General features: G+C 40.8%; 2 protein-coding genes and 1 long non-coding RNA gene across 6 annotated transcripts in view; 1 reads left to right on the top strand and 2 right to left on the bottom strand.

The window, feature by feature from the left end:
- LOC109413135 (E3 ubiquitin-protein ligase SMURF2) overlaps positions 1-11,448 on the top strand; it is a gene marked incomplete at its 5' end in the record, with an annotated part of 19,720 nt that extends 8,272 nt beyond the window's left edge. The window contains 10 exon segments of one of the 2 annotated variants that reach the window (XR_009995618.1): positions 3,413-4,121; positions 4,219-4,889; positions 5,152-5,618; positions 5,685-5,890; positions 6,005-6,201; positions 6,338-6,527; positions 6,589-6,788; positions 6,860-7,023; positions 8,790-9,735; positions 10,105-11,448. Coding sequence is in view for 1 of the 2 variants with exons in the window: in XM_062842342.1 (XP_062698326.1) it covers positions 3,413-4,121; positions 4,219-4,889; positions 5,152-5,618; positions 5,685-5,890; positions 6,005-6,201; positions 6,338-6,527; positions 6,589-6,788; positions 6,860-7,023; positions 8,790-9,074 (3,089 nt within the window). 2 annotated transcript variants of the gene reach the window in all.
- A 5,328-nt stretch (positions 11,449-16,776) lies between these two features.
- On the bottom strand, positions 16,777-31,197 carry LOC109413137 (myb-like protein X). Of its 3 annotated transcripts, none has more exons than XM_062842288.1 (6): positions 30,903-31,197; positions 28,860-29,584; positions 18,718-22,556; positions 18,224-18,495; positions 17,971-18,157; positions 16,777-17,799 (listed from the first exon to the last, which is right to left on the bottom strand). In XM_062842288.1, exons 2-6 carry the CDS (start codon positions 29,287-29,289, stop codon positions 17,146-17,148), a joined length of 5,382 nt encoding a protein of 1,793 aa, XP_062698272.1. In that variant the 5' UTR covers positions 29,290-29,584; positions 30,903-31,197; the 3' UTR covers positions 16,777-17,145. The 3 variants fall into 3 exon arrangements, with proteins under 3 accessions (XP_062698272.1, XP_062698271.1, XP_019542404.3); XM_062842287.1 differs by having other exon boundaries at positions 18,224-22,556; positions 28,860-29,525; positions 29,558-29,584; XM_019686859.3 differs by having other exon boundaries at positions 18,224-22,556.
- Positions 31,198-41,396: 10,199 nt separating this feature from the next.
- On the bottom strand, positions 41,397-42,547 carry LOC134291411 (uncharacterized). The gene is made up of 2 exons (XR_009999081.1): positions 42,129-42,547; positions 41,397-42,065 (listed from the first exon to the last, which is right to left on the bottom strand). It is a non-coding gene; the product is annotated as an uncharacterized LOC134291411 (long non-coding RNA).
- Positions 42,548-72,089: the final 29,542 nt, after the last annotated feature.

Raw genomic sequence — 72,089 nt, 5'->3', positions numbered from 1 at the left:
CCGAAACCCTTACGCAGTTTTGCACACCGTCCATCGTTGCTTTAATCAGTCTAGTCAGCTTCCCAGGAAAGCCGTTTTCGTCCATGATTCTCCATAGCTCTGCGCGGTCGATACTATCGTATGCCGCTTTGAAGTCGATGAACAGGTGGTGCGTTGGGACCTGGTATTCACGGCATTTCTGGAGGATTTGCCGTACGGTAAAGATCTGGTCCGTTGTCGACCGGCCGTCGATGAAGCCGGCTTGATAACTTCCCACGAACTCATTTGTTTTAGGTGACAGACGACGGAAGATGATCTGGGATAGCACTTTGTAGGCAGCATTCAAAATAGTGATCGCCCTGAAGTTCTCACATTCCAAATGGTCACCTTTCTTGTGAATGGGGCAGATTACCCCTTCCTTCCACTCCTCCGGTAGCTGTTCGGTTTCCCAGATCCTGACTATCAGCCGATGCAGACAGGTGGCCAACTTTTCTGGGCCCATCTTGATAAGTTCAGCTGCGATACCATCCTTACCAGCTGCTTTGTTGGTTTTGAGCTGGTGAATGGCATCCTTAACTTCCCTCAGCGTGGGAGTTGGTTCATTTCCGTCCTCCGCTGCATTGGCGTCGTCATTTCCTCCGTTGCCGTGGGCTCCCGTGCCTACGCTCTCCACGCCGTTCAGGTGCTGATCGAAGTGCTGCTTCCACCTTTCGATCACCTCACGTCCGTCCGTCAAGAGGCCTCCGTCTTTATCCCTGCATATTTCGGCTCGCGGCACGAAGCCGTTGCGGGATGCGTTGAGCTTCTGATAGAACTTCCGTGATTCTTGGGAACGGCACAGCAGCTCCATTTCTTCACACTCCGCTTCTTCCAGGCGGCGCTTTTTCTCCCGAAAGAGGCGGGTCTGCTGTTTCCGCTTCTGTTTGTAACGTTCCACGTTCTGTCGAGTCCCTTGCTGCAGCATTACCGCCCTCGCTGCGTTCTTCTCCTCCAAAACCGTTCTGCACTCTTCGTCGAACCATTCGTTTCGTCGATTCCGTTCCACGTACCCGATGGTGCTCTCGGCTGCGTCGTTGATGGCTGCTTTCACTGTACTCCAGCAGTCCTCTAGAGGGGCCTCATCGAGCTCGCCCTCGTCTGGCAACGCGGCTTCGAGATTCTGCGCGTATGCTGAGGCGACATCCGGTTGCTTCAGTCGCTCTTGGTTGTACCGTGGCGGTCGCCGGTACCGTACATTGTTGATGACGGAGAGTTTTGGGCGCAGTTTGACCATCACCAGATAGTGGTCGGAGTCGATGTTGGCGCCACGATAGGTCCTGACGTCGATAATGTCGGAGAAGTGCCGTCCGTCAATCAGAACGTGGTCGATTTGAGATTCCGTCTGCTGTGGTGATCTCCAGGTGTAACGATAAGGGAGGCTGTGTTGGAAAAAGGTGCTACGTATGGCCATATTTTTGGAGGCGGCGAAATCAATGAGTCGTAGGCCGTTTTCGTTCGTTTGCTGGTGGGCGCTAAACTTACCAATCGTCGGTCTGAATTCCTCCTCCTGGCCTACCTGAGCGTTCAAATCTCCTATGATGATCTTGACGTCGTGGCTTGGGCAGCGATCGTACTCGCGTTCGAGCTGCGCGTAAAATGCGTCCTTATCATCATCAGTACTTCCGGAGTGTGGGCTGTGCACGTTTATTATGCTGAAGTTGAAGAATCGGCCCTTGATCCTCAACCTGCACATTCTTTCGTCGATCGGCCACCAACCGATCACGCGCCTCTGCATATCACCCATCACGATGAAAGCTGTTCCCAGCTCGCGTGTGTTGCCGCAGCTCTGGTAGATGGTATGATTACCTCTAAACGTTCGCACCATGGATCCTGTCCAACACACCTCCTGCAGCGCTACGATGCCGAACCCGCGGTCCTTCAGTAGATCGGCGAGTATGCGGGTGCTCCCAATGAAGTTGAGAGATCGGCAGTTCCACGTACCGAGTTTCCAATCGCAAGTCCTTTTTGTTCGCTGGGGTCGTTGCCGTTGGTCTCGGTTCGTATTATTCTGTTGCTGATTTTCCGTTACAATGGTTTTTTACGGCTGGCTCGTAGGGCCTGACACCAACCCCCTACTTTCCGGAGGACCATAGTGCACAGTTGAGCTTAGAGTCCTTCCCTGGCACTCGGACGTAGATCAGCCGCCCCTAACATGGGGATCAGACGCTGTTGTGAGCCGCTCCTCCTGGAGAACAGACGCTCAGGTTTGTCGAAGCAAACCCCCCCTTCCCTGTCAGCCTACGACCAAAGGTCCCACCGGGGTTGGTTACCCGATCTTCCCTAAGGTTGCTCATAGTTTCCGGCCGGTACCGCGTGGAGGTAGGGATAGGAGTTGCTGGGCAGAGGCTAGTGGATCACAATGGGATCTGAATTGCGCAGCATACCCAGCCTTTACCGTGCCGAAAATGTCTGACATTTGAGCTGATTTGTCAATGTCCACTTTCAATCGCGGCTGACTTTGATGAGTTCTTATGTTTTGCTTCCGCATATGTCAAATTAGATGGAACTCACGATCTCATGCATAAATATATTTAGCACCCGAGTAAAAATATTTAAAATTCTTAATAATTTTAGATTGAGCAGCCCCGTGGTTGGTTCACATTTTTTTAAAACCCACAAACCCAGAGAACTGTGATTGCCTTCCCGGGAACTTCGGGTTTTACATTGCTGCCCATAACTGCATAACAGTCACATTCGACAAAAGTAGGCATTGGAGAAAATTGAGCTCAAAGTTTGCAACTTGCACTGGTATGAAAAAGGATCTAAATTTCAAAAATTTGGCAAAAATTCAAAGTCAATTACTATGCAATGAAATCTTCTACAGCTCTTCTTGTATGCTGGGCGAATAGTTCAAAAAAATATCAGAGCGATATATGATTGGATGTACGCTATGAGGCCAGTGTGTATTCCCAGTGTGACTGTTATGCGGTTACATTCGTTATTTTTTGTTAATGAGACAAAACGACTTGGTATTGTTTTCACATTTTGTGGAACAAACTTGTAAAGTTTATTTGGATAGATGAAAGTACTGATGATTTGGAGATGAGCCCCGGTATTAACTCAATATTGACAAAAACTGCAAATGTTACAAATAGGCAGTTATGGGCAGATTGGCATTTCCTCAAAATATATTTCTAAATAGCTAGACTGAATTGCTGGCCTTCGGAAGGTGGTGTTTTTAGAAGGATGCCGATAAGATCTTGTATGCTTGAGCTCCCACCCTTTTAAACATTCTAATAGGTTCTTTCAGATTCTCTAGCCCTAGCGGATAAGTCCTAAAATTTTGATCGAAAGTATAAAGTTGGTGATGTAACAACTTGAGTAGCGTATTTGGTGAATCAATCCCTTAAAAGTGTTACTGATTTAGTATTCTCTTCGCATATCATTTTTTCAGACCAACGACTAGAGCTGTGCAAAGCCTCGCACGATGATCCGGATCCGGTAAAAGGCCAAATTATCGTATCGCTCATGTCCCGAGATGGTACCACTGGCGGTACCCCGTTAGCTATCGTTGGTCCAGCGGGTGACGTACGGGGGCCAGATGACGATGAGGAAATTCTGAAGGATGAACTACCCGCTGGTTGGGAGGAACGTCTGACGCAGACTAATCGGGTGTACTATGTGAACCACGTCACTAAAACAACACAGTGGGACCGACCAACGGAACCAGCCGGTTCGCTACCGCCGGCTTTAAGTAACGGTAGCAGTAATAATAGTAGTGCCGACTCAATTCCACCCGGTCCGTCGAAATCGGCCACTAATAATAGTATCAATAGTATTCAATCCAGTGACTCCAGCAGTCGAAGGCACTCGACGGAGATAATGCTCAACAACTCCAATAACAAGGAAAATTGCAATGTATCCAAGGATCGGCCGAAAGATGTGGAAAACGGTAGTACAGGTATAACCAATGGTGCAATGATTGGACCAGGCAATGGAGGTGGGGTTGGTAGACGTGACGCTAAAAGTCCCGCTCGGATACGGGACGACAGCATGTTGATAACTCCTAGTTCCAGTACTAGCCCGTTGAGCGAGAACAATAGCCCAGTGACACCGAAATCTGCAACTGAACTATCAACGCCACGGAGCCAAGGAGCAACCAGGTAGGGTTTTCATGCTGACAAGCTCTCCAGACTTTCATTTGTGTGGAAAAATCATTTCTTGATTTTTATGCATTTGCAATAATTTTCTCTTTCACAGGGATCCACAGTTGCTGACGGGATTGCCAAGTGCAATAGGTTCACTGTCAATTGATCCGTCCACAGTACGTTCACCCCAATCGAATGGCATTGTTCCAAATGCGCACAGCACGCCCACTTCTAACGGCAGCAGTAGCAACAACACCAGTAGTAACAACAGCAACGTTGCAAACGTTTCTGCATGTGCAGGGGGAAGCTTTTCAATATTGAACAATTCCAGTACTAGCAATGTCAGCAACGGAGTCTTGATGAACGGCTCGATTGTCAGCAACAGTAGTTCTGTTGCAAACAACACACCGACCCATGCTGATCGAGACAACACAAGCAACACCTCGATGTCGTCCCAGCAGCCGCCAGTGCCTTCGTTTTTGCCCGCATCAGCCAATCTCCACAACGGTAGCAGTCGAACGGCGGATGGACATCACATGGAAGCGCCACCGGGGCCGGGAAGATCACAGCCTCAACCCCAACAGCCAGCTCTCAACAGCACAACCGACGGAAGTCGGGAACCATCGGCGCACAGAACGCGTCGCTCGTCGCGCAACACGGACGAATCTTCTTCGCGTAGACGGCCATCTCGAACGACACGACCGTCACCGGTAATGCCGCCACCGCAAGTCCGTGGGAGTGCCCCTGTGATACGACCGGCTGTTGATCTTCCTCCTGGTTATGGTAAGTGAGATGAAACTGGAAGGGTGTTTCATAATCAACATCAGTGATTGATCAGAACCACAAATCGATTCTGTTGTTCTTCAATGGCAGAATAACCGTATTGCTCACATGGTTGCTCATAATGATTAGAAATTTTTGCTTTATTCCATCGGCTGTTTTTTTTAGTAAAACGCTGAGAGTTCGTTTAGTGTTACTACATTGATGTATTCTGGCAATATGAAGTCGTTTTCTAATTTAGTGTTCATTTCGATTTCTTCAATAGAAATGCGCACCACCCAGCAAGGACAAGTCTATTTCTACCATATTCCAACCAAAATGTCCACCTGGCATGATCCCCGGATACCGCGAGACTTTGACACGCAAAATATCGCACCGGAAACATTGGGACCCCTGCCGCACGGTTGGGAACAACGGAAGACCGCTTCGGGTCGGGTGTATTTCGTAGATCATAACAACCGAACCACCCAGTTCACCGACCCGCGACTCAATGGACACATCTTGCAAATAATCCGAAAACAAGCACAACCTCCCGCCGGTCAGAGCACTTCCGCTGGGGGATCAGCAACGGCTGGATGCTCTTCGACGAATCAGGTTGTAGCGACTGCCATTAGTTATCTTTCCGGTGCTGGTCCACAGGTATCTAATGGAGCTTTGGGAGCTGTCGCCGGAAGTTCACGGCTAATGATGCCACCGGAAGCGACCGCTTCCGGCAGTAATGGACTGTCTGTGGTAAGTGTTTCTTGTTGACACTACGAAAATCAATAGAACTGCTAAAACATCCCTTAATAACTACAGGAACCAACACCGCACCGGGTGCCACCTAACAACATTCCCGATCTACCGCAAGGGTTGCTGGATGGTGCCGAATCACTGCCCAAGTATCGACGGGACCTGGTCGGAAAGATCCGGTCTTTGCGCGTCGAACTGCAAGCCCTGCAGCCCCAGTCAGGTCACTGTCGGCTGGAGGTGTCTCGACAGGAAATCTTTGAGGAGAGCTACAGGTTCGTTCTACAGGGTTCTATATGTGTGGTTCTATAGATCCTTCGGGGTCGATATATCCAAATAGCTTCAAAGAGTACTTCCTTACGTTTTACTTCATATTTTACTCTTCCCAGACTGATTATGAAAATGCGACCACGGGACATGAGGAAAAGGCTGATGGTCAAGTTTAGAGGCGAAGAAGGCTTGGACTACGGAGGAGTGGCCCGGGAGTGGCTACACCTGCTGTCGCGAGAAATGCTGAATCCCCAGTATGGGTTGTTCCAGTACAGTGGAGACGACCGGTACTCGTTGCAGATCAACCCTGACTCTGGTGAGTAGTAATGTTGAATTTGGATTTGGGAAGATTCCAATTTGGAAGATTCCCAGAATTTGGAATTGGGAAGATTCCACTTGTGAGAATACTTGGGTGAAATTGAGCTAATTGTGTTGTTTTTTGTTCTATCTAGGCATAAACCCGGATCACCTGTCGTACTTCCACTTTGTTGGACGAATACTGGGAATCGCTGTGTTTCACAACCACGTGCTAGACGGAGGCTTCACGCTGCCTTTCTACAAGCAGCTGCTAAACAAACCAATCACACTGAACGACATCGAGGATGTTGACCCGGAGCTACATCGGAGTTTGACATGGATGCTGTAAGTTTTTCAATCGCGTCAACTGATTTCCTAAAATAACCCCTTTCAATTGACTTTCCAGAGAAAACAATATCAACGGGGTGATAGACTCGACGTTCAGTGTGGAAAACAATAGCTTTGGGGCACTCAAGGTACACGAACTGAAACCAAATGGTGCTTCGGTGCAGGTTACGGAGGACAACAAACGGGAGTACGTAAAGCTGTACGTAAATTATCGATTTATGCGAGGAATCGAGCAACAATTTTTAGCTTTATCTAAAGGTAAGTTTTTTTTTGTCTTTAGTCTGCGTCATGAATCCAATTTAAAATTCTTTTATACATTGTCCGAACAGGATTTGGTGAACTGATACCCAGCCAGCTCCTGCGGCCATTCGAAGAACGAGAACTGGAACTGGTGATCGGCGGTATCAGCAAGATCGATGTGAACGACTGGAAGACGCACACGCGACTGAAGCAGTGCACTCCGGAGACACCGCAGATCATATGGTTTTGGCAGGTTAGTTGGCTTATCAGTTTAAAAGCATAGGTGAACACGTTCTACCTGACTGAGCTCTATATCTTCTCCACCACCCGGATATGTGGCAAACATCATTTTTTCAGGGTTGTTGTCCGGCAAACATGCCCTGCCCTCCGTGTCATTCCGGCTTTGGCCGTAGAGTGCACTGGTTTTGGACCGGTAATGTCCACATCGTCCGCAAAGTACACAAATTGGTCGGATTCTGTCGTACCCCGGCTCGTTGCATTACCTACACATTTTAGGGCCTTGTTGAAAAGTAGACATGAGAGTTGGTTCCCTTGTCTCAGACCCCGGCGAGATCCGAATAAACTGGATAGCTCACCGAAATCCCTAGTCCTGGTCCATGATTCTTCATAGCTTTGTGCGGTCGACACTATCGTAGAAGGATGGGAAATGCCACGGAATTACACGAAAAAAAAGTCATGACATTTTTCAATTCCCACCACTTTCGGTGTAAATTTCCGTCCGTTTACATCACCAATCCATAATGATGATTAGTTATGGAAAATTATATATGTCGTCGATAAACAGGAGCAGAGCAATTAGCAAATAACAGAATGACATTTCCCATCCCTGCTATCGTATGCCGCTTTGAAGTCAATGAACAGATGATGAATAGGAACCTGGTATTCATAGCATTCCTGGAGGACTTGTCGGGTGAAGATCTAGTCCGTTTTCGACCGGCTGTCGATTTCCAAGTTTTAGTTGTGTAGAAGTTAATTTGTCGAAAGTTCAACACAATGCTGGAATAACATCAAATTATCTGCTATGCAAAAAAAACTTGCACTGCTGTAACTCTTATATGACATGCGTGTTACTTGGCAGTCTCTGTTGGAAAAAGGTATTAGGTACGATCATATTGTTGGAGGCAGCGAGAATCGTTCGTCGGCTAGTGGCCTCTAAACTTTTCAATTGTTGGTCTGAATTCCTCCTCCTGGCGTACATACGCAAATGCTTAGATCTCATATGATGATCTTGGCGTCGTGGCTCGGGCAACGCCCATTCTCGCAATCGAGCTGCTCGTAGAATGCGTCTGTGTGAGTTGTGCACGTTGATTATGCTGAAGTTTAAGAACCGACCTTTGATCTTATGTGTTAACGCAGCTCTGGTAGATGATATGATTACCTCTAAACGTCCGCATCATTGACTCTGTCCAACACTCTTCCTAAGCGCTACTACGTCGAACACGTGCTCCTTCAGTTTTTGGCGAGGATGCAGGTGCTCCCGATGAAGTTGAGAGATTGGTAGTTCCAAGTGCAGAGATTCCAATCGCAAGTTTTTACCGGAGGATCATGGTGCGCAGTTGAGCTTAGAGTCTTTCAATAGCACTCGGGCGATGATCCAGTCTCCCTTATATGCGGAACAGACGCTGTTGTGAGACGTTCCTCCTGTCTCTTATATCCTTCAATCTAAGTTCCCACCGGGGTTACCCAATCATCCTTAAGGTTGCTCACAGCCCGGTCGGTGCCACGTGGAGGTACGGATAAGAGTTTCTGAAAAGAGGCTAATGATCTCAATGTGGTCTGTATTACACGTTACCCAGGCTTTATCGTTCCACATATGCCTGACATTTGGGTTTCAAAATGCAAGGTATTTCAGGTTGCAGCCAGAATTCTACCAAAAGGCCACATAATATTTAGTATGCATGGTGCCCTTGTTATTCGACGATAGATTTTCAGATTTTTTTTCAGTTAGCTATATGTATCTTACTACTAAACTGATCACATTCCTATGTTTTCTTCCAGATTGTGGAATCTTACTCACCGGAGATGCGCGCCCAGTTGCTACAGTTCGTCACCGGTTCCTGCCGGGTACCGCTACAAGGTTTTCGTGCTCTGCAAGGCTCAACAGGAGCCGTGGGACCACGACTCTTCACCATCCATTTGACGGCGGACGCTCCGATTCAAAACCTACCCAAAGCGCACACCTGTTTCAATCGGATAGATCTTCCAATGTACGATTCGTACCAGTTGATGTACGACAAATTGACGCAGGCCGTTGAAGAGACATGTGGATTTGCCGTGGAATAGGACAAACAGGACAATTTTTAGAAAACTGGTCATTGACCAGTGGTCAACGTGAGTGTGTGACCTGACCATACGTTACACACACAACAACAGGTTCATCGCTTGGACAAATAGAAAACGAAATCATAAGGGCTAATTTTTCCTCTTTTGCGCTAGCGGAAGAGTGACTAATAAGACCAAATAGGGGGGAAGAAATCGTCAAATTATTCCCCAAATCGAGTTTTTGGGAAACAATCTCCCGAGAGATCGTTCTCAAACAATTCGATCCGAGAAGTCAGGGGAGTGTTATTACGTACCAATTCTTTACTATTTTTAGCTCATATGAAAATAAAATCCAAGTGTTCTAACAGTCGTACAATTTTACTCCCTTATTGGAAGATAAATAACCAATTAATCAAAATGGCCGAAATCAAAGTGTTTGTGAGAAAATAGCTAACATGAAAAATTAGAAATGTTTCGAATTTTTGCTAACCATTATTGCATGATAGTAGGGTGGGGCGGGGCAAGATGGGTCACCTAAGGACGGACCATCATAACTTTGTAAATACAAATCGTATTGGTTTGTATTCGTCCACTACTCTTTAATACACTTGTTAGCTATGCCAAAAGTCGATAAAAAGTTCATTAAATACAAAATATGATGTTAAACAAGCAGTTTTTAAAAGTGATCGATTTTGCGACGTGAAAAAAGTGCGGGGCAAGATGGGTCACCTTTTAAGTAATTCACATTTTCTCAACGAAAAACGTCAAAATATAAGATTTGTTCCGCATTCGTATATGCTCCATATCCATACTGAGTAAACAAGAGCTACTAGTAAACATTTTATAGGTACATTTATTTGGAATATAAAAAACTTTACGATTTGAGTGGTCCTAAGACGACTTGAAAATCGATGTTTTCACTAAAAAATTATCATAATTTTATGTTATAATTTTGAGCGTTAATTCCGCTTGATTAAAGTTATTTATAAGATAGTCTTGTAAAAAAAATAAATAACTTTTGAATGCTCAAAAAACACGTTCAAAATTGAAGGTGACCCATCTTGCCCCGCGGCCGTTTATATGGAGATTATATGGAATGTATCGCATAAGAAAAATGACTAAAAACCATTTTATTTTTTATTTACAATGAGAGTGAATATTTTTTTAATCAATGCCCCAAACTTTTGTATATTCATGCTGGACATCTAACAAAATTATTAACATAATCAAAACATGAGTAATGCGCCCGAACATGGAACTGACCCATCTTGCCCCGCGACCCATCTTGCCCCGCCCCACCCTAGTATCGTCGTCAGAATAGCTCAAAATATTGTATCACATTTGCTCCAGTAATCGATATTCTTGGGTGGAGAGTACTATATAAAATTATAAATCGTTAACAAATCAATCGACTTTTATAGAAAATATTTGCGTTGTCCCAATTTTGGCGAAGCGAAATTTATTTTACCATTTTAGAAATGCAGATGGAAAGTAGAAGGTTCGATTCATCTGAGTGATATTTAGTGGAACTTTTTAATTTTTATTCGAAATTTTACAACCGAAAAATACTGAGATTATTATTCACTGGTAGTCGAACGATATGCGGTCTGATTGTAGGTAAAACAAATTTTCTCCATTTTACCAATCAAATAGCAACGTAGCCTTCGTCCAGGTGTTTCCTAGGAATTAATAAAAAGTACGATATTAGAGCAAAATCAACATATTTATTGTAAAGAAAAACGTCGATTTTTGAATATATTTAGCCCTCTCTTTCAGAATTCGTTCGTGTTAAACGAGGGTCACAACGATATTACACCTAGTGAAGAGTTAATTTTATTCTTAATTCATAAAACACACACATCAGGAAAGAATATAAACTGTGTTAAACATTATAAAATGACGAAAAAGGATTTAATGAATTATCTCTCCTATCTTTATAAGCATTGATCCTTTTTCTTTGTACATAGCAATTTAGATAACAAAATAGTTAGTTGTTCATTCGAATATTCAGCATCTTTATCGTATCGTCTACCTTCGTAACTTTTTTTTCAGAAAGCTAAGTGTAGAGGCACACAACGGTCAATGCGATATGGAGGATTAACGTTCACCTAAAGATAAAAGGATCTATTGTCTAGGATAGGCGAAGTGCGATTGTTTGTATATTTTCTCCCGGAGCGAGTCACCTAACACTCGCCGGTAAATATTGGGCTATAATGTTTGCAAGCAAGAAGATCTTCTTCAACTATGGTGGCGATAATGGAGAGTTGCAAAGTCAGAAACATTGTCAATAGCGGGGTTAGAGATTGGTCAGCATATAATCAATAGCTCGTAGATAAACAAAAAACCATAACGTATATATTATTTGTAAATTATACTGGAACGTTTTATACAGTTAGCTATGGTTCGTCTATTTTATCTATATCACATGGTGTCCTTGTCCTTGTCCTTGTCCTCATAGTGATTAGTCGTGGTATACCATACTTTTTGTTCCGTCTGCACGAGCGTTTTGCTTCCTTTTCGTGTTTTCGCTCGCTTAATCGCGGCTTACAATGGTCCACTGCACGAATTTATGCTGTCTGCTTACTCGCACTGAAAATTTGACGTTTGAGCGGTGCCGAGAGGTGGAGCGTAATTTGAGGATCACACCGAGAAAGAGCGTTCCCAAACCAGGGTGAGTTACAGTAGCTCGGAATTTGTGGGCGTGACACTAATTTGAGCCTTCAGGGCGCTTTTTCTTTTAGGCCTTTTGTTTTGCGCATCACCGACCACTGGAACCAGAGTGTCTGCCAGGTCCGAGGAGCCCGCAAGCGAAGCAACAGCGTCCAGCACGCCATTCAGCCGATCATTGGCTCGGCGCAGAGAAACTGGCAATCACAGTCGTGCCAGGGGAGGAAGACCGGAAGAGCCTGTGGCCACGCCGGGACGACGAAGCATTCCAACCTCGTGCGACAACTAGGGGACCGTTGGCATCCACGCGAGTTTCCACCGCCTATCTCTTCGAGAGTACGAGAAAGGCTCGGAAGTCAGGCGCGGCAAGAAACTTTCCGTCATCACGAGGAAAAGTAGCGCCGGTCGGTCCGTGCACCGATTCAGCAACAGCATCAGACGACGGCGAGCCCCAACGAAGGCGGGATCGCGGGGCAAGACGCTCCTCGTGGCAAAATCCAGCGACTGGTGGACGCCAGTCGGCGACAACGGTTCCGGCAGCGAAGACCCCTGTGAGTACGTTCTGAGCATGCGCGCGCATGCAACAAAGATAAGATCGTGATCGTGATGTTATAGAGGCTTGCATCAAAAACATAACCTCATCGAATTCTCATACGATTTGTAAACATTGCCCTCAAAATTGTTTTGAGGGCAAGGACGGCTTTATGGACCGACGCCGAAGGAAAGAAAGAGAAGGAGACAGTGGTGACGTCAGCGTGCAAGCGCTCATAGTCAGGAGAGGTTAGAAGGGTTTGGCCAACCAATTAGGTTGATAGGAAGAAAAGTAGAGGAGCCCCAGGGGCGTGTGATGTGGAAGGGGGAAGAAATACAAAATGCTTTCTAGTTGAATTTTGGCTCTTTTCTTTATTTGTTTTGAGGAAACCCAATATTGGCGCCCAACGTGGGGTTCGAAAACCGATGGCGAGTAGGGAGGCTCCAAATACCAGCATGCAAAGCGACAAGGACATGGAGCAGAAGCCTGCAGAGGGCACGGGAGATTGGGACCCCGAAAACCGATGGCGAGTAGGGAGGCTCCAAAGACCAGCATGCAAAAAGGCGAAAGCAGTTAATCAGCTATGAACTACACCAGTTACAAGGAGTTTAAGTCACAAAAACACTCGAGGAGGAAGCAACGAAGTCACAAGCCCTGGATGGTGTACTGGCGGTAGCTGCAACAGCAAAAATCGATCAGGTCCAGCAGGATTCCTGATTTCCAACTTTCATCTTCTTCCACATTCGAAGACAGTCAGCAGCGAACGGTTGTCGCTTTAGTTCGTGTGTATGCTTGTCAGCGACGACAGCAAACTCCGGCGAACAGTGGGAAGCCACACTTGGAAATTACTCATTCGTCCACATTCGCATCGCAAGCGAATGCGATTCGTGAGTGATGCGATTGATATTGTGCATACGAATTTTTGATGTTATTGAATTATTTTCTTTGCTAATCTAGCATTTCAGCAACAATACAGTAAAAATGTATGCAATACATGCAGAAATTCTCTTCTACTTATGATAATAGCCGCTTCGATCGCTCACCAGCATTCTTCACCATTCGCCATTCATTCATTCGCTTGCGATCCAAATTGCGACGAATGGCAACGAATATTCATGTCAAGCAGCTGGCTCATCGCTTCCCACTGGTGATGGGGTTGCGTGTTTGATCACGACGATCCGTTTGCTGCATCTTTCTCGATTCGCTTCAGCAAAGAGGAGTGAATATGAATGGAGTGAGGCGAATTACCGATCCTTGAGGTCCAGAGTGTTACGTAATCCTGTAAATCTGTCAAATAAAGGTCTTCTTGGCACCTCGTAGTGTTCGGGCGTTTGCATGGCATATCATCCCGGGTTTTACCCAAAAGCAACGCGACTATGGGCGCGGATATTCCAAGGCAACATGGAATTGTGAACCCTATTCCTGGACCCATGCAAATCGAGGGCGAGCAAATGCGCTCTTTCCCGAACTAACTACTCAAGATATGCACTCGACCTTGGTCAGTGACTACGCCACAGCGCACGAAAACAGGCAGTAAACCACCGATGATATCCTAGCCTTAAGTAATTTAGCCAAATCCAACCTGGCTACGTCGTAGCATCCTACAATACACGTCCTACACCGAACGGAAGTTGGAAACATTCGAAGTGCTGCCGTGTTTCGAGTTTGAACTGGACTTGAGACGAAAAGTAGTTCCGGTCGACAAAACGGTACACTTCAAATTATCGGCGAATCCATCCTTAAGAGCCAATGAAGTCGTCCAAAATATTCTGTAACCGTTCGGCGAATCTGCTCGAGGTTTTTGAACTAAACCGATGGCTTATGCGCCACTCTCGGGGTACGAGAGACCACCGGTCAATTTTAATTTTGCCCGACTAATATAGTCTATTTTACGAAACGACAACAGTGTTGATATTGATATTAACACTCACGGGCTTGGGCGCAACCTCCTGTCAAATTTTCATTCATGAAATGAGCGATCAGCTGATTCGAAACGTCTCGTAAAATGGCTCATTGAGTCTTCCCACCTCAGGGGTTCTCGAACGGTCGCTGGCTCAAAATCAATTAAAAACGCAATCTTTAATCTGAACAATCCCAAAAGAACGTGAATCCCTACTTAGACTGGCTCAACCCACTAAACACAGATTTATTTCGGTACACTCGGTAATCGTATTTACCGTTCACCAGTAACGATATTTACCGTGCATCAGCAACTTTTGACAGTTTGTTAGCTGAGCTCGGTAACACATTTACAGAATATCTGCAAAAGAAACAACCGAGCGTACCGAGTTAAATCTGCTGTTGAGAACTCAGTAAAAACATCGGAAAAATACCGAGCTGTTCTTAGTGTGTAGAGTTTCTCTCCAACATCGAAATCACTTCCTACACTCCTGAGGTGTGGTTTGAAATCAAAAAGCTAGTAATGGCCATTGAAGAAAAAGGGTCAAATATTATGTTCCTTTGGGTACCTTCTCATCAAAACATCGAGCTAAACGAAGCTGTGGACGTTGCAGCGAAAGAAGCATGTCAATCGGGTGGGAAATACTACTACCGATTTACCTGTTTGGACACTGTGTACCCAACGCGCACAAGATCTATCAACGTGTGGCAATCAGCGTGGAATGGGGGAACTAAAGGCAGATTTTGCCACAGCATAATTCCCACTGTATCAACACAAGCTTGGTTTAAGGACCTGGGTTTCTCGCGGAGGGAAATCGTATTACTATCAAAGCTGATAAGCAATCACTCCAGATTACCGTCACATCTCAAGCGGAATAACAACGTTGAGGATGATACTTGTCCTTGTGGAGAGGCCCCAGCGTCACCTGAACATCTTCTCTTCTGCAATATCTACGGGAATTGGAGGCGGATCGTCTGGACAGAGATCGTCAGTGAAGGAGCATTTCCGGACTTGCAATTAATACTATGTAGTAGAAACATTAAGTTACTAAAAACTATTGCAAATTTCTTTATAAATTGTAACATTGATATGTAAAGTATTTTCCGATCAAACATGGCCAAACAATGGAAACAAGAGGCCACAAAAAAAAACTCTCAAAAGGTAAACCGTATATTATTCCCAAGTACTCTTTGAAAGATATCTCGATAAAAAAATGTCTAATCCTAATAAAATTGTATAGGGTTCTACTAGGATGTTATAGCTTTCATTTGGTGCCACGAGAACCAAATTCGATTGACAGACGACTGAGATATTTATTATGATACACTTGGTCAAAAATCTCAAAAAGTTTAGTTGTATAAATCCTAAGTACTCTTCGAAAGATATCTCTGTAACCAAATGTCCAATACAATTTCAGAGCGTTCTACTAGGATGTTGTAGCTTTCATTTGCTGCTAAGAGAACTCAAATCGGTTGACAGACGGCTGAGATATTCATCAATATGCTGAATGCCAAAAATCTCTCAAAAAGCTAACCTATATTACTTCAAAGTACTCTTCGAAAGATATCTCGGTAACCAAATGTCCGATCGTAATAAAATTCAATAGGGTTCTACTAGGATGTTGTTGCTTTCATTTGCAAATCGGATATCAGACGGCTGAGAAACGTGCGTGACTTTTTTTTGTAACATACGCACTAAGGTGGCCCACACTTATATGAAAAACAAAAATTTCGGAAAATGCCAAGTCTTACCTCCTAAATCAGTTGTTTTGGACTCCCAGAAGCTACGTTCAAAATTTGAGCAAAATCAATTGAGCCTAAGGGGGCGCTCAAAGCGCTTGAAGTTTGTATGGGAAAAATTGGCCAAATGTACGCAGAAATTTTAAGTTTTCGAATTTTGCCGCTAGGTGGCGCTGTAAGCGTTCAATCATCAAACCCTTCGGTATTATTGTAGGTGACTATACACCAAACAACTTTGTCGAAGACCGCAAAGTGATTCAACGTCTGTGAAAAAAGTTATACCCTAGGTAAAGTGAGCATAAACTTTATGTTATTTTTCCAATACATGTAAAGGAATAATATCAATAATTATTATTATTATTTATTTGCTTTTATCTTTAACATACCTACAACGTACAATGAACACTTACTATCTATTACTGAGATTTGGGTATACCTTACAGCAGTGACATAAACCAGAAAAATATATATAACACATTAGGGCCAAAACATTGAAAATTAACGAATAAGGAAAAATGTACAAAAAAAACCTTCAAATTTGCTCAAATTTTGAACGTTGCTTCTGGGAGTCCAAAGCAACTGATTTAGGAGGTAAGACTTGGCATTTTTCGAAATTTGTCTTTTTCATATAAGTGTGGGCCACCCTAATACGCACACACACATACACACGCACAGACATTTGCTCAGTTCGTCGAGCTGAGTTGATTGGTATAAGAGACTCGGCCCTGCGGGCCTCGGATCGAAAGTCGGGTTTTCGAGCGGTTTTTATACCCTTCTTACGGGTGTAAGAAGGGTAAAAAACATGTCTTAATTCAAAGCTTCCTGGAAGATATAATCCAAGCCCAGGGAAGAAAATGAGAAATTTCTTTCTGAAAAAAGATTCGCTTCTTATTGTTCTACAGAAGATAACATTTCTTTAATTTATTTTCAAGACTTTACATAAAATCCATTCTAAGCTTAAACTAGGTATGTTCAACACAAGACGACATATGGGTAGCTGTTCTTAAGTTTGAATTTGTTTCTATAAGCGTAAATATAACATTTCACGCAAATGGATAGTTCAAAATAATTGCAATACATATTACTATGCATAGATTTATTGAATATTATCTGTTCTTGTAAGATCCAATGTTAAATTGGATAAAATTTTTGAATGCCCTTAAAATCTAAATTATATATTACTATTGTTGAGTTTGCTAGTTGTTTTGTGAAATTATCTTCAGATGAACTCGCTCCCTCCAAATCACAAACCTTTCAATGCAACGACTCATACATGGGGTGCCGCGAAGAAGGCCCGGAAGTTCCAATCGTTTCGATCGGATGTGGCGACTGGTCCATTGGCGGTGGATGGGGCCCACTGCGGTATCCGTCCCGGCGCGGTTTCTTCATGTGTCCACCTGGAGCCATACCGGATGGCAGCGGAGGCGGAGGAGGCTGATGCAGATGCGATGGCAGTGGATGAAAATGATGGCTGTGCTGGTGATGATGCGACCGCATATGAGGTGGTGGTATGTTCGGAGGCATCGGCACAGGCCGGTACATACTGGGACTGACGCCGGATGCACCGGAGGGTGGTGGCGGGGGTGGTCCGCCGTGACTGTTCATATTGTGATTCGGATTAATAGTAGTATTATTGCCACCGTTTGATGGTGTTGATGCAGGAGAATACGCAGAAGGCGGCATGCTAGCGCCACCAGAAGAAGGCGTACCCGAAGGTGTAGAACTGCCACTAGAAGAACGAAATGGCAGCATTGGGGGGACATCGCGTAAATCGATCATTTGCACCGGAGGCGGATTGATGCAGCGAGGTTGGGACAGCTCTGGAGGCGGTGAACCGGGCGGAGGGGGAGGCGGCGGCATGCTCTCCAGCTCCGGATCCACCTGTTCTTGTTCTTCGAGGTTGATGTCCTGTAATAGGAAAATAAAAATAGTAGTATTACATAACAAAGATATAGGTACTTGGTTGTGAGTTTATAAATGGCTGGTTCTTCCCAATTCTCATGAGTTTTGCTATCAATATGCATTAATTTTTTGAAGGTAACAAGAAAAAAACCTGAAATTTATTGCATCGAAACTCACCGGCAACTTCAACCGATCGATCAGCCGCTTTCTTCCGGTGGCCTTCAGCGTTCGTTTCCGGCGTAATTTCTTGCGAGTCTTGGAGGCGGCTATCTTGGCTGGGGACCGAAGCGCTTCGGCGCCGGACGACGAGGATTCATCGCCAGGTGCCACGCCATCGGCAAACAGGACTTTTTTCCTGGCCACGCTAAACGAAAGTAAGAAAATCATTGAAGGGATGTCGAGAACAAATAGAGGAAAATGCTTAACTCACCATGAACCAGTTTTAGTCCGCAGTATACTCCGGTCGTAGTTTCGGTTCAACGACGAGACCAAATCCTGATGTTTGACGGCAGCGAACTCTTCTTCGGATGAGGATGCGTTGGCCATCGTGGCAGTTTCCGACAGCAGCCTCTTGACTTCCATTTTGAGTTTTTCCTTCCGCATTTTCTTCTCCATACGCTTCTTTTCCCGTTCGATGCGGATTTTCTTCTTCAGTTCGAGTCTTCGTTCGTGACGGAGTTTCAGTTCTTCGGCCGTAAGGATCTTTGGGGTTACAAGGATAAAAGAAGCAGGTGGTGGCGGCGGTATAGTAATAGGAGTGACAACCGAAGGGGGCTGTTGAACGGGAAGGAAATTATGGAGTGGAACTACGGCAGGAGGAGGAGGTGGTTCCACTGGCGTCGGTGGTGGTGGGGGAGTAGGTTTGACTGAATGCGGAGCAGGAGGTGGGACGATGGCCGGAACGATCTCCAACACGTTACCTACCTGTTTGACGTGGGTTTTTGCTGGATCGACCGGATGCATTTGTGGAGGAGGTGGGATGTTTGGATTATGGTGATACAATTCGTTTGGATAGAGATTGACATGCGAAGGAATGGGTTGTGGTTGAGAAGGCCAATTTTGCTGTGGTCCACGTGGCCCTGGGCCGAAATGTGGTCGTGGTCCATGGCCGTACGGATACCCAGGCGGACCTGTAGGTGGCCCAGGCGGAATATGATGGTATTCCTGGGGGTAGTTGGTTGGGTAGTGTTGTTGGGGAGGAGGTGGATGTAACATTGGGGAGTTGATAGATCCAGGGTATTGAACTGGATACTGTTGAGGTGGCGGCGGTTGCTGCCGCGTGTCATGGCTTATCGTTTGAATCGGCTGATAATCTCCGTAATTTTCAGCAGGAGGTTGTTGAGACGTAGTTTGAATTTGTTTGGGCACTTCGGTACCATTGATCCCTAAGACTATGTTGATTCTATCGTCCAACGATATCCGTTTCGGAGAACCGCCCTCCTCTGGCCCTTCGAGGACCATGTCCTGGGGATCGTAAAATCCATACGTCTTGGAATACACATTGTTGTAGGCAGAGCTTTCACTGTAAGCGGTAATTTTTCGTTTCTGGTTTTCCAACTCGGCATCGCTGATGGTGGAATCGGCAATGCTTTTCTTGTATCCGGCCACAGGTGATTGATCCTTAGGTGAGGTAAACGTTCCGGTACCGGAACTAGTGACCACATCGATTTGATTCTCCGTGGGTGGTTTCTCCTTGGGAGATGGAGGCCGCTGATAGTAAGGTGACCGGGAACGTCTCCGTGGGCTTCGTTCTGCTGGTGGACTCGGCGGCCTCCGTTGCAGTGCAGGACTGACACTCCGGGACCGGGAGCGCGATCGTCTTCGCCTGGACGAAGGAGGTGGTGGACTTCGATTTCTTCGTGATGGTGGAGGTGGCGATCGCAAAGGATGCGATCGTTCCCTTCGGCGTTCTCGGTCTCTGGTCCTGTCTTGAGAAAGACGCCTCCGGTGGATGGGACTCCGTTCCTTGGATTTGCTCATGCGATCTTTGGATCGTCGTTTCTTCGGCGGTGCACTTCTATCTCGACCACGCTCCGAATTGTGGTTATCGTTAGGTTTTCGTTCTCGAGAACGTTTTGTTTCTCGAACATCTTCTTTCGGACGACTTTTTTCTTTCCGAGGTTGAGATGGCTTCTGGGAATGGTCTTCTTTGATCTCTTCTTTCTTCACGGATGCATCTTCTTCGTCTTCCGGTCCCAACAAGGCAGATGTTGTCATCCCGGGAATAATTTTGGTCTTGTTCTGTAGTTTTAGTTTGAATGGTAAATCACGTTCGAGCGTTAGAGGCTGAATAGCACTGGTGAATGATTCTTGGCTGCTGATTGGTTCCACCAAGGAATCATCTCGGATGCTGTAGATTTTCGGGGGCGTCGTCAACGGGATGGATGGCGTTTTTATCTTCGGTAGCAGATGATCCGGTAGGACTAGCCGAGGGACCTTAGGAGGTGTAACTTCTTGTGACGCGGCTGGAACTGTGACCTCCGGTGCGGATGGCAGTTCTGTAACAGTGTTGCTGTCATTATCATCCGGCTCTACAAGTTCACTGGCCAACTTTTCTATCTCTTCAAATGATACAATTGGTTTCGGGAGTGTTTTCTTCTTTCTCTTCACAAGCACTATTTTCTTCTTTTTCTTCTTGATGCTGGTCGTTTCTTCGTTGGAACTGTCCGTTGATGAGTCCGATGAACTGGAACTGGAGCTTGAAGAACTGGATGAGCTGGAATCGGAACTGGAACTGGAGCTATCCGTTGAAGTTGTGCTGGTAGTCGTACTGGAGGAAGACCTTCGCTCGCCAGATTTCTTTTTCTTTTTTGCTTCTTTACTGTCAGCATCAGGTTTCGCAGCATTTTCCGGTTCTACGACATCATTCTTAGGAGGATCCAACAATTGTATAAAATTCTCGTATTCGCTGGCAAGCTTTTCCGGTACAACCTCTTTAGCGGTCGGTGGCGTCTTGTTTTCTCCTACCTTGGCGATAGATTCCAGTGTTCCTGTTTGTTCCATTTGTGATTTCATACTCTGCAGTCTACTTTGTATGTTCAATAAATCGTCCAATGGAATAATCTGCTCGTGGATACTTTTCGGTGCCAGCCTTACTCGTTTGGAGTCTTCTTCGATCGTAGTCACTTTCTTACTTTCATCCTTCGGAGGAGCTTCGATTAATGTTTTACTGATGGTTACCAGTGGGCTGCTAAACTCGTCATTTTCCCAATTGGAAGCATAGTCATCGGTATCAGGAGAATCGGTTTCCTTGCGATTGCGATCAACTAATTCCGGTTTATCCAGGTTACTCAAATCATTCAAGAATGAACAGCTGAATTTTAACCGCGGTACCGATGGTACCGGATCTTTCTGCTCCGCCGGAGGACTGTTAACCTCATCGGGATTGGCGGCATTTTCTTCCGGAACAGCTTCTGGTGTTACCGCTTCTGGAATTATCGCTTCTGACGTATCGGCAACAGGCACATCCTTCTCCTTGTCCTTTTCCTCGTCTGTTAAAGGTTCCTGCTTTACAATACTATAATCTATTTCAATTTGATTGAATTGTAGTTCATCTCTTTCGTCCAGCTGTTCCAACTTAATTCTCTTGATTATTTCCTCTTCCTCCTCATTAAACTCGTCTTCTGGCAACGAAACATCCAACTCGGTATCTGTCGTATCCTTAGTTAAAGTTTCTTCAGCGGGAACCTCTTCCGGCTTCTTTGACTTCTTCTTTTTCTTCTTTGCCTCTGGAGATTTCTTTCGTTTCTTGTCCGTTTTTCGCTTTTCTTTGGATTTCTTTTTGCGAGACGAGCTATCCTTTGATTTTTTCACACTTTTTTCTTTGTCCTTGCTTTTGCTCTTGCTCTTCTCAACTGCGCTTTTATTTTTCTTGGATTTATCCTGGGCTATTGATGCGATTTTCTTCTTAGACGTTAGTTCATCATCCGTTTGTGACGAGTCATCATCGTAGGCCTGCAGTGCCGCAATCGCAGGAGTTATCGGAGCTGGACGAACTAGTGGAGGTGTCTTGGAGAAAATCTTCTGTCGCCAAGTTATCACCGGAGGGCTGATCGTGTGCTTGATCGCGGACAGAGCTATTGGTGATTGTTCGTTACGCTTCTGGATCGTCGTTGTGGTGTCATTCATACTGTGATGGGAACCAAAACGATCGCGACTTGTGCTCGCGATGCTTTCCTTTGAACGTATGGCCGACATTCGATCTCTAGACTCCATTCGATTCAGTTTAACTCGCTCATCGGAAAACTGGCGTGACAAGCTCTTTGAGCGATCCAAATTGCGATTCTTTCCACTTGGAGGAGTAAAACTTCTCAGCTGGTTGTTGCGTTCCTTGGACCGCGATCTTCGGTTTCGATTGGATTTGAATCGATCTTCACTATTTTTCCTAACAGTAGCCACTTTGCTCCGCAACAGCTCTGCTTTTGATTCGTCACGTTTCCTACGATCTTCCCTGGAACGACTACGGTTTTTGCGATCTTTTCGCTTCTCCGATGCCTTCCTTTCCTTGTCCTTCCGGTCTTTTGGTTGATCCCTGTCATCGTCTTTTTGTTTGGATTTTTTAACTTTTTCCTTGTCCTTGTCTTTCACCTTGTCCTTTGCTTTTTCCTTCGCATTTTCTTTGTCTCTGTCTTTACTGTGACTCTGTTCGCGATCTTTGCCTTTGTCCCTTTTGGGTCGGTCGGAATCTTTCTTTTTATCTGACTTTTTGTCCGTTTTATCCCCTGTGGGCGACTTCTGAAGTTTTTCTGATTGATTTGACGACTCTGAGGAATAGAACAAAAAAAAAATAAACATGAGCTAGGGTATAGCCGATCGAACCACATGTTTTTTATAAGTCCAAGTACACTGTAAATTGTATTGAATATACACACTTAAAAAATAATTCGCGGGCTCGGCTTTCCGCGCACAGCCTACTACTCAGCATACTCAAAAACTGATATCTCAATTAAAACTGCATCTGTTGGCTGAATCTCAGCAAAACAGTTGCCGAACCTCAGTAATGAACTGTCAAAGTTGCTGAGATCTCGGTTATGTTGTTGTTTGCTGAGCGCTCGGCTGTGCGGATCTCGGCGAAAGTTTAAGAAAATGATGAGATCCCAGCTTTTCAAATTAACCCTTTCTTTCCCATGGTAGCACAGGTGATCCACTACTTTGCACTGTTCATACAAATACTAGATAAGTTAGATCATTCCCATTTTTTCGTCAGATGTTTGTATATGTTTAATGAACTATTATGCCAAGTTTGGTCGAAATTTCTCTGCTCGTTTTTGTTCTGGAGCTAAATGATTAGGCGAAAGTCGGTATTTTTTTATATTTTAATTCAAACAATATTTGAATATTCAATATTCCGAAACATAAACATTATTTTCAACGGAAAAAAATACTAGCATGCCCTACAGTATGTATATTAGCACAATAAAATACCGTTTCACAAACAAGTTGACGATAAAACACTAATTTTATGAACAAACATGTGGATCATCAGTGATCCATTGGGAACATAACGACATTTTTAACCTTCTTGATCTAACCTGTTCGTTGTTAGCATGTTTGTTTACATTCAAGATATTTTCCATTATTAATAGGGTTTCATGTAAAAATGTCATTATTTCACATAATGTAATCTATTTAGCGCCGGCAAAAAGTCGTAGATGAATCCAGGAGGGTTTATATGGTACGAGGAGAGAATCCATAGATTTGAAGCGAATCATGTCCGAATAACTACTTATGATAACTGCAAGAAGTCCGACAAGTTTCATTAAGTTTTACTACAGAAGGGCTAGTTAAGAATCTCGAGATAAATTAAAGATGTAATAGACGATTTATAAATATATAGTTAAAAAAAAAAACAATATACAAATAAAAAACAAAATTTATATATGTGAATTCAGTGCATCCATCTTCCCAATGGATCACAGGTGATCCACCCAAAAAATCAAATTTTTCATTTCTAACGATATTTTGGAGTAAAACTATACATCTTTTGTTCTGGTGATTTTTTCAGAAACCATTTTATCTATTTTTAAATGTCAAAAAACCTTGTGGGAAAGAAAGGGTTAAGTGTGTAACGATAATACAAAATGTGATGTTTCTGCTGGAAGCGGGACATTTGGCATAAAGTCATTTGGCATAAGGTCGTTTGGCATAAGGTCACTTGGCATAAAGACATTTGGCATAACGGTCATTTGGCATAATGGACATTTGGCATAATCGAAATGCACCCTTCTTTATTATGCCAAGTGTCCATTATGCCAAATGTCTTTATGCCAAGTGACCTTATGCCAAACGGCCTTATGCCAAATGACTTTATGCCAAATGACACAGACCCGTTTCTGCTCCCTTGTATTGTTGCCAGATTTTAAGTATAGAACTTAAGTAATGTACTTAAGTAATGTAATTTTCTATCAATACGACTAAAAAATGTATATTACATTTCGAAGCTTTGGCTGTGGTATGCATTATCAAAAAAATCGAAGTTCCTTTTTGGTAACAGTTTAGAGTTTTCACTGATAGCAAACACATACACCGTTTCTAGTATGTTCTCACACAAAATACAAATTTAGAAAATGAAATTTGATTTCACATCTGTAATTAATAATTACAAAATCAATGCATGCAAGTAGTAGGGTGAGACTTTTATTTTTAGAAAATTAGTTTTCAATGATAATTATGGAAGAGTTACCCAGAGTGATAATTACCGATCCAGATCCAGCAACTTGTTTCACTCTGAAAGAAGGTTGGGAGTAACAGTGTGAACATAGGATCTAAACGATTCGAAAGTATGTTTAGTAGACCTTTAACACAACGTTTGTAACTATTTACTAATGCTGCTGGGCCGGCGGATATGAGCGATCCATCTTTTGTTCTATCTACTACATTCGCAGATGACTGAGTTCTGAAGACAATGAGTACGATCTGTTCGTATCAACCCAATGGAACCATCGATAACTTCACGTTGGAAACGCCGTCCATAGCACTTGAGTATACTAACTAATTTTAATGACCCTCTCTTTCCCGCGGTAGCTCCGGAGCTATTTACACTGAAGTTTTTTTTACGCGGTACTGCGTAGAAAAAAACACGTTATTTCAAAAAACATCATAAAAAACGCGTTATTTCAAAATCCGTCGTAAAAAAACGAGTTTTTTCAAAAACACGCGCAAAATAGTCAGGATTACATCTAACGTGACTTGACTTTTTTACGACGTTTTTTTTAAACAACGCGGTTTATTTTACGACGAGTTTTGAAATAACGCGGTTTTTTTACCCGGTACCATTACCGTCGTAAAAAAAAAACTTCAGTGTACATTGATTCATTAAAGATAAGAAAGTTTACTTAAATTACACAAGGGCGTGCTGATTGCATCATCAACATTTGAATTTTAAAACAATTAAATTACGATAAAAATTGTGGATAAGTAATGAAATTAAGTTTACTATCAATTAATTTGCTTCAAAACTAATTTAAACTAATCTGGTTCAATTCAGACCAAAAGTAGCAATGCATGTTCAGACAACCAATAATCATACCAGTCGTGGGAAGGAAAGGGTCAAACCAAATAATATTAATCAGACCTTTTTACAGCTGCAAGAGATCATCCACAATCGAACTAGTTCTTTTAAGTATCACTTCCTTTCTCCATCGGTAGTAGTATAAATACTTGCTAGAATTCAAATGTCTTGTCCGACTAATAGTTTTACATAATTGATTAGTGGATCACCTCTTGGCGAACCGCATCTGCTGTTTCTAGTCTGGCAAAAGCACTTCACCTTTATAATTAAATTCGTTTTTGACAATAACAAGTTGGCTAGCGTTCTAGCAGGGCAGGATTTGATGATAACTACTAGAAAACTAAACTTAAAGCTTACAAAAGCTTCAAACTAATAAAACGAGCTTAGTTCTATTAGTGCGAGTACTACAAGCTCATCTTTGATAGATTGGTCAATCTGTGACTTTTCAGTGCAGGTTGCTTGGCTTATAATAACTTGGTTATCAGAACGAATTATGATAAGTAGATTCTCAAATAATTATAATATTGCAGAACGCCATTGATCTAGAAACAGTAGCGCGTAACTAATCAATCGTTTTATCAACGGAGTACCGTGACCGGCCCTAATTCGGCGCACTTTCGCGAATATACCACAAAATCACGGACGCTTGATCAATATTAGCTTCAAATATATTTTTTGAATATTGTTTCAATAGTAATGAAAAAGTTTGTGAAGAAATTTTTTTCAAATCAACGACCATTATTTTGTAAAAAAAATAAAATGATGTTGCAAGTACTGGAAATTGCCTGAAATCTGTGTTCGTTAGCGAAGCTGCTAAAAAGTTGCCTCATGAGCTGAAGCATTTTGCGACATAAATAATGAAGAGAATGTCTGTTTTCCATGCGCATCCTGTACTGCTGTCTTCGAGGAATCAGAATCGGCAAAAAACAATTGAGTTTTCTTCTTCGTTTCTCAATCTTCTTGTTCTTCTTAGGTGCGCAGAATTAGGAATCGGTATTAAATAGTGGTCCTAAATCTGCGCAGACATTTCAACACTAAGTTTTTAAAATGTACTTCTATTGTTTTTAACATATAATTAATAAACAAACATCATATAAATGTCACCATAGTTATAACTAGGATATACTATGTTTCTAGCAATCCGGTCAATGTAATTACGTCTCAACAAGTTAGTTTATAAGCTTCAAAGGCTAATTTGCGATTCTTGCATTTTTGATCTGCTAGTTCGACCGGACTAACCACTTATTTTAAACATTTGCTATCAACCTCGGGGGAAATTTTATGTTTTCATGCAAGCATTCGTCAAATGCGATGTATGATGTGAGTTTACATGGAATTTTCTTAAACAATGGAAACCCTGGAGTTAGACAAGAAAGAAGTCTCAGTTTGCAAACAAAGATTGTGCCACCTTGTCATGGCGAAAAAGTTTATAAATGCCTTTAGAAATGAAAGTAAATTATACTAATATGTGCAAATGTGGATAATTAAAAAACTTTACGTAGTAGTATTGATAATGCTAGCTACAAAATCCTTTTGTGTATTATGATTGAAATTCCCTTTGCTTAGTAATCAAAGTAGGTAGTATCAATGTTGGGGACATGCAAAGTTCCAATATGGTCGTAATGTCATATAAAAGTTGAAAATCAAGAATTCAATTGAATTTAAACTATGTATCATGTACTCATTACAATATGTTATCTTTTTAGAGTTTTTCCCATGTGCGCAGAATTAGGAACATTAGTGCGCAGAATAAGGAACATTCCAAAAAAGGGTGCGCAGAATTAGGAACAAAGACACACTTTAGAATTTTCATGATTTTACATATAAATTGAGTGATTTGTATAAGAATTATATTTTTCCCTTATTTACAAAGCTAATAACTATGTGCGGTCAAAAATTCAGCCAAATCGGTTCGATATGGAATTTGTTACAGCTGATTGAAATTGAAAAAGTCGTAGGTGCGCAGAATATGGGCCCTCCACGGTAAACAGCGCCCCCTCCCTTAAGGATCGGATATTTGTGCCGTAGCTGTAGGTTCTAGTCGGCTAGACCAACGTTATTAGAAACTCACTTTTCATTGATTCCAGAGTTTGTAACATCGTCGTACTCCGTCCGGTAGACGTATCGCTCAGCGGGGGTTAAAGCGCAGATCGGCCAGATCGGGGCCAGAGGGTGCGTTGAGATTACAGAATTACAGAATAACAAATCTAGTTATCAATTTGTTATAGACATACGTAATGCCTGAAGTTCATAGGCACAAAATGTATTGAAAAATGGACAAATTGAGTGGAAAAATTGCGAAAAAATCCACGTAGTTCTGGTGGGGTTTGAACCCACGTCTCCCCCAAGTTCTGAGCGTGCCTACGAAGTGGACATCTAAGGACCGAAGGAGATGGTAAATTGCGAGGAAAGGACGTAGGGTGAGGTGGGCGTTGAATTCAGGTTGGCTTTCTACTTCAAAGAGTTGTTACTTGTTCTGTGGCGAAGTTGGTTAACGCGCCCTTTCTAGCGAACTTGGGGAGACGTGGGTTCAAGTCCCACCAGAACTACGTGGATTTTTTCGCAATTTTTCCACTCAATTTGCCCATTTTTCAACACATTTTGTGCCTATGAACTTCAGGCATAACGTATGTCTAACATACCATTTCGGTTGGTTAGCCGAAAAACAACAACATTCGTGTTGAATTTGTTATAGGTTTGTTCTCATTTCCTGCTCGGGAATTGTACCGTCATGCGGAGCTACTTTTGAAATGCGGGGCTACTTTGGACACTTTTGAGTATGGATTTTTTGAATTCAAAATATGGTTCAAATCTGTTTGATGTCTTTGGGTCTGTTATGAAGCAATATATTTTCCCTTTCGTTTGGTTGAAATTGTTTTTCAAGCAGACCCTTTATTGCTTGTCAAGATGCAAAAAACGTCGAATAAAAAAATATATCATAGGTATCAGAACATTTGCTCTGTAAACATTGTTTCTACAGTTCATCCGATTCGTGCGCGAATCATGTATGTATGAACAACTTTTTTGTTTATTGATGGATTTAGTTCAAATTTTGCATACATCTTACATACACACCCAGGATTATTATGTGTAAATATTGTGAAAATCCATTCACTCTGGGAGTTATGTCATGAAGTTGGAAAATCACTAAAAAGTGTAAAAAGAAGCCCCACACGACATTAGTTGAGAATTATTATGTCGAAGAGACATATAATCCAAGTTAACTGTTAGTCAAAATTTGACTATGTTTTGAGTCACATCGTTTGATTTTATGTTCAGCATCTCTGCATTGATAATAATTATTGTATGGAGGCTATTATTTTTCGTAATTTCTTAACTTCTAAATTGTTTTATGAAATTTAGAGAAGAGTTTCAAATTTGAATTGAATTTTGTCTTATTTTACAATCAATAAGACAAAATTCAAATTTGAAACTCTTCTCTAAATTTCTGACGATTTCAAACCCATAGATTTCCCAATATAACATTCTGAATCTGACCTCGACACACAGAACAATTTCGTAATGAACCATTAAACATCCAAAATAAGGTACTCACTTTCAGTTTGTTTCACCTCTTCCGCAGCGTCTCCGGGCTTCCTAGAAGATTTTTTCTCACCAATCTCCTCCTCAGCCCTTGGCCCCTTCGAAGAGGACACGGGCGAATTAGACGTAGCACTATCTTTCTCAATCGAGATTTTTAGTTCGCCATTTTTGTCTGCTTCCAAAGTGACGACACCTTGCTGCTGCTGTTGTTGCTGGTCGTCCTTCGATTCTGGTTGCTTGGAAACGGCTACTTCTTCCACCGTAGGTATATCCGCTGCCGCTTCCGGAACCGTCTCCGGGGAAGCAACTCTCTCCGGAGTAGGCAAGTCGTCCTCACCACCCGGACCAAATTTCATAATCTCGTTCGGTGTCAAATCCGTCGTCGGCAGCGGTGGAGTGCAGGATGCCTCCCTGGTGTTGGAGGAATCTTCGTCAAAATCCATGGCTGCTGCCTGGGGCTCACACTGCACTACAGCACACTTGGAACCGCAGATCACTTAGCACGCACGGTACGGATTAAAAGTTATGTTTCCGGGCATTCACGCACGAGAAAAACAATGTTATGAGCATGAAAAATGCTCCACGATGGCTGCCATTGTTGTTTTCTACGACTCTCTGTCTGTCACTTTGCTCGTTCACCACAGTCTGGTACGGAAAAAGTGGAGTTTTCTTGTCCTCCCTTTTGGAGGTCCGTTCCGGAGAGTTGCACACCCGATACAGTGTTGCCAGTGTTGGCACCTGGAAGTAAGATTGGAAATTCTATAATTTTAGCTAGAAGTGCGAAATGAGGATGCAAATGTTAATATACAACAAAATCTAAAATTACGGTATTTAATGTTTAAGTTATTTTTTTTTTTGACATTCAATTCCACCACCTTTTTCTGAGTCACAGTCGCTGGAAACCGCGAAATTGGGCAATTATTAAAAATCATGACTGTAGGTTGCTGTAAAATATTCTGTTTAAATTCACTAACTTGTTGTTTAACTAATAGTTATTTAGGTAACAATTATTTTATATAGTTTTTAAAATTCTCTATCATATCAGGCCAAACATGTCTAAAGGTCCTATCTGCAGAACACAGGTTCTCTTCGGTTTCCCTCTCTTTCGTTAATATCTCAGCTGTTTATTGGTATTATAATTGTCTCCTTGCATTGAACGATGGTCAAAACAATCGTCTCTTGATTTGTACTGCAAAAATAGTTGAAAAATTTACCATTACATTGCAATAATTGAAAGAGAGGGCTGAAAGTCTCTTAATAAGACAAATCAATCAATCAATCAGTGAACAAAGAGAGCCTCTCAAATGCAGATAGGACCTATTGAAAATTGGGTTTTTAAATTAAGAAAAATGTATTGATTTTTTGATTTTATATGAAAGAGCACCTTTTTCTGAACCACCTTGATTTTTTTCAGATTTTTAGAACTTCATTTTGGTACGTAAAATCGATTTCAAAGAGATTTTTCGAAATCACCTTTTGACAGCTGGCCAACTGCTTGACAGCTCCACCCAGTACAAAATGCGACGAGGGGTGATTCGACAAATCGCTCCCATACAAACTTCAAACTGATTTTTAAATAGGTTCCCGGGCATCAAAATTCATGAAAATTTGGATTTCGGCTCAGTTTTGCATGCAGATTATGAATATGGACTTATCTCAATACCGCTAAAGAAGCCAATTGATTGAAATGTTTGGCCTGATATGTAGTATATAGTTATAACATCGTGCTTGCATCACAGTACATACAAATTAATGCAATACAGGCGGAGAAAGCCTGGGAAATCAACGTAATTCCAAAATATTTAGGTTTGCATCAAAAAATAATTACAAAATCGGGAAAATTCCATTGCGCAATAAATGAACAGCTCCCAATATTCTCAAATGCGGGAATTTTCCTGTTCCTTGCCTGGAAATAAGCCGGCCGTCGACTGAGACCAGATGATAGATACAATTTACTAATATTTTAATATTCATTCATTCATAAAATCGCAGAATATAATGGAAACATATTTGACTACTGGCAGCACTTGACAAAATACATCCAAACAAAACAAACCTTGTTATTGTGTAGAATGCACCGCAAAACACACCAACACTAGTCCAAGATGCACTATCTCATGGCTGGGTTGCCGCACTTCTGTACAATGACCAAGTTCAAACATTAATCGACGTTTTTGCCCTAGCTATCCAGCCAAATCACTAAATTTCACCAAATTCACATGCCCGAAAGTTAGTTACACCGATGTCTACCGTAGCGATTCACTTCTAAAGCAATTTTCAGCGTTAAAATTAGAATTAAACTTCCCGTCTTGGCACAGCACACGGCACCGCGCAAGAAACTTTTTTTTCGGAAAAATTTTCGACCGCACGCACTCACACAGTTGAAAACATACGAAGGAGAAGAGAACAATGAGAGTATATTACAGGTGGGGAAGAAGAAGAGATGGCTATGTATTAGTAAGCAAAGAAAAATGTAAACACAAATAGTGACGTCACTATTTGACACGCGTTCTTATGGGAGCTCGCTTTGCTTGTAGTAGTGACATGGTTTGCACCAAACACGGATCTCACGCACACGAAGTGTCTCTTCCACACCTTCATTAGACTCTCATTGAGAAGAGAAGCAAAAACAAAAAAGACTGACAGCAGTGACACTTCTGAGGAAGGGTTCCCAGCTCGAAAGTGCAGTACAAGTCGATAATGCAGAAAGCTGTTTTCGTCGAATGCAAACTAGATGGCGTGTTTGAATTTTGAGCACACGGTGAGAGCAGCAGTGGTCAAAATCTATGCAAATTGAAGCCGCAGAGAACGAAGATTTTTAGGACAAACAGACGTAACACTTGTAAAATTTCCATCGACCACGCTATTACCGATCTTTTTAGATCTGTATAGTTGTGGCTTTCACAACCAGAGCCATGCAAAACGTTTTTCCACAGACAAACAGACGTAACATTTGCAAAAATTTCCATCGACCACGTTTTTAGGGACCATTTTCAATCTTCATAGTTGTGGCATAGGCAAACAGACGTAACACCATGAACGATTTTCATGGAAATGCATCGCCCAGTTCACACTACCATCACCTGGTGGAAAAGTTGCACGAATCACTGTGTTATGCCATATCGTCAACAGAAGGCGCTAGTGTGAAACGTCAAACGCATAGAAAGATCACAGACAAACAGACGTAACACTTGCGAAATTTCCATCGACCACGCTTTTAACGATCATTTTAAATTTTCATAGTTATGGCTTTCACAACCAGAGGCGCGCGCATCGTTTTTCCATGTGTTTGACGTTTCACACTAGCGCCTTCTGTTGACGATATTGCACAACACAGTGATTCGTGCAACTTTTCTACCAGGTGATGGTAGTGTGAACTGGGCGATGCATTTCCATGAAAATCGTTCAAGGTGTTACGTCTGTTTGTCTGTGGAAAGATGATGCGCGCGCTCCTGATTGTGAAAACCACAACCACAGACAAACAGACGTAACACCTTGAACGATTTTCATGGAAATCCATCGCCCAGTTCACACTACCATCACCTGGTGGAAAAGTTGCACGAATCACTGTGTTATGCCATATCGTCAACAGAAGGCGCTAGTGTGAAACGTCAAACGCATAGAAAGATCACAGACAAACAGACGTAACACTTGCGAAATTTCCATCGACCACGCTTTTAACGATCATTTTAAATTTTCATAGTTATGGCTTTCACAACCAGAGGCGCGCGCATCGTTTTTCCATGTGTTTGACGTTTCACACTAGCGCCTTCTGTTGACGATATTGCACAACACAGTGATTCGTGCAACTTTTCCACCAGGTGATGGTAGTGTGAACTGGGCGATGCATTTCCATGAAAATCGTTCAAGGTGTTACGTCTGTTTGTCTGTGGAAAGATGATGCGCGCGCCCCTGATTGTGAAAACCACAACCACAGACAAACAGACGTAACACCTTGAACGATTTTCATGGAAATCCATCGCCCAGTTCACACTACCATCACCTGGTGGAAAAGTTGCACGAATCACTGTGTTATGCCATATCGTCAACAGAAGGCGCTAGTGTGAAACGTCAAACGCATAGAAAAACGATGCGCGCGCCTCTGGTATCCCTTGGTTTGACGTTTCACACTAGCGATTTCTGTTGACGATATTGCACAACACAGTGATTCGTGCAACTTTTCCACCAGGTGATGGTAGTGTGAACTGGGCGATGGATTTCCATGAAAATCGTTCAAGGTGTTACCATAGACTAATTTGAAGACCTCGATGTACCAAAGAAAACGATCAAACTTTCGGCACAGACAAACAGACGTAACAGCTTGAACGATTTTCATGGAAATCCATCGCCCAGTTCACACTACCATCACCTGGTGGAAAAGTTGCACGAATCACTGTGTTGTGCCATATCGTCAACAGAAGGCGCTAGTGTGAAACGTCAAACGCATAGAAAAACGATGCGCGCGCCTCTGGTCGTGAAATCCACAACTATAAAAATTTAAAATGATCGTTAAAAGCGTGGGCGATGGAAATTTTGCAAGTGTTACGTCTGTTTGTCTGTGCTTTCGGTGTCCAGTCCGGTACCCAATAAATATTCATAACCGTGTATTTTTTTCCGAGTAAATTGCCTTTTGTGTAAATTTTATTTAGCGTGTTACACTGATCTGACAGCTCTGACAGTAAGGGACTAAACATAAATTACGTAAAGTGAGTACCGAGGATTGTTCACAATCTGCGAACTTGACTGCGGAAAAAATTGCGACTATGACGCCGCTGGCGTTACGTCTGTTTGTCTGTGTTTGAATGTTTGAACGATTTGAATAGGACGCAAACAGTGAAGTACTCATTCATTTATTTAGTTAACATCAAATTCATGATAATACTGAATCAACAATTTGCCGCCATAATACTCGATTTGCAGCTGCAGCTCTCCAACGTCGGTCACGCCCAACACTCGCCAGATCACGCTCCACCTGGTCCGCCCATCGTGCTCTCTGCGCTCCACGCCTTCTTGTACCAACCGGATGGTTAGCAAACACCAACTTTGCAGGGTTGTTGTCCGGCATTCTTGCAACATGCCCTGCCCACCGTATCCTTCCGGCTTTGGCTACCTTCTGGATGCTGGGTTCGCCATAAAGTGCAGCGAGCTCGTGGTTCATCCTTCTCCGCCACACACCGTTCTCCTGCACGCCGCCGAAGATCGTCCTTAGCACCCGTCGCTCGAAAACTCCGAGTGCTTGCATGTCCTCCTCGAGCATCGTCCACGTCTCGTGCCCGTAGAGAACCACCGGTCTTATTAACGTCTTGTACATGGTACATTTGGTGCGGGGGTGAATCTTTTTTGACCGCAGTTTCTTCTGGAGCCCATAATAGGCACGACTTCCACTGATGATGCGCCTTCGTATTTCACGGCTCACGTTATTGTCAGCCGTTAGCAAGGAACCGAGGTAGACGAATTCCTCCACCACCTCGAAAGTATCCCCGTCTATCGTAACATTACTGCCAAGGCTTGTCCTGTCTCGCTCAGTCCCACCTACCAGCATGTACTTTGTCTTAGCCGCATTCACCACCAGTCCGACCTTTGCTGCTTCACGTTTCAGGCGGGTGTACTGTTCTGCCACCGTTCCAAATGTCCTAGCAATAATATCCATGTCATCCGCAAAACAGACAAATTGGCTGGATTTCGTGAAGATCGTACCCCGGCTGTTGAGCCTGGCTCGTCGCATAACACCTTCCAGGGCGATGTTGAATAGTAGGCAGGAAAGTCCATCACCTTGTCGTAGTCCCCGTCGAGATTCAAATGAACTGGATAGCTCACCCGAAATCCTTACGCTGTTCTGCACACCGTCCATCGTTGCTCTTATCAGTCTAGTCAGCTTCCCGGGAAAGCTGTTCTCGTCAGTAATTTTCCATAGCTCTGTGCGGTCGATACTGTCGTATGCCGCTTTGAAGTCGATGAACAGGTAATGCGTTGGGACCTGGTATTCACGGCATTTCTGGAGGATTTGCCGTACGGTGAAGGTCTGGTCCGTTGTCGACCGGCCGTCGATGAAGCCGGCTTGGTAACTTCCCACGAACGCATTTACTTTAGGTGAAAGACGACGGAAGATGATCTGGGATAGCACTTTGTAGGCGGCATTCAAAACGGTGATCGCTCGAAAGTTCTCACACATTAACTTGTCGCCTTTCTTGTGGATGGGACAGATTATCCCTTCCTTCCACTCCTCCGGTAGCTGTTCGGTTTCCCAGATCTTGACTACTAACTGGTGCAGACAGGTGGCCAACTTTTCCGGGCCCATCTTGATGAGTTCTGCTGCGATACCATAGACTAATTTCAAGACCTCGATGTACCAAAGAAAACGATCAAATTTTCGGTGACCAGTCCGGTACCCAATAAATATTCATAACCGTGTATTTTTTTCCGTGTAAATTGCCTTTTGTGTAAATTTTATTTAGCGTGTTACACTGATCTGACAGCTCTGACAGTAAGGGACTAAACATAAATTACGTAAAGTGAGTACCGAGGATTGTTCACAATCTGCGAACTTGACTGCGGAAAAAATTGCGACCATGACGCCGCTGGCGATACCGTCCTTACCAGCCGCTTTGTTGTTTTTGAGCTGGTGGATGGCATCCTTAACTTCCCTCAGCGTGGGAGTTGGTTCGTTCCCGTCCTCTGCTGCACCAACATAGTCATTTCCTCCGCTGCCTTGGTCCTCCGTACCTACATTCTCTTCGCCATTCAGGTGCTCGTCGAAGTGCTGCTTCCACCTTTCGATCACCTCACGTCCGTCCGTCAGGAGGCTCCCGTCCTTATCCCTGCAGATTTCGGCTTGCGGCACGTAGCCTTTGCGGGATGCGTTGAGCTTCTGGTAGAACTTGCGTGTTTCCTGTGAACGGCACAGCAGTTCCATTTCCTCGCACTCCGCTTCTTCCAGGCGGCGCTTTTTCTCCCGGAAGAGACGGGTCTGCTGCTTTCGCTTCTGTCTGTATCGCTCCACATTCTGTCGGGTTCCATGCTGCAGCAGTACCGCCCGCGCTGCATCCTTCTCCTCCAGAACCGCTCTGCACTCCTCGTCGAACCAATCGTTTCGTCGACTCCGTTCTACGTACCCGATAGTGCTCTCAGCTGCGTTGTTGATGGCTGCTTTGATTGTACTCCAGCAGTCCTCTAGAGGGGCCACATCGAGCACACCCTCGTCCGGCAACGCTGCCTCGAGATTCTGCGCGTATGCGATGGCGACATCCGGTTGCTTCAGTCGCTCTAGATCGTACCGGGGCGGCCGCCGGTAATGTACATTGTTAATAACGGAGAGTTTTGGGCGCAGTTTAACCATCACCAGGTAGTGATCGGAGTCGATATTAGCGCCACGATAGGTCCTGACGTCGATAATGTCGGAGAAGTGCCGTCCATCAATCAGAACGTGGTCGATTTGCGATTCCGATTGTTGTGGTGATCTCCAGGTGTAACGATACGGGAGGCTGTGCTGGAAGAAGGTGCTACGAATGGCCATGTTCTTGGAGGCGGCGAAATCGATTAGGCGTAGGCCATTTTCGTTCGTCAGCTGGTGGGCGCTGAACTTTCCAATCGTCGGTCTGAATTCCTCCTCCTGGCCTACCTGAGCGTTTAGATCCCCTATGATGATCTTGACGTCGTGGTTTGGGCAGCGGTCGTACTCGCGTTCGAGCTGCGCGTAAAATGCGTCTTTGTCATCATCAGTGCTTCCGGAGTGAGGGCTGTGCACGTTTATTATGCTAATGTTGAAGAATCGGCCCTTGATCCTCAACCTGCACATTCTTTCGTCGATCGGCCACCAATCGATCACGCGCCTCTGCATGTCGCCCATCACTATAAAAGCTGTTCCCAGCTCACGTGTGTTGCCGCAACTCTGGTAGAGATGGTATGATTACCTCTAAACGTTCGCACCATAGATCCTGTCCAACACACCTCCTGCAGCGCTACGATTCCGAACCCGCGGTCCTCCAGTATATCGGCGAGTATGCGGGTGCTCCCGATGAAGTTGAGAGATCTGCGGTTCCACGTATACCGAGCTTCCAATCGCAAGTCCCTTTTCGTCGCTGTGCACAATGGTCGGAAAAAGATAAAGTTCGGCCAAAACTCTTTTTATGTGTTTAATCGAAGTTATAGGTTGCCTAGATATGCTATATAGTATTTTTAGTGTTTAAAAAGGGGTTTTCAAAAATTACGTAATTTCAACAATTTCAAAAACGGTGAAAATCAGTAAACCCCGAATTTTTGCGTTTTTTGTTAGAAAATCAATTCGAATTTAAATAAATGATCATCTTTCGATCAAATCCAATCAAGTTTGTTCAAAACGTGTGAAAAATGTGGAAAGATAAATTTTATATTAGTAAAAAATGGAAAAATAACGTAAAATACATGAAAAAACATGACTTTTTTAAATAGCTCTAATTTGAAAAACTGCAAATTTCTGCAAAATATTTAAACGTTTTTAGGCAGCTCTAAGCATGATGTTTAAGATGTACTATTCGAAATTGCGGCGACACGTGACGACACGAACCATTTTTTAACTTAAAAATTACGAAAATTTCTAAGGTACAATATATGAAAATTAGAAAAGTTTTGCGACATATTAATTTTGCACCATACGTGCATTCAAACAGTCCAATAACAAGCTTTTATATGCTGGATAACTTAAAACATATATTCCATTCTCAAAATATTATTATTTTACTTTTTTCGAATAATTCATTTTTCAATTTTATGACTTAGGCCACTTTGGCAGTGAAAATGTCATTGAAATACAAAAGCTGGAATGCTTTTAATTAAGAATCATAAAAGTACAATATATTAACTTTATTATAAGGTGAAATAAAGTTTAAAAATATCAATTTCGTTTTTTGGGAGTTTTGGGTATTAGAGGGTTAAGAATGTCTTTTTTTTTGTTTCTTCGCTTTTACATGTAACGAGTTACATTTAGAGAAAACAATTAAAAAAAAACTCATTGTTGGGCGATAGACGAATCGATAGATTTTGTGAATTTTATTTCGATAATTCAGTCGTGGAAGAAATTACAAAATTCCTGAGATGGACAATTATTAGTTTGCGGTCCTACAGATAAGGTCATTCATACTCACTTTTGGTGATTCGTCACCGCATCAATGAAGAGATGGCAAACTAGTTGTAGCCTCCGCACTCTTTTCAATAAGTGTTTTTAACTACAAATAGTAATTATTTATATGTGTGGTACTCCGTCAACTGATGCGCTGTTCCCCGATCGACGCACACCCGTACAAGACTCTTCAGGTTTTCACCATCCACATTCCCGCGTCTTGCAACGCGACCAGATGCAATGTTGTCTCTCTCACTCGCTAAGCAAAACCTACACTCTAAATCTCTACTAATTACTTCGTGTCAGTATTAACGCAATCAGCAAGATTTGCGTATATTAGTATCAAGTCACATAGGATACCACATCTCCCTTTTTCTACGAGACGAAATGTGTATTCATATGAAATCTTGAGTCACTTGCTCTTTATGAAAACCAGATACATAAATTTCGTTTTAATCCTAGTTTTAATCAATCCAGTTTCACATTTTCGTTGTTGAATAACAATCTTGTAAAATGATATCTCTTCCGGTAAGTCAGATGTCTTTGCTATGGTAGCTCAAAGCAGTGTTTTTCTCTGTAATAGTTTACATGTGCGAATAGTTATGGCGAGGATAAATGACATGCTTCATGTAAAGACATGCTAAAAAGATATGCTTCACATACTGTCTAACCCCTTCATGTATCTCACGTTGCTAAGCCGCATAATTTAACTGTCAAGCGCTTTTTAGTTTGGTGCTGCAGTAACTTTTCTGCAAAGCCACTCACAATCATAGCAAGATGTCAACCAGTGACCTCAAGATCGCCAATTGTAATTAAGTGACAGCTATGATAACCGAATACGAAAGTATTCATCACAATTCGAATGTTGTAGAACCGTAGTGCTTCAAAATCTTTTATCGAGCCACAATATAACATGTTCTGAACCGCATGTTTACATAACTTGTTTTTAAGTTTCTTTCATGTTTCCAATTCTTTCCATTGCCATTTGGTTGATGACTGCACCATACTAGGGTTTGTGTGCCATCAGTAATCTCATGCTCCCAATTTCATCCTATTCGAAAACAAGCGATTATGGCACCGATTGATTCCGTTCTTTTTGTTTTCATGCGTGCTCACTTCTAACAAAAAATACAAAAATAAGAAACAAAACAAACAGTGCGTCAATCCTTTGATTTTCGTAGGATGAAAATGGGAGCCACATGCTTAATAAGGGAACCAATACCCTATATCGCTCACTTCCCATCATGTCTTTTTAAGTTTTGTTATCCAAATCAATTCGCCTTTTTTTCTATGCTCTCACGCGAACGGAGCCCGCTTATTTAACTCTTGATGTATACGTTCTCACAGTTGATGATTTAAGGGCTTCGTTTTCCTACCATTACATGCATTTTTTTTATTAGATACTGAATTCGGCACACCATGCAGATGATTTTTTTTTCATCTGAAAAGATCCTCGAACGGGAAGATAATCGAACTTTCAGTCTTCATCCCAACTTGAAATTTAAACACTACATCATATGGAGACTCAATCTTCCACTATTCTTCTTGTTCTTCCTCTTCTTAGTGTAACGTCCTCATTGGGAGAGGACCGTCATCCTCAGCATGATCTTGCTGAATACCCGCGCGTTCAGCGCTCCGGCGATATGCGCCCTGCAACCATAATGTCGCGTACCTGTTCTCTGTCTCAACAGCTATGATCAGTTTTAAACCTTAGAAATCTATCAGTCTGTGCCTAGGTCTGTGCAATCGATATGTCAATATTTCTATCCAATATTGATCTTAGTTTCTCGTGTGTCCTTCATGTATCTCACTGCCTTAACCTGCTTCATCCAAAGCGTTTACCAAACTATCCTTTCCCTCAACATATCCAGCAGAACAAAACCACATCTCAATGCTGGGTTCAGAGTTCTTTTGTCATTTCCAACACTCTTTAGGAGAAGCATCAAAAGCACCACGCTTGTCTTGTGGACGTTAGGCAATCAATCTGTGTCATATTGAACCCAAAATGCCACAAGGGTTCGTTTTTCCAGTCCGAGAGGATTTTCAACATATCCGAGATTCGAAATCAGCCATTAATTGCCTTGACTCATTCCTCCCGGACAGATATGGCTGTGCAATTTGATTTTGAAACTGAGCAATGTACATTCACAAGTTCACTCTCTTATTCCAAATACATATTTCAATTTCTGTGCGGTCTGCAGAAGCTGCGCTGCCATAATTCTTCTTTATTTCGCCGTATAACCATCATGTTTACCTCTAGAATCATCTCCTTGTGAGGTTATGCCGGTCATGCCAATCCTCATCCATCCGAAATATTTACGGTCTCCGGGACCACAATTTCTTTTTTTTTCGCTCTCCGGGAGCTGCACTGTGCCATGCACCAGCCGCTTTCAATTGTTACGGTCTCCGGGACCATTCAGGTTATCTGTTAGCGCTCTCCGGGAGCAACGCCGTGCTATCATGCACAAGCCGTCTCAGCCGTTTTTGGTCTCCGGGACCATCATTCGTTTCAACGCTCTCCGGGAGCAGTGCTTTTAGAAGCAATCCTCAACAACTTACCAACGTTCATCCGAACAGTGTCTAAAACAAAACTAATCGCTCGACTTGTGTAATTTGAATTCGTTTTGTTTGGCACTCGCGTAAGAAATCCCATTCTAGTCGCCACTGTGGTACTCCGTCAACTGATGCGCTGTTCCCCGATCGACGCACACCCGTACAAGACTCTTCAGGTTTTCACCATCCACATTCCCGCGTCTTGCAACGCGACCAGATGCAATGTTGTCTCTCTCACTCGCTAAGCAAAACCTACACTCTAAATCTCTACTAATTACTTCGTGTCAGTATTAACGCAATCAGCAAGATTTGCGTATATTAGTATCAAGTCACATAGGATACCACAATATGCATGTTTGTTTAGTTTTAAGTGAGTAAAGTGCATGTCGTGTCTTACCTTATTAGAGAAAAGTTTACGTCTAGTTATAGTTCAATTTCATACGTATTTCAATAATTATGTTAAGTAGGATTTAGCTCCCGCATAATCACTAACTTTAAACGCAACGTTTCTCATACTGTAGATGACCATAAGCAATTGTCATTGAACCATTTCTCAGACTGTGTGAGATAACAGTATGATAACCATACCATGTACAGATTTGCCAGTTTGACAAATGGTAATCCGCCAATTTACAGTATGTGGAATAGGCGGTTAAGATTGGTTACCATAAAAAATCTCTCGTTTTCTCGAACAAATTTTTCGCAAAACCGTAAAGCTTACTGTCAATATACTATCCAGTTTTTCAGACAATTCATCGCATAGCAAATGGTTAGAGAACAGTTTAACCATAAATTTGGAAGGAAAACGAACACTGTATGTGTTATTATTGATTTATGATCTTCCATGGTTATTAAAGCTTATGCCATATGGGTCTAGTGTATTTGAACCATTTAAAAACAAAATTGCGGTTATGCGTTCAAGATCTTTTTATTCATTAAATAATAATCATCACCTCCACTCACAAGAGGATTTACATTTGTCCAAAGACCTCCACGCATCATTGCGTGCAGCGCATCCTTCATTGAAAGAGGAGCATCTCGGGTCTTTTTGATAGGATGGGCAGTGATGACTGCTGAACTTTTCCGATTCGTGGCGCGTCCCATTGTGGTACCAGTGGCACCTACGGCGATGAAAACCTACTGTCGTCCTTGCTCCGGTGGGAGCGGATTTGTAGTCGTTTGTGTATTTAGTGACGGCCTTGGTACCTTCGGAAACAGCATGCTTAGCCAACTCTCCGGGGAGCAGCAACCGGACGGCGCGGCGGTTTGAATTTCCCGGGAGGTGACCGTCGACCGCTTGTTGTAGTGCGCCAGAGGGGAGGCTTCGGCGGCGATGCGTTCGTAGACGTCGTTGACGAAGCTGTTCATGATGCTCATAACCTTCGACGAGACACCGGTGTCCGGATGGACTTGTTTCAGCACCTTGTAGCGCAGCTTTCCTTCTTCTTTTCATCCTTCACGGTGTTCTTCTGAGCCTTGCCGGCGAACGACTTCTTGATGGCCTTTCCGCTTACTTTCGGTGCGGTGGTGCCGAGCTTTTCGCGGTGGTTGCCGGTCACTTTCCTGCTCCTACTGGAATACGGGGGAAACTGAGCACAAAAAAAAAACAAAATAGATAAATCATCCAAAACTTACCTTTTTGCTCCCTCTAGTTGCTTTGCACCGTTTATTTGCCGAGACAAGTTTTCAAGTTTTTTTTCTGCAAACTGCAAAAGTTCGATCGGTACATACACCAATGTGCGCAACTATTTGGCAAACTGTTGAATTTAAGTGGCATATAGTGAAATACACTTGTGTAAGTGTGTTGCGAAAAAATAATCGCAAACCGTTTGAGAAAAGGTCTTTCTATATTGCCACCATATTTCCTGAGCTGTCATCCCTATATTATTTGACAATTTCTGCACAATATGACATATTGTTACAACTTGGTATGGGTTACATAGACCGTTCTTTATGATTGAATGTTTCGAGTTTCATAGTTTCAACAGAAATGCACCTGTTCGTGGTATAGTAACAGTAACAGATGAAGGGGACTTACTGTGTGGAGTGTAATACAAATTGTATTTATCTATGCGGGCTGTAAGATGAAATTTTGAATTGTAGTTTTTAAGCATTGTTTGCATCAATTTCCGACCTAATTTTGACAGTATTTGCTGTCACCTGTCAATGTAGCAAATATACTGGATTCTACAGACTATTAAACGGTGGAATAGCTAAATTAAAGATCGAATTCGCGGTACTTTGATTTGCGGCACACTTTGTTTATCGTCAATCTCAATTGTTTTCCTTTCAGTATCGTAGATCTTTGACCTTGGTACGATTGTTCGCACGACCGACATTCCCCTGTTGGATGCCAGGGTGTGATTGCGTTCGAGCAGTACCGCAGGTAGTAGTAGTCGTAGTGGGGCTCTTGGGTCTAGCCGCACAAGTTTTTCATATATCATATTCTCAGGTTTAGCTTCTAAAATGAGCTGTAGGTGATTGAATTTAGGTATGACGAAATGAAATTTTCAGCACTGGGGGCTCTTGGGGCTCGTCGGGTACCCCAACGTGGCGCAGCCAACACTCATTTTCCTAACATAAAATGCATGTATTGAGGCTATTAAGTGCCTATTTTTATATTCTGGAATGTTTGAGACAAAAATTACAGTTTGAAAGTTCACACCCTTGGCGTTAACGTAGAGATGCGTGGAATGTGTTCTATGCATCTTGCGAAGATCTCATAGAAGAACCGAAATGAAAAGATCAATCCGGCTTAGAGCATCATGAACATTTTGAACTACTTTCCGATACACTATGTTTACAACACAGTATCAGTTCTAGTGAACATCTTAAAGACAACCTTTTATATAGCATTAAACGCTTTTCCGGTAGTTTTATCCGACAATTTTTATTATCAGCTCCAATTTTCTATACATCGACCAACGAACGACACATCTCATCGTCATCCTGCGGTCCTGCATTCATAGTTGGCCATGTGCAAAGTTACACTTCGTGCAGTCGTCCACCATTATTGGTTCATGAAATCTCAGCAACACACTTTGGATTCGGTTCAGGAATCAGGAATCACGTCAGATTATCTGTTCTCGTGAGAAGAGGTTTGGTATAAGGGGAAGCCGGACCCCACGGTAGATGCAACCGAGGAGGAACGTTTATTGTTTGCAACACCCAGCAGAGTCTCACAAAGACAGAAAATGAGTTTTCCTCTCTTTTCGATAACGCTATAAGTTATGATCTTCCGATGTCCGCCTCTTGGTGTTCGCTCGTTGACACCGAGTCCAAATGGGTCTTTTTTGAGCTCATTGTGTTGAAATGGTTGCTAAAAGAACAAAGAGAAATAAAATGTTTCATAGATTGAGCAAGTGACCAATCATCGATGGATAAGATTGTGAAAATTTGCGGAAATTGGAGATTTTAACACCACTGCACTGTAATACAGTGGTACAAATTCGTTTAAACGCACTTGATTTTTTAACGGTAAACTTTACTTGAAGGTCGTCTGTGTTCTATTGGTACATATTTTGATAGACACTCCCGTAATATACTATATGAATATAGTAACGAAGAATTCTTTTAAATTTGTTTATTATTTGGAATAACCACCCAATTTTTGATGGAAAATTCGTTTAAACGCACTTTTTTCTCTTTTTCCATAATTGTTATTGGCAAATTATTTCACAATTTTTTATATCAATGTGCATTTCAACAAGTACTATTTCTAGTGATACTTAGAGCGTTATTATCATACATTTTGATATGCAGCATCATAAAGAGAATGTATTGAGAAGTATGCGCGTTTAAACGAATTTGTACCACTGTAGTAGTTTACGCAACAAGGTGCAGAATGACGATTTTTACAGCATGAGTCGTACATTTATCCAACGAGGCTTGTCGAGTTGGATAATTACGACGAGTGCTGTAAAAATCGAGTTCTGCACCGAGTTGCGTACAACGTTTTTTGCAAGTTCATAAATTAGCGCTTGAGGGAAGTTTCAAACAAAACTTTTTCATCAAACTGCATACTGATGCTCAAAGACATGTTTAAGAAAATCTGATCATAGCAGGTTATACTGTGTAGTTGTCACATTTTTTCTAAACTGCATACAGAAAGCATCAAGAAGTTTATCAAAACTGAAAACAGTGCTGTAATGGTTCATTACGCAACGCAAATCAGTGCTGTAATGAACCATTACAGCACTGTTAATTTGGTGTGGGAAAGTAGGCGTTTTCCTGTCAGATATGCGTGAGGTAAAACAGCCTATTACGATGAGAAATTGCAAAAATACCTATATCAGTTGAAAATACGTACTCACAAACCAACAGACCAGCGTATTGTGATCCGAAGAAAAACTGATACATATTCAATAGCATAGGTTTTATGAAATATCGCCATACTTTGTTTAAAAATATAGTCAAGGATGATCATGCCTCTGCCAACCTCTATCAGACCTATGTAGTATATTTTTGTTTATTTAAATTTCAAAAGATATATTTTGGACACATTCTACGAGCCCCGTATCATCAATACTCATTTTTCAAAGTTGAAAGTTGGCATATTTCACATTTTTATAACATTCTACACTACTCTTGTCACCCAAAAATGTATTCAACATGGTATTAATGTAACAATAAATATTTATTGAGCGACGGTTAAGATTAACAATAAAATCGTGATTTTAAGGCATTTAGACACACTATTCATCAAAGCTGCCGTATTTTAAACACCAACGCACTGATTTTTCAAAAGTCTTCCATGATTAACGGATAAATGTATGTAGATTTTTTAGCATACAAATAATTTTAATTGTAATAATTTACAACTATGAGGTATGGTTGTTCAAAGTATAGGATTTTAAAGCGTTGTAACGTCACGGAAAATCAATCTTGATGAAATTTATTCAAATTCGGGACAAGTCTCAAATATGAAATTTTGTATGGTCTTTGTACTCCAGAACACCTTTAAAATGAGACTAAAACAAAGGAAATCGGTTCACTAACGTTTGAGTTTCACCTGGTTGAAGTTTGCGTTGTAACGTCACGAAAAAAAGTTCTGTGGAAAAGATCAAATTTCTCTGGCTTGGACGATTTCTGCAGTGGACAAAGGTAGTTCTATATTCCAAACCAATTTCTTTCTCGTTGTGTATGAGCCCTTTTTTAAGGTATTATTCATAAATTGCGTTTACGGTAATGGTCCCTTTCATAAACTACGTAGGCTCCACTATAGGATATCAGGCGGACAAAAATCAGAAAAGTGACTTTCACCAATGTTTGTTCTAAAATTTTCTATCAATAATAAACATATAAACTAAGAAAAATCCAGAATTTCAAGTTTCTAGCTGATGTAGTTACAAAGATATTGAGCATCAAAGTTGAGTAAAGCTTAAAAATGCGATTTTCGCAGAAAACCAACACACAATTTCAAATTAATATTTTATAATGAATATCATCATTATCTATTGGTTTCAATACGTCGTTGGTAAGGTAATGAAGCAAGCTTTCCATCAAGCAGGTGGTTTTGTGAAATAGTTGAACAATTGTAAGAAATGCGGTAAAAGAAGAAGAAGAAGTTGAAAAAGGCATGATATTAAATTTTTGTTAAGCGGCATCCTTTTTTTCCCAAACATTTCCAGGCCCAAAATCAGTTCATGGTCAAGCTTTAGGTCTACACTAACGATTTCTATCGCGAAATGCTGCGGTAAATTGCGGTCTTGGGAGATTCAGCCTTTTTTTCTCGCATGGGAACGCTCCTTGAAATTAAACGACAATTCTCAAACAGTCCAAGCAAATTCCCTTGGAACTCAATTTTGAAGTAAATTCACAATATTTTAATCATTCCAAGTACAGAAAGCAAAACAAAATTTAAAAAATTTAAACAAATTCAAACTTTTTATATATTTTCAGTTATTTGACCATATTAAAAATAGGCCCTTTCCAAAACTTGATCGTGATGTTTAAAAATGTTCATAAACAATATATTTTGGTCGAACCAACTACAGGAAACTAAGAAATCCTCGAAAATATGATAAAAATATTTTTGTCCGCCTGCTTGTATGGGAATCCCCCATAGTGGGCTCTTGAGACCCGGGGGATTGGATGTTTGGCCAACTTCTACGCTCTATACAAATTCCATAAATTGTTTAAATTGTAATTGTACTGCGATCTTGTACAAATGCCACGAAAACCGATCATTTATATGATATCAGAGCCAAACAGACGAAACACTCATATATCTCAGGGTATTGATAACTTCGAAAGTAGGTGTTTTCAGCAAATTTGTTAGGTTGGTCAAAGACTTACAGTTGATGGATAGTATGGTTTGAAGATCCACAAGAAAGCAGCGCTAGAGAACTTACAAAATTCAGCTTTCTTGTATCTCAGGACACCGATTACTTGGAAAGATGGTTTCTTCGGCAAAATTTGGTAAGTCAAGGACTTGCAGTGGATATACCATTTGATGCGAGATTTCATCACTAGAAGACGCTAGTTCGCATTTTGCAAAAGCTGGCAAATGATTAGAATTTCTCAAAAAGTATTCTAAAAGCTGGAACTTTTTTCACTTTGAACATATAGTATTCGAATAAAATAGTAATTAAAGACCAACACATTACCCATAAATGTTCAAAAATTGATTTGATTTGTTTCACTTGACCCCAAGATACAAGAGTTAATAAAACGACAGTCAAAAAGATGTATTCTGCATGAAGCACTCCATCTTCGTGTAGTGCTAACCAATCAAGTCCAAATTTGTAGCATTTACAGATAACAAGATGAGGAACTATCAGTCAAAATTTGAAAATTCTTGGTATTTTTTTTAAGTTACGACTTGAAATTTAATAAAATTGGTATGCTTTTGTAAATTTGTAACTAGCGCCACGGTGCGGCAGAAATTAAAACCAAACGGCTATTAAACTGAAAGTTCCTGATCTACCAAACAACTTTACCGAAGCAACAATATTTCTAATTATTCAGGATCCTGAGGTAAACGAAACTTAAAATGTGTATACCTTCTACCGCCTCCTAGTGGAAGGATTTGAAATCATACGGCCCATCAATTGAAAGTTCTTGACCAGCCAAACAACTTTGTCGAGGACACCAACTGTCTAAATAATAAGGATCTTGAATATAGGGGAGACTGGGGAGACTTGATTCATGGGGAGACTTGTTGCCCCCATGTTTTCTTGGAATCAAAAACAGTTTTCTTCTAACATATTTTTTTCCAAAACTACGTCTGGACAAAAGATTATGTTTTAGCTACAAGTGATTTAAATTGTGCATTCAACAAATTTTTAACGACTGACAGTTTGTTTTCAGTCCTACATAAATCTTTTAAAAGATTCCAAAAAGTCTCAATAATTTTGTGAAAAATTAACCAAATCATGTCAAAACTCCACAGCACATAGTTGAAATAAAGTACTATCAAACTTATTTATCCAACTAAGATTTTTATAAACATGTTTTAGGTAATTTAGCTTAGTATATACAATATTGATATAGGGAGACTTGATCTTTCGAGGATTACACACACATTATATGTATGAAAAATAAAATTCTATTTGGAACCCGCGATTTACTTGGAATTCGAGTATATTCAATGATAAAATGTGTCAGATAATTATTATTTTAATGCACATCACAAAAGGGGGATCAAGTCTCCCCATTTGGAAAATACGGCATATTCTCAAAAATTCAAAGAGATCGTTCAATTTGAAATACACTATATTCATAGAAAATACAAGAAACTTGAGAAGAAAATAAGTAGGAAGCCTCTGAAGTTATTTTCCCTTAAAATTAACCATGTGCATAAAAGTGGATCAAGTATTACCCATTTTTGTAAAATGCATCATTAGACATGCCCCAATATAAACCCAGTTTTGAAAACTTCAACAATAAATTTAAGCCTTTCTGTTGTGTATAAACTTGCAATAGATGTTAACCCAAGTGTTTACCTGTCATTCTGTACGATAATCGGATCTAGTTTTTTGTTTTAATTGAAGTTACAGGCAAATCAAGAAAAAGGGATAAAGTCTACCCAGTCTCCCCTATGGAATGGAAATTATGTCAGTGTTACATCTGTCTTTGATATCACAAGAATCACCGACTCATATATCTCAGGACCCTGATTACTTAGAGAGTTATTTTACTTTTTAAGTATCTTCAGTTTGAAAGTCGGTTGGTTTAAGTTTCTACTTGCCTAGTAGCAGTTGAAATATTGAAAAATAAAAATTTACAAATTTTGACTGCTTGTTTCTCAATTAGTCAAAACTTGTAGGAAACTTTTTGAGAAATCATCTGCAAACTGTTACAAACTTTTAATTAGCATCGCCCAGTGGCGAAATCTCACGTCAAATGGTTATTTAGCTGTTTGTCTTTGATTCATCAAACAACTTTTCAAAGACACCAACTTTCTAAGTAGTTAAGATTTTTTTTATCACTGTTTGGCCTATTTATTTCTGAGATCACAGAAGTTGGTCTTAGGGTCCTAAGTGGTATGCAGATCCTCTCGTATGTTTTTGATTCAATAAATTCTCGAAAACAAATTAAAGCATTTTCACTTGAATAGATGACCTTGCATAAAATTATTGAAGAAATGTTTATCTTGACGGCGTTATGAGTTATATGCTAAAAAATCAAAATATCTGGCGGTGTGAAGTAATGGATCTCAGCGCGCTAGTCTTTGGGACAAAACTAGAAGAATATGGGTGGTACTGAACCGAAAATTGATGCCGGTGTCATTAACCTTCATGAAGGAATATTCATACTATTGATAGCAATAACTTGGCCCTCCGAGCCATTTATCACAAAACGGATTTTTAATAGAATAAAGTTCTCCTTGAAACAGTGAAGATAATGCAATAATATAATCACAAATTCGGGCAAATTTGGCTGATTATTCTGATTCTAACATGATGTGCATTTTCGTGACGTTACAACGCGAGCAGAACCCTGTTTGAAACTGAACGGGAGTTGTAACGTCACGAAATGTAAAAGTCGATTATCCAAAACAAATCCGAAATTTATATGTTTTATTTCATTGAATTGAAGAACTAATCAATAAATTTGAATGGTACAAAACAAATTTGAATATCATAAAAATCCGAGCATATTTTTGAAGATGTTGGTAGCGCGGTAGAGAGGGTCGGATTCTAGCGCGTTGTAACGTCACGCTACAAATACGCATTTTACACACGTTTTTCTAATGCAAACTAAATGTTCAATAGGTCAAATATATCAGAAATTTTACAAGGAACCCAAATATGAAAAAAATATTTATGCAATTCAGTATCATAATTTACATTTTATATAACTCATTTTGGTATCATAATGACCAATTTTTCCGAACTGGTTCATTATGCAACAGAAATGAGTTGCATAATGAAAAATAATTGTATAATGTTCATAATGCAGCTCATTTGAGTTGCATTATGAACATTATGCAACTCAAATGGGTTGCATTATGAAAAAATCATTGCATAAAATTTTGTATGGAGCTCGTTGCAAAAAACGATTTTTTCAGCACTCTTCGTATTTATCCAACTCGGCAAGCCTCGTTGGATAAATGCACGACTCGTGCTGAAAAAATCAACTTTTTGCCACTCGCTACATAAATAACTATTTGAGGTTTACAATCGTTTTCATAAGTTATAGTGGAAAATCTGACAACGATACGAATGCGTCAAAACGTTGTAACGTCACGGTAGAATGTGTCTTTGGAAAGTTCCTCTGCTCATCAATCTTGAAACAGTTTCTTTTTTTTTTTTTTGATTTTTATACATAGTTTTTTTTATTCCAACTTATACGTAGAATCTTAAAATCATAAAAAAATGTTTCCTTTCGCCTGTTTTAAAAATCAATGAAATATAAAAATTCGAGAAAAAAAAAACTATTAGAAGTATTTGACCATTCTGAGCTACTCGGGAAATTTTGAAGCAGAAAATCAGCTTTCTGCTTACAAAATAATAAAAAAAATGAAAGGAAAGGTTATTGGAAAATTTAAATTATATGACATCTAATGTAGATATGCGATGAATATTACTTTCATTGTATTTTTTCCTCAGAGTCCTTCGAAGACATCATATCAATGCAAGAAACCGTTTTTGAGTTATGATTTAAAAAAAATAAATACAAAATTAGAAATTAAAGAAGAGAATTAGTTTTCATTTTAGATAATGCAACATATGCCCACAAAGTGATTTTGAGCGCATAGTCAATGTAAAGACTGCTGGCTTCCTTTACTTTTATGATTCCTAAACGATGGAGATGGATTTCGTCTGAATTCCAAGCACACTTTCCATCAGAGCTACCCACCATGCCCATTGTTGGAGGAGCTAAGCTCCACTTACTGCATTTCGCCCTATTCAAGCTCGACGGTTTCTTTGGAAGGATTACCGCGAAAGAACATATATAGAATAGACGGAACTTGAAAGCTTCACGGAACGGCTGCAGGGCAGGCAGCGAGCAATACAGAACGCATGCAACCACAACAGTGAGTGACTATAAGCTGCTAGTGATTCTTGCAGTTTGATAAACTTGTTCATAATGCACATTCGCACACATACGCCTTCTCTACGATGCTGCTGACTACATAGTTAGGACTAGGAGGAGGGGGAATCCTTTCTCTTCTGTGAGGTAAAGTCGTCAACTATAAACTACCATTTCTCAACCGTCAAGAGTGGTTGTTGTCACACACGGGAGTCACCCCGTAGCTAGGGAGGGAGTCGGTATGAAATGTGACTTTGGGGTAAGGTGTGGTATAAGGCTCCACGTGGGAGTACTCCTGATGATTTTTGATTATTTTTCTTATTTTTGGAGTAACGTCTCAACTAGGACAAAGCCTGCTTCTCATTTTAGTATTCTCTGGGCACTTCCACAGTTATTAAATGTGCGCTTCCTCTGTCAAAGACCATTTTGCATGTGTTATATCACGAAGATAATCTATGCCCAAGAAAGTCAAAGAAATTTTATTGCTGGGGCTACAAGGACCCTGTACTGCCGTTCTACGCCCTATTGTCCCATGTTACATGGGACAGTTATGCGAATAACGGCAGTGTAGTGATTAAAAAAATGTATTTTAAAGGGTATATACAATATGCATATTAAATCATTGTTTCCTATAAAAAAAAATGAATGCAAAAATATGTTACCTCCTAGGTAACATATAAAGTTAATGGTTCATTGTGTGTTCAATGGCACCAAATTCACAGAACCTTAGCGAAACAGCACTCTCATAAAAAAAAAAAACATTTTTTTCGACAATAAAACCGTATTTTACACAGATTTCGAAAATATAATTCCCAGTATTATCATAGAAGGCGCCTTTGCCTCCATATCCCCTACTAAATAATACCTTACGCTAACCGATGGTACTATAACAGAGCATATGAAGGTATGAAGGTACATTTGCAGTGCATCAGATGCACCAGCAGAATTCTGTCACATTCTGCTGCAACTATGCAGCAGCGGCGGGTGGTAAACGATGAGAGGAACGTTTTCCATGAGATCCCATTCTATACGGCGAAGAAAAACCTCGACAGCATCTGTGAGTGAGCATACCTAGCTGAAGAAGAAAAAAAAAACGCATCGCCAAGTGGAAAATTGAGTCAACTTGGAAGGTCTTCATCCTTCTTCACTTATCGTGGAAGCGTAAGTAAGTGAGGTGGGGAGTGAGGTGAAAATCAAAGGAACGTTTTTGCTGAAGCCAGGTGTATGCTCGATGTGTGACAACTAAACAGCCAAGCGGGTAGCTGCTTATTTTGTGTAAGTATCGTAAAATGGGAAATTATTGAAATACATAATTTCCACCCACGAACGTTACACCATCATCTGCCTTTTGTGGAAACGAACTCATCTGGTAGTGAACCAGTGTTTTTAATAAAATATAACAAAAATCCATTCCGGTGGAGCGGACCTGATGTGATGGTTAGAACACTTGACTATCACGCCGAGGACCTGGGATCGAATCCCACTCTTTATCTTTATCTTCATTTGGAGCAGGGAAAAGCCCGTTTGAGTAGAACAACATGTAATCCTTTCTCAAATGAGCGCAAAACCTCCTCGTCTTTTCGTACCAACAGAATAATAGGGTATTGTACCATTTGGGCAGGTGTACCTATTTTGGGCACTTTCCGCTATAACTAAGTCATTTCAAACCGATTTATTTGAATTTTTGAACAGAGTTAGATGCTGTACGTGACTAACTCTATACAAAAATGCAAATCAATCGGTTTGAAATTAACTTAGTTATAGCGGCAAGTGCCCAAAATAGATACACCTGTCCAAATGGTACAAGACCCTACATGGATTCCCAATGATACAATTGGGGTTTTAAATTAAGAAAAAATCAATGTTTTTTTTTTATTTTTCAACAAAAGAGCACCTTTTTCTGAGCCGCTATGATTTTGTTTTGGTACCTAAACTTGATTTTGGTACCTAAAATCAATTTCCAAGAGATTTTTTGAAATCACCTTTTGACAGCTGGGCAACTGCTTGACAGCTCCGCTCAGTACAAAATGCTACGAGGGGTGATTCGACAAATCGCTCCCATACAAATTTCAAATTGACTTTTAAATAGGTTCCCGGGCACCAAAATTGATGAAAATTTGGATTTCGGCTCAGTTTTGCATGCAGATTCAGAATATGGAATTATCTCAACACCACTAAAGAAGCCAATTGTTGCCGACAAACTCACAGCGTGGGTCCTGTAGGATCTCAGACTTGATCACAGTAGCCTTGAAAATATGTAATTGACGTATGCTTCATTATAAGTCCTGTTCAACGACGCAGGTTGAACTTGCTCGAAGTTGCTGCATCTTACTCTTACCCATTAGTCAACAAACGTGTAAGAGTAGGATGCAGCAACTTCGAGCAAGTTCGACCTACGTCGTTGAACAGGACTATAATAAATCATTATTGTTCTAACCACCGACTTGAAGAGTTTACATTTGGTGACGAGGATAAATTTGCAACGGCAGCAACCTTGGTTTGTAAGTATAAGTGCAATTGATTGCTCTCAGGGATGATGCCAGTAATCAAGGGGTTTCCAACTAAATTGATTAACTGTCACTACTGAAAAAAATACTCTGATTACTCATTGATTAATGTGATTACTATGATTACTTATTGATTACCAAGATTACTATTGATTACTATTGATTACTACAGATTACTTCTGATTACCATGCTTAATTGTGATTACCTTAATTACTTATGTTTACTTATTGATTACCAAGATAACTATTGAATACTAAAGATTATTACTGATTACTCAGATTACCTATCATTATCATATGATTACAACTAATTCCTCATGATTACTTCGTTTGATTACACCGTTGATAACATAATTGATCACTTTTGATTACCATTGATTACATCTGATTACAATTGATTACATTACTTCTGATTACCTTGATTACTCATGATTACTCATTGATTACCAAGATAACTATTGATTACTCAAGGTTACTACTGATTACTCAGATTATTCATGATTACTTCTGATTACCATGATTACTTGTGATTACTCATGATTACGCATTGATTAGCAATATTACTATTGATTACTCAAGATTACTACTGATTACTTAGATTACCTATGATTATCATATGATTACAACTAATTACTCATGACTACTTTGTTTGGTTATACCGTTGATTACCTAGTTGATTACATTTGATTACCATTGATTACATCTAATTACCATTGATTACATGTGATTACCATTGATTACCTCGGATTATTAATGATTACTTCTAATTACTATTGATTAGTTCAGATTACCATGATAACTTGTGATTACCTGATTACTCAGAGAAATCGAAAGTAAACTTTGATTTACTTGTCACTAAAACACCTGTTGGAAACCCCTTGCCAGTAATCCTTAAGTGCCCCACACAATGCATACGTTTGCGTGTGCGTGACAGTAGTTTGACACATTTCCCATGGGAAAACTGTCAAAAAAACGCAAACCTCGACGGGACGGACGCTATGTGTTCCAGGCTTCAAGGTTGGCCCGGATTCTCAGGGATGAAGTTTACTATGAGTAAGAGTCATTTCGCAGATCAATTACTCGTTTCTCACGTAAATCCCAGAATCTTAGGGATGGAACCAATTCGAAAGGTCTGGTCCCGGAGCAAGTGGAATGGTCCCGGATGCTCTCAGGGATGATTGCAACCACTCTGAAAATGGAACCCGGATTCTTAGGGATGTATGTTTAAGCTGAAAAGAGTCCCTTCACTGAGTGAAAACTTCCATCAACTGCCGTACTTCCAGCAAATGGGTAATCACTTATCGGCAACCAGAGTAGTTTATTAAGGGTACCAAGACAGACGTGTCTGGTCAGGTATGCGTGAGTTATTTTTCGTTAGCTTCACACGAAAAAACCCGAAGCTGAACCGAAATTTCTTATGGCAGATCCAATCAGCTGTTCTTGGTTTTTTTTTTTTCAAATCTTGAAACATCACAGAAAAGTAGCAAATACCGTTGATATTTGCTACCAGATCGCATCAGGTGGATGCCTGTTAGTCATTGCCTCATGATTTTCTGCTTTATTTTCACTTTTGGAGGAATTTGGTGTTTTATGGTGCAAAAAGTTTCCATAAAAAAATTCAATTACATAAGGAGTGTATCGTAAAGTAGTTGAAAATGTTTAAAATAGTCTCAAAAATAGTTTAATACAACTTTTAAGTAATTTTATTTTTGGAGATACTGTATAAATCCTTGAAAAAAGAAATGGCTTTTATGATTTTCCAAAAATGTTCTTTTAACTGGGGTTTTAACCTAGATTACTGAACGCATGTTTTTAAATTTTTGCACACCTTCTAAAAAATTGAAAATGCGAAAAAAGTTCGATAGTGTTCGAAAATTGTTAACTTTTTTGTGCAAACATAATAAGCTCCAGAATCCTCATGATATAGGCAAATTATTTTTTTCAAGAAAAATCTCCACTGCATTTAAGCGCAATTCTTTAAAATGAAAAAAGGCCATTTTTGAGGAACCCCTTTTTTCTATGCTCCTCTAAATCATGTTTACGCAAATAAAAAATACATTAAATAAAAATTCGCATTTTTTTTAAATAGGATATGTTTTTTAATTTATGGACGAGTAATTTAGAGCAAAAAATAGAATTTTATAACCTTTTAAGATATTAAATGCAGAACTTTAAAGTTTGACCAAAAATTAGACGTTTTTTGGAGTGGACCATTTTGTAGATATAGGAGATTTTTCTATCGAAAATATGAATTTTAAAAGTCCGTGTTGCATGATATGTTATGTGTACACAACTGTCAACAAGCATCAATATTTTCCAGTTTTTTTATCGTACAAATTTTACTCGCTACAAATTTTTGAAATGTTGAAAAATCTCAACAAAATTGCATTTTGTGCAGATTTTTATTTTGTGAGGTGTATTCATTTAACCATATTTTCAATAATACTAAACATTTTCCAAATTTTTCCAAGGTATTCTAAACTTAACTATATTGCGAAGATTTCATAGAAGAACCGAAATGAAAAGACCAACCCAGCTTCGAGATAGAGCATTCTGAACATTTTCAACTACTTTCCGATACACTCCTTATGAACAGTTTTCCATAAGAAATTTCAAAAGTTCACTGAGCAACGGGATAACTCACCGAGCGTCGGCAGCGCGCCGGCCCACGCATTGGCTCACCCTTAATATCTAATCGACGCAGAATGGCGGGCCAATCAAGGCGTCCTTGCAGAATGTCCGAGACCAGTAAAGCCCTGGTCGTATCCCTACGGGTTGATAAAGATTTCAGGTGGACCAGCTGGCAACGGCTTTCGTAGCTTGGCAAATATACGGATTGGACCAAGGCAAACGTCGAAGAGCATATCTCAACACCCACCGTTGAACAGACTTAATCCTTTCAACACCGTTGTTGTAGAATGGGTTCCAAACAACTGAACAGCACTCTAGTATGGAGCGAGATAGGGCACAGTACAAGTACTTAAGGTAGAAAATATCCGTGAACTCTCTTGCTATTCTGAATATGAAGCCGAGTAAGCTAGAGGCTTTTCCGACGGCGTAGCTGATATGTTGTTCGAAACAGAGCGATCAATTTGGGGGTTGCTTTTCAGTAAAAACGAAATGGCAAACTCGCCTGTTATGCCTCGAGCTTGTGTGCTTGTTAACAACGCAATTGTTGCTACACTCATCTCTGAACTAACCACCAGATATATACACCAAGAAAAAATTCTACTCAGTGGCTGAGTTGGTCTTACTCAGAAATCGAAAAATCTTTTGTTTTCTTACTCAGTTTCGACTAAAAGTGGGACAACCCATTGGAAATGGATTGTACCACTTTTAACGGATACTGAGTAAGAAAACAAAGGATTTTACGATTTCTGAGTAAGACCAACTCAGCCATTGAGTAGTAATTTTTCTCGGTGTATGTGCTATCACAATTGACGTACCTGTTGGAAACCTCAACAGGAAATACGTCTATTGTTCGGTTTATTTACCGCATGATGAATCACCCCCTACGGATGCTTTCAAACAAGTCATCGCACTTCAAAAGGCCTTCCGCTAATTGTTAGCAGTGATGCTAGTGCTCACCATATCATCTGGAGCAGCTCAGACAATAATTTGAGAGGCTCCAGTTTGATAGAGTACTTAAGTAGTACAGATCTTGGATTACTTAACATAGGCAACTACCCATGTTATCTGCTATAGAGAGGAAGTGTTCGAAATAACGCTTTGCTCTAGTAGAATTAGTCACGAGCTGACCAATTGGCAAGTGTCAGATGAAGAATCTTTATCTGACCATCGCTACATCTTTTTAGAACATTTAAATGTTTCTTCGCAAACTTTGCGTTTCAGGAATCCTCGGTCAACAAGCTGGATGTCTTTACTGGTTTAGGTCGCGGCCAAATTTCATGGATACTCATCATCCATTGACACTCCAAATGATTTAGATGATTCCGTTGATACTACAACGAAACTCAGGAAACAATGTAGAAAGAGGTGGAACAGACGACGTTCTGCTGGATCGGAGGCTTTCAGGTTGGCTCGCAAGGCCTACCAGAAAAACCTTTGTAAAATGTTTCTAGTCTGAGTGAAGCCAGTCGGTTGAACAAAATCCTTGCAAAATCTAAGGATTTTCAAGTGAACGAACTTAGTTTGCCAAATGGTGATTTCACTTCCTCTGATGAAGAAGTTTTGGAATGTTTATTCAGTACACACTTCCCCGGATGTGTGGATATTACATCTTTGGATGAACCTGATGTCTTTTCTTGTAGTTATGATTATTGAGCTTCGGCTCGGAGTATCATAACTTTAGAATCGATTGAATGGGCATTTAATAGCTTTGCTTCTTTCAAATCTCCTGCGGCAGGTGGGATTTATCCTATTTTGCTTCAGAAGGGATTTGATTATTTCAAACATGTTTTGAAACAACTACTTGTTTGCAGTTTTGCTACAGGGTATATTCCCAAATCCTGGCGGGATGTTACTGTAAAGTTTATTCCGAAAGTGGGTCGTGTGCCGTATGAAGAAGCATTTCCTCTTTTCTTCTGAAATGCTTAGAACGCATTGTCGATCATCACATCCGTGATGTTCATCTGGCCAATGCCTTTTACACAAAGGAGCGATTCCAAGCAACAGCATCAAAATTAAGGAATTTTTTTAATTCATGATTTTCTATTGAACTGAAACTTTGCACAGTTTTTCAGTTCCATCTAAATCGCCATTTTTCGATATCAAATTTTTATTTTGAATCACGACTAACTTTTCAAAAGGGTGTATGTGAAAATGGTTCAAAAATATTCAAAAATCTGCACAGCCAAAATGGTTCGTTCGATTGCTATGAATTTTTCAGCAAAGTTAGATAACTAAATGGTGATTCCTAAGAAAATATACACTGTGAAAAAATATCCTTTTTAACATTAAAAAATATCATTTTTGTCACAAAAACTCAAATATCTCAAAACCCTATCTTTTTACCAACGTAATTTTTTTAGGGAAGACGGTCCATTGTATTAGCAATCTACCATAAAAATTTGGTGATGGTAAACTAATAAACAAAAAAGTTATAACATTTCAAACATTTTACAATTTTCACATTTGGTAAATATTTTTTTCTGTGTAAATTATTTCGGTCAGAAATCGCAGTTTGATGCTGATTTTATTGTTCAGCAATAGTTAGATAACTTAATGGTGATTCCTAAGAAAATATACACTGTGAAAAAACATCCTTTTTAACATAAAAAAATATCATTTTTGTCACAAAAACTCAAATATCTCAAAACCCTTTCTTTTTACCAACGTAATTTTTAAGGGAAAACGGTCCATTGTATTAGCAATCTACCATAAAATTTGGTGATGATAAACTAATAAACAAAAAAGTTATGACATTTCAAACATTTCACAATTTTCACATTTAGTAATAATTTTTTTTTAGTGTAAATTATTTCGGCCGGAAATCGCAGTTTGATGCTGATTTTATTGTTAATGGCCTTGCGTGAGTAAAACAAGCTGTTTTTATTATGTATTATGTATATTATATGTACAGTATTGTTCCGATTTTATCACGCCCTCCGCGCATTAGTCGTTTATTCATTAATTTGCTGTTAAATTTGAGGACAAGTGTTTTCCCTCTTCTTCAAGATGTATGTTGTGAGCGTGTTTTGCAACGTTAAAAATATTGAAATAGGTATAGATGTTGAAGTATATATCAAAGCATTTTTGAAAAGGGGCGTGATTAAATTGTTTAAACTGATGTCGCTGATGGTACGGTGGCATGACTCTCTGCACTTAGCACTTCTGGTAATTTCTCAGTTGTTGTCGTTTTCGAACTTCCTGCGCCTTGCTTTACCGATGATATACAGATGGCTCGTTTGTCAAAGTCTAGACGGCAGGACGTGCAAATGCGTAAAATTGTATTCAATTTGGGCATAACCAGTCTCTTTCAGTTTATCTATGGTGCTTTCGGTGAGATTTCGTAACTCCTTTGAACATTTTTTTTTCATCAAACGGTCTACAATAGAGCGTTGAGTTGAAAACCTTTGAGAAAGCGACTGTTCATGTTGTTCGTTAGATTATATTAAACAAAATCACTTATTAGTTTTAACTGACTAGTTTGGTGTTGTATGCTTGGCTGAAGAAAAAAATTACTTTTTGATATCCATAGCGGTAGTATTTTTTGCTTTTTCGTGAGCATTGTCATGGTATGTATACAGACAAACAAACGTAACACTGACGAAATTTTCATTGACCATGCCTTTAACGATCATTTTGAATCTTGGTTGTGGCTTTCATAACCAGAAGAGTGCCCATCGTTTTTCTTTGCGTTTGACGTTTCACACTAGCGCCTTCTGATGACGATATTGTACAACGCAGTGTTTCGTGAAACATTTCCACCAGGTGATGGTAGTGTGAACTGGGCGATGGATTTTCACGAAAATTGTTCTAGGCGTTTCGTCTGTTTGTATGTGGTATGTACCGCTCATGCATTTGTTGTTGTTGAAGTTACTCGAATTCTACCGATCATAAAGTCTGTTCTCTAAGAGGTATTTTTTTTGCAAATAAACGAGACGTATACGCGTATATAAAACTTTTATTATACAGCTTTTGTCTTAAAAATAAGTTTAATTCCATTTTTCTTATAATCAACAGCTTTTCAATACTACACACCAAAATTTTTGAAATGCTTCCAGCACGCCAAAAATCAGCAAAAGAAATTGCTGAATTTCAGCAACATTTTTGCTGAATTTCAGCACAACTTTGCTGATCAACTGTCAAAATTGCTGGATGGTTCAGAAAGTTGAAAAATAATTGCTGATACTCAGTAATTTGTATTGCTGAATGCAATCAACACGCCAAAAATCAGCAAAATTTGCTGATTACCAGCAAAAATATTTTGCAGTGTATCAAGGGATTTTTTCACCAGTCATGTACAATATAGCCGAGGCGGTAAACGCACGGGTATTCAGCATGACCATGCTGAGGGTGACGGGTTCGATTCCCGGTCGGTCCAGGATCTTTTCGTAAAGGAAATTTCCTTGACTTCCTTGGGCATAGAGTATCTTCGTGCCTGCCACACGATATACACATGCAAAATGGTCATTGGCAGAGGAAGCTCTCAGTTAATAACTGTGGAAGTGCTCATAGAACACTAAGCTGAGAAGCAGGCTTTGTCCCAGTGAGGACGTTACGCCCAGAAGAGGAGGTACAATAAAAAAGTATGACACTCTCAATATTTTTGATCACAACACTGGATCGCGTCTAAGTTTCAAATAGATACTATAGAAATTATGAATAATCAAACAAAAATATCATGAAAACTACTTGTTTAATTCAGGCGGTAGCCTTTACAATAAAATCAGCATCAAAATATAATTCTCGAAATAATTTCCACAGAAAAAAAAAATTTTTTGTTACTAAATGTAAAAATTGTGAAATGTTTGAAATGTCATAACTTTTTTGTTTATCACTTTACGATCACCAAAATTTTATGGTAGATAGCTGATATAAAGGGCCATTTCCCCTGAAAAATTGACGTTGGTAAAAAGATAGGGTTTTGAGATATTTGAGTTTTTGTGACAATGATCATATTTTTTTAAAGTAAAAAAAGAAATTTTTTACAGTGTATATTTTCTAAGGAATCATCATTTAGTTATCTAACTTTGCTGAAAAATTCATAACAATCGAACAATCCGTTTTTGCTGTATAGCTTCTAGAATATTTTTGAACTGTTTTCGCATACACCCTTTTGAAAAGTTAGTCGTGAGTGAATATGAAGGTTTGATATCGAAAAATGGCGATTTAGATGAAATTGAAAAACTGTGCAAAGTTTCAGATATTTTTGAAATCGTCGCTCAGGATCGACTGACATGACTCCGTGGAATTCCTCAAAGTTGTTTACGATATCGAGAAGGCATTCGCTGAAAAGCTATCCTGCTTGGGTGTTTTATTAGATAACGAGGGTGCCTTTGACAACGTGCCTTTTGATGCCATATTGGAAGCTGCACGGGGTCATGGTATATCTCCAATGATTTCTAATTGGATTCACCAAATGCTCAAAAACCGACATTGCGTCAAGCGGCTATTAGGAAATTGAGTGTTTGTGGATGCCCCCAAGGGGGAGTCTTATCACCACTTTTGTGAAGTCTCAATAATAGCGGGTTTCCTACTTATGGTTTTGCCGACGACTACCTAACATTGTTAGTCCGTATGTGCATCAGCACCCTTTTCGACTTGATGCAAAACGCTCTTAAGGTAGTTGAGGGTTGGTGTCGCCAATATGGCCTTTCGGTAAATCCGAGTAAAACATCTATTGTTCTTTTCACGGAAAAGCGAAACCGTAATGGTGTTCGACCTTTACGTCTCTTTGATTCTGAAATCAATGTGACCGAACAGGTAAAGTACGTTGGAGTCATTCTTGATTCCAAGCTTTCTTATATACCTCATGTTGAGTTCAGAATCAAGAAAGCTTGTATGGCCTACGGGCAATGCCGGGGAACCTTTGGTACAACTTGGGGTCTAAAAACTCAAGTATATCAGATGGATTTACGCAACTGTTGTTCGTCCAATATTGGCCTATGGATGTCTTGTGTGGTGGCAAAAGGGCGAAGTGGGAACGGTCTGGATGGATGTCTGGAGTGTTCTCTTCAACTCCTACGGCAGCGCTCGAAGTTCTCTTTGACGTTGCCCCACTACACATTCAAATCTCAAACAAGAAGCACTTTCTTGCACTTACTGCCTATGGGTACTCGGTTTACTAGAGGAAACTCCTGTGAACCGCAGTTCAACACTCACCTCGTTGTCTCCACTTTTGGTGAATTGGGACAAAGATGTCCTTGCTCCAAGTGATCTTACAATTGCTTGTAATTTTCCATATAGGACATTTTCCACGAAATTTCCTTCCCGGGAAGAGTGGAAATCTGGTTATCTGGAGAGAAGTATTTCAGACGGCATCGTATGTTACACTGATGGCTCCCTTCTCGAAGGTCGAGCAGGTGCTGGTGTTTATTCTCGTGAGCTAAGGCTGCATCAGTCTTATTCACTTGGTGGATACTGCACCGTTTTTCAGGCCGAAATCTTTGCTCTTATGTGCGGAGTGCAATCAGTACTTCAGCAGCACGTAATGGGCAAAGTAATATGCTTCTCTAACTCTAATTCTAACTCTAGGTCGTAGATAGTTATCGCTTGTCGAACTCAAATCGAGGAGCTGAATTCAGCAAACGCTGTTAACCTTGTACCTGGCTATTCTTGCATCGCTGGAAATGAATTGGCTGATGAGCATCACATGACTTCATTGGCCGTGAGCCAACTTTTCCGGTATCCAAATGTTGGGTAAAGCTTATTCAGATTGACACTTGGGCTGCCACTCAGCACAAACAATACTGGAATATTTTGGAGTGATGTCGTCAAACAAAATTGTATTGAATTGCAGCATACTGGTCAAAGCATTGAATGGCCACTGCCGACTCAGCTATCACATGGCAAATATTCAGTAAGTTGATTCATTTGCATGTGAAAGCTGTGATTCCGTTTATGCAACTTCGTATTATTTGATATGTTATTGGATATGTTATTTGACGATTGTAAGAACGATAAGTGTTATGTCTTGTCTCGCGTCGCGTCTCGTGAATGTCAGTTTGTTCTTACGTTAGCGCAAAACATAGAAATGAGTGATATGTTACTGTCTAGTTTTTGCGCAACTGCGTTTCCGAGTATTCGGTGAACACTTATTAAGTGATACTGACTTCAGAAACCTGAATCTTCAGGACGTTTTGTTGTTCTTGACCCACTGTGGTAAAGAGCTATAGGCTCTTTTCACGCTTTATGCGTCATCACAGTGCTCTTTTCAGGGCGCTGTTTGAATCCATTGTGGTACGCTTATGCGTTATTACAGTGTGCTTTTCAGGACGCTATGTGAACCCATTGTGGTACGCTTATGGGTGTATGACGATCCTATTCCCTTACCTGTCCTTTCCCCTGTCCCATTCTTTTTTCCTTCTCTTCTCCCTCAGGTGAATGATTAATAGGCTCGTGTTCATGGCGATGGCACAAATTTCCCAAATGGAGGAGAACGTGCCTTTGGAGCCGACCTACTGATACCTGATCACCGATTGCAAGAGAGTTTGTGGGACAATATCAGGTCGGATTCGTGGGTGAACGTGCTTCAACGGATCAGATGTTCGCCACCCACAGAAATGCCGCGAATACAACGTGCCCATACATCACTTGTTAATCGATTTTAAATCTGCATCTGATACAATCGATCGGAACCAGCTTTGCACAAATACGGATTCCCGGATAAACTGATACGATTGATCAAGGCGACGATGGCCCGAGTGATGTGAAGAAGAAGAAGAAGAAGAAGAAGAAGAAGAAGAAGAAGAAGAAGAAGAAGAAGAAGAAGAAGAAGAAGAAGAAGAAGAAGAAGAAGAAGAAGAAGAAGACAACCGCAGAGTGATAACTACGAATTGTACAGCTATCTCTGCTCATGATTACGCTATCGTTTTTTATGGTAATTGTTGAGCTATTCCCGATGTTCTTGATGCTTGAGAATCAATCGTTTTTGGTCAGTTTTGTATTACATATTAATGCTCTTTCTTATGAAACTTGTTCGTTAAATATTGTTAGCACATACAAATTTCCTAATTAAAAAAATAAATTAAACATTAGCTTTACCTACTTTAAAATTCATGTTCCTAAAAAACAATAAAATATATATTTTGATTTTTATTTATGAGTAATTTTGGTGACGCTTGTCTGTCTGCTTGTGCCTAAACACATATTTAATTATTGATTACGTACTCCAGGAAAAAATCATTAGTATACGCTTGTTGAATGAATATGTTCACTCGTTGTGAATCTCGATAATGTGAACAGATATTTAGAAATGATTGAATATGGTTAGTATAATGGTTTAATTATTTGATACGATCGGAATGCCATTCAATTTGCTCGCAGGGTCGTGCAAAATACGCTCAAGTCATCTTTGCGGGAGTGAATTCAGCTCGAAGTTACACATTCTATTCAATCAAATTGACGATTGCAAATGCCGTTTGAAAGCAGCTTGCTTCGCATTAGGTATAGGAAATTGCTTCGGGGATGGGATTTTCGCCAGGAATGTTCCAGGCAAATCAATTAATGACAATCCATCTACCTATAAATTTCATTCAAAGTGCTTCCTGCTTTGCCGAGAGATCCATTGAAACAAGACGGGACATTCATAACCAGAGATATGCCAAGGATTGCCTTGAGGCAGTTCGGCTTGGTGTGAGAATGTGCCAGTTGCCACAAGTAACCCCATAACGTCTATCGAAGCAAATCTAATTTGCAGCCAGGCAGGACACCGGAATCAGGTGATTATAACATTCAATCAAGTGTAAGAGATATTTGGTTCTGTCTCCTTTGTAGGTAGCTACCGTTGCCGTACAGTCGTTCAAAGGATGCGGCATCTGTCTCTTCATGGCATCAAGGAGACCGGACGCCCAGCCGCCTCTGGCCGTTGTTGGTCAAAGGCGTGTAAATGGACTGAGTCTGTGGCACAAATCTGCTGTCAGGAATTCCGTTCTGTTTTGAGAGTTTCCGGTTGACAATTTAGTTGCGTCTGGAATGCAACACTGCTGCACAGGTTGACTTCACTGAGCCATTATTGCCTGGCTGGGTCTTATGAAAAATTTTTGGGGAATTTGTGCTTTGAAAGACATTCTCCGCTCGAGCTAAGACAGCTGGTAAACAGATTTCGAATGACGTATTTAATTGGAATGGCAGCTGTTGTTGGAATTCCTTCAATTGTGGGTTGATAGTTTGATGACTGAATTGAGAACGGTATTTTGGTTTGGAATTCAGTTAAAATATGTCGCATAATTGCTGGTCAGCAAGGTCTTGCTGAATGCTTCGGGTGGCTTATTTATAGAAATGGAAAAATTCTATTGTCAATCAAAATTTCATCAATACCTAACAACTTCAGCTCTTCTGACTAAGTCTTAAGAATAATTGGAACATTGAACATTAATCGGCATATTACGATAAACTTACTAAATTGTGAATGGTGAAAATTTACGTGCCACAGCTCCTAAAGATATTTTTCGAAGCGTCGTTTGCGAGCATTTTATCACATTTTAGAATTTCATTATTTATCTTTTCTTGAGGCATTTTGTACTCTTAATTTTGAATTCCAAATTCGGTAACTTTTTGACGAAATTAGAACAAGTTGCTGAGCACCGTTCGGCAAAAATGGGCTGTTTACCTTTTCCAAACGGTTTTAATAGTTGTTATACTGAACCTCAGTAAATGAAATCAAAAAAGTTCTGATGTCCTATTTTTGTTACAAATGTACCGTTTCAGAAGCAAACGTGGGTGCATGGAATAAACGATCAAATTTGAAGTTTATAATGTTTGACCAAAATTACCAACGATCTGACGTGCCATGCACTAACAAGCGATGCAGCTTGAGTAAACTATGTTTACCACCCGTCAATCGCCTATCACTTGAAAAGAACCAAACCACATCATTGGGATGAGTTATGGTTCCATAGATGTGGTTTGATAAGCCACAAACCAAACCATCGCCACAGAAGTGATGGATTTCGATTGTAGCTCGTCCACCTTGAAGGGCAACAACGATAGCTTCACACTCGAAAGAAAGTCACCACAATAACAGCGGCGTCGACATCGTACTAGGTACGTACACAAACGATGACAACCGTGACGATGTTCTATATCTAGTCACATACTCCAATCCCCGCATAGAAGGAGCACCATCCGGATGATGGCCAGCTCCTTTTGCCACTTTTGACTGAAGAGCTGTTATTTTTACGTCCCTCAATTTATTTGTCCTCTTGTTGGCATCCTCATTTTGACCAACGAGTGTTTCCGTCATCTGTCCCCCTTTCCTAGACCGTCTCCAACCAACACAAGCGGTCATCAACGATAAGGCTAGATTCGCTTGCCATGCCACACTATGACCTGACGTGGCGCAAGATTCGTTTCGAAATTGAAACTCTCTAAATACGTTTCGTTTGTATGGTCGCACAGCTTTCCCTCTACAAAGTTGCTTCCTTTTCAGAATGTGGAATAACACCCGAAATGACCAGACTTCTACTGCCGGTCACCCGGCCATAAAACACTCTCCCTTCGTTCTTCAGACGCTCGGTGTCCCGTTTTCCATTCTCTCTCGGAATGACGCTTCACGCAATTCCGTTGATTCCGTTTATGCAAAGTATGGTAATTCGCAACCCTCCTAGACTGACCTAATGCTTATGGTACCGGCGATGGCGACGTGGTTGTCAGATGTAGGGGAGATTTCTTCAGAATGAATCGAATAAGTTTTTCGACACTTTGTAGACTTTCTTGCATTGTTATCCAACAAGAGTTGAAATCTACGGGGTGTATGGGCTTAGATTAAGGACGAGGTTGCTAGAGTACAAAGATGGCCACCACAATGGCCGCCTTTCGTTCCGATTGATTTTTCTCGAGCTTAAATCTGAATATAAAACAAGCAAACTGATCTGGAAATGCTACTCGTTGCTTGCTTACTCGCATTGAACATCGAGTAGTATTTTCAGGTCAATCCGCATGCCGAGTGTTTGGACTTGTGCTTCTGAAATTGCGAGGTAAAATGCACTTTTTGGAAAGTGATCGCTGGCCTTCACCTGAATATATTTCTCGCGCTTAGTATCATACAATGATCGATGATCGATGAACAACCGCAGTGATCGATGATTTTCACCTGCCGCGTACACTAAGTGGGGGAAGGCTATACATAGAAGATATATCTTGACAAAAAAAGAGATTTTGATAGAAGGCCTGGAGGGTTTAATCACATATACGAATCAACTCAGCTCGACGAATTGAGGTGATGGTTGTGTTTTTCCCCTTCTAAGGGGGGGGGGGGGGGATTATCTGCTCAACAGACACCCGGACAGAAGGTCCAGTTAGTGTGGATTTATAGACCGTCTTCTACCAAAAAAAAAAAACAAAAAAAAAAGTGAAAGTCAGAACCACTCTTTCCTCGACCCACTAAACAAAATTCTATGGTCATACTATGGTCATCAAATCTTTGTCTCTTCGGAACCACAAAGAAGCTTCAGAGGGGGGCTAGTGCACATCGCACACTCAAAGTAGCATGCTGGTGCTTAGACATTTTCCCGAGCGGTCCTCACAACTCTCTGCGTCCTCTAAAATCAGGCAGGGTCGACACCACGCCTGCTTCCAACTGCACAGCAAGTATCAAGAACTGATTCCGTGTGCACAGCGATTTGACCTTTCCGCAAGTAAGGGCCTATCATGTCACAATAGATCTAACAACTGGTCGCAGTGACTTAGGTACCCAACAAGGAATTAAAAAGGCCCTATCATCGTATTCAGCACACAGAAGGACGTGCCGACATGGGGCCTCCACCTCCCCGACCTTGCCGAGGACCCCTTTCCAACCGCGTGATGGGATCCAACCCAGAAGACCAACGCCACGGCAGCAACGCTACCAGGATGTTCTCCCTCGCTGTAAGGGTCGATTTTGACCACAGGGCACCGGTATGACATACGTAGCCTTCTCCGAACCCTTGGGTAACCTCTTGTATAGCGTCTACACTAGCCATTTTCCGAGTCCACACGCCACCTCCTTTGTAGTTCTAAGACAATGCGGGTGACAGCGTTGAAACGGCATTATATCCCTACACATCCTCTGGACAAGATTGTCCGGAGCTGTGCCCTCCCCGCATGTGGCAAGCATGCAGTCACGCATTGTGCGAAAACGCGGGAACACGAATACAACGTGTTCCGCCGTTTCCTTCAAACCAGCTCAAACCGGACATTCGGGAGCAGGGTTGTGCAGTTTCAGGATGGTTTAGTTTGCGACACTCGCTTTAACCATCACTTAACTTAGTTTGTTAAGCTATCTGGTTCAGATCGAAGCAGTGGACGAAAACGGTCGTTTTGTTGTGAATTTAAGAAATTGCATAATGCACGATTTTAGCATGATTTTTTTTTCGAAATTCGTGCCAGATGATGAAATTTCAGGGGAGATCTGGTGAGAACTTCGATGAAATCTTGTGTTGATCCCTGGCGAATTACTGATATGATGTTTGGTATTCGCTTTTTCAAGATTTCTGAAGATGTCCTTCAAAAATTGTATTTAGAAGCCATATATCTGACAGCTTTAAGAGCACAACTCTAAAGAACCGCCGTGCGGGGTGTCATTGGGCCAAAGTGGGGTGACATTGGGCCACTATTCCGCACGTTTAGAATACGACGGAAATGCATATTGTGTGCTAAACTACTAGAATACATAATTCTAAGATACTTTGCATCCACCGTTGGATTCTCTGACTTATATTGAATCCGTGGGATCGATGGACCAATGTTACCCTCTAGGCCCAATGTCACCCCGAACGACGGAACTAAATATTTATTTATATTCCGTCACGGCTGTGGAGATACGGAAGTGATCTTGATCTTCAGCACAATCGAAAGTCACACCAACATTTCCTCCTTTTTTCGATAAGCTTATGAACAGGTTTCTTTTTCTTCTTTTTACCGGTTCTTTATTCCCAGTGGAACTTGGCCTGTCTCTTTTTAACTTAAAGTTCTTTAAGAACGTCCACAGTTAGGCTCAGTTGTCAAACCGAAACCTGTTCTGTGGTTTAGATGTTTGAGGCACCGACCAAGCAAAACGGAGTCGTGAGTTCGAATCCCACCAAAACAAATGGTATATTTTTACAAATTTATCTCTCAACTGTGTGTGTATAACAGTGTCTTCGAAGTTTGAGTTTCTTTATCAGTTCCAACCCATCTTGGAAATAATTAACTAATGTTTCTACTGTTTTGTTCTGCACTGTTTTCCCCTAAGGAATCTAGAATCGCAACCCTTCCGCTCCGACTTGAAGTGAAAGTGGAATAGCCAAATGTGGAAATGTGTGCATGTGTAAGCATGGTCTGGTCAGTTGAACAGCAAGCAAAAGACTCTCAGTAGCAGCTGTTCGAAGTTGGTCATTTTGCTACTCTTTGTAGCTGCTTGCTACACAGACGCAGTGGAACCGCTTCCGTTCCAATAGATCCATCTCTTAAACCAGCAAACACGTGAATGGCCGACGAGATGTGTCATCCTGAAGAAGAAGAAGAAGCATACTTCCGACAAGGGGGTGACAACCGAAATTGATATAAATTGAAGTGGCAGTCCCACGGGACGAGAAAGGGTCAGTCTGAAATTGCTTTGGTTTCGGGATGGCCTCTCCCAACGGGAGGGCCCAAAATGTGAAACCGAATCGTTACAATCACTCAAGGTAGCACACCAGACCGCCGCCGCAGTTTGTGCATACGAGTTGTCCGGTCGACTATGTAATGAATGATACCACATTTTATGGTTACATCAATTATCAATCCGTTTGGCACTCGATTGGATTTTTGGGGAAGAGAGTAGGTGATGTTATTGGCTTGGCCGATAAACATGCAACTGTTTGTCAAGATCATGCTAAGGGTGGCTGGATTCGATTTCCGTTCCGTAATAAAAAAAATTTCTGGACATAATGTATTTTATGCAATTCAGCTTCATAATTTACATTTTATATAACTCATTTTGGTATCATAATGGCCAATTTTTCCGAACTGCCTCATTATGCAACTGAAATGAGTTGCATAACGAAAAATAGTTGTATAATGTTCATAATGCAACTCATTTGAGTTGCATTATGAACAATATGCAACTCAAATGGGTTGCATTATGAAAAAAATCATTGCATGAATTTTTTTTTGCAATTTCTCATCGTAATAGGCTGTTTTACCTCACGCAAATCTGACAGGAAAAGGCCTACTTTCCCACACCAAACTAACAGTGCTGTAATGGTTCATTACAGCACTGATTTGCGTTGCGTAATGAACCATTACAGCACTGTTTTTAGTTTTGATCAACTTCTTGATGCTTTCTGGACGCAGTTTTGAAAAATTGTTACAACTGCACAGTATAACCTGCTATGATCAGATTTTCTTAAACATAACTATGATCATCAGTGTGCAGTTTGGTGCAAATGTTTTGTTAAAAACTATCCTCAAGCGGTAATTTATGAACTTGCAAAAAACGTTGTACGCAACTCGGTGCAGAACTCGATTTTTACAGCACTCGTCGTAATTATCCAACTCGGCAAGCCTCGTTGGATAAATGTACGACTCGTGCTGTAAAAATCGACATTCTGCACCTTGTTGCGTAAACTACTAGTATGGAACTCGTTGCAAAACACGATTTTTTCAGCACTCTTCGTATTTATCCAACTCGGCAAGCCTCGTTGGATAAATGTACGACTCGTGCTGAAAAAATCAACTTTTTGCAACTCGTTACATAAATAACTATTCTTGCTTGACACGCGATATTCAAACGAAAAAATGTTTAATTTGCGAAGAAAACAATCGGTTAGCTGAGAAGCAGGTTTTGTCCCAGTGGGGAAGTCACGAAAATGATAAAGAAGATGAAAAAAAAACAAGATGAGACAGAATCTTGAACAGTCTTAGATAATCAGAAACGTTTGCATTCGCTATTATAGTAAACAATCAAAGAGCATAACGAGTAATAATTGCCCAGCAGGAAAAAAATCACATTTCAATATTATTTTAAATTTTGTTTTATGATGACTGATAGAGCTGTCGAATACGGAATTGGGAAGAAACAAGTAAAAAAGTATTAACTTTTTCATCTAACAAATTAAAGTTGCAAACTTCGGCTTAGCGACTAGAAATGAATGAATGTTTTATTCGTGTTTTACAGATAACAGACGATATGATATAGCACAGATCTGCTACCGGTTCACGCAGTCACGGCAGTCAAACAAAGAATAAGACGACATTAATAATGGAGAAGTCTTAATTATAATTTGTTGGGAATAATTCCACTGGTTTCCGCTCGCAAGCCTCAGTCACGCAAATTTCTGATGACGTGACATTTTGAATCTGTATGGATGGCTAGGCTCAGTTTCGAGAAAGAAAAAACTTTTCGGTTACCCTGTCGACTGTCGAGAATAAGATACAAGGGTAAGCATTTGATTGATATTTGCTGTAATACCTGTTTATTTTGTAGATTAATGGGGATGGATTTTTTCTTTCTAAAAGAGACATTATTTGGAGTATTCGTTTACTTGAATAGGACATATATGCATATATGTTACAACTTATTCATCATGCAATAACTACTGAATACATACTTTTTTAACTATTTTTACTTAAAGAAATGGCATGTTAAAAAAAATCAGTTCCATGAAAATTCACCTTTGTTTACAAAAGTTCAAAGAGGATTAAGACTCTACATATTTAAAAACAATAAAAAAACATATGTTTGAAAACATTTACCCTAAATATCACAGACAAATAGACGATGTAGCACTGGTAATATTTGAGTTGGTCACTATTTCACACCCCAACTTCAGACGCATGCAATGTTGTTTAGCAATTCAAATTACACTGTCACTTATCGCGTTTTGTTCCAGAATAGGCATGTAGTGTTTCCTGAACATTCTATATAACCAGGTGATGGTAATGTGAACTAGGCGATGGATTTTTAAGAAAGTTGTTCCAGATGCTTCGTGTCTCTTTGTCTGTGCCAATTTCGTGATACGGCAATTTATCGAAGGAAAACAAATTG

This window comes from Aedes albopictus, chromosome 3 (genome assembly GCF_035046485.1).
Source record: "Aedes albopictus strain Foshan chromosome 3, AalbF5, whole genome shotgun sequence".
Classification (NCBI taxonomy): Eukaryota; Metazoa; Arthropoda; class Insecta; order Diptera; family Culicidae; genus Aedes; species Aedes albopictus.
Note: the sequence above shows the minus strand (reverse complement) of the source record. Positions and strands in the feature narration are given on the sequence as shown.

Coding starts and splice junctions, on each gene's coding strand:
- LOC109413137 (XM_019686859.3), bottom strand. CDS start 29,289: ATGGATTTTGACGAAGATTCCTCCAACACCAGGGAGGCATCCTGCACT. Junction 22,557..28,859: donor AGAGGTGAAACAAACTGAAA/GTGAGTACCTTA, acceptor TCTATTCCTCAG/AGTCGTCAAATCAATCAGAA. Junction 18,158..18,223: donor CGGACTAAAACTGGTTCATG/GTGAGTTAAGCA, acceptor ACTTTCGTTTAG/CGTGGCCAGGAAAAAAGTCC.